Here is a 72,089-nt window from a genome sequence, read left to right as displayed (position 1 = left end):
CACATTGTCTTGGAATGCATATAGCATCACCACTGTATATATTCCTGTCCAGTGTCCACATTGTCTTGGAATGCATATAGCATCACCACTGTATATATTCCTGTCCACATTGTCTTGGAATGCATATAGCATCATCACTGTATATATTCCTGTCCACATTGTCTTGGAATGCATATAGCATCATCACTGTATACATTCCTGTCCACATTGTCTTGGAATGCATATAGCATCACCACTGTATATATTCCTGTCCACATTGTCTTGGAATGCATATAGCATCACCACTGTATATATTCCTGTCCAGTGTGTCCACATTGTCTTGGAATGCATATAGCATCATCACTGTATACATTCCTGTCCAGTGTGTCATTGTCTTGGAATGCATATAGCATCACCACTGTATATATTCCTGTCCACATTGTCTTGGAATGCATATAGCATCATCACCATATACATTCCTGTCCAGTGTGTCCACATTGTCTTGGAATGCATATAGCATCACCACTGTATATATTCCTTTCCACATTGTCTTGGAATGCATATAGCATCATCACTGTATACATTCCTGTCTAGTGTGTCCAGATTGTCTTGGAATGCATATAGCATCACCACTGTATACATTCCTGTCCAGTGTGTCCACATTGTCTTGGAATGCATATAGCATCACCACTGTATACATTCCTGTCCAGTGTGTCCACATTGTCTTGGAATGCATATAGCATCACCACTGTATACATTCCTGTCCAGTGTGTCCACATTGTCTTGGAATGCATATAGCATCACCACTGTATACATTCCTGTCCAGTGTGTCCATTGTCTTGGAATGCATATAGCATCACCACTGTATACATTCCTGTCCAGTGTGTCCACATTGTCTTGGAATGCATATAGCATCACCACTGTATACATTCCTGTCCACATTGTCTTGGAATGCATATAGCATCATCACTGTATACATTCCTGTCCACATTGTCTTGGAATGCATATAGCATCACCACTGTATATATTCCTGTCCACATTGTCTTGGAATGCATATAGCATCAACACTGTATATATTCATGTCCACATTGTCTTGGAATGCATATAGCATCAACACTGTCTTGGAATGCATATAGCATCAACACTGTATATATTCCTGTCCAGTGTGTCCACATGGTCTCGGAATTCATATAGCATCATCACTGTATATATTCCTGTCCAGTGTGTCCACATTGTCTTGGAATGCATATAGCATCACCACTGTATACATTCCTGTCCAGTGTGTCCACATTGTATTGGAATGCATATAGCATCACCACTGTATACATTCCTGTCCAGTGTGTCCACATTGTCTTGGAATGCATATAGCATCACCACTGTATACATTCCTGTCCAGTGTGTCCACATTGTCTTGGAATGCATATAGCATCACCACTGTATACATTCCTGTCCACATTGTCTTGGAATGCATATAGCATCACCACTGTATATATTCCTGTCCACATTGTCTTGGAATGCATATAGCATCATCACTGTATACATTCCTGTCCACATTGTCTTGGAATGCATATAGCATCACCACTGTATATATTCCTGTCCACATTGTCTTGGAATGCATATAGCATCACCACTGTATATATTCCTGTCCACATTGTCTTGGAATGCATATAGCATCATTACTGTATATATTCCTGTCCACATTGTCTTGGAATGCATATAGCATCATCACTGTATACATTCCTGTCCACATTGTCTTGGAATGCATATAGCATCACCACTGTATACATTCCTGTCCACATTGTCTTGGAATGCATATAGCATCACCACTGTATATATTCCTGTCCACATTGTCTTGGAATTCATATAGCATCACCACTGTATATATTCCTGTCCAGTGTGTCCACATTGTCTTGGAATGCATATAGCATCACCACTGTATATATTCCTGTCCACATTGTCTTGGAATGCATATAGCATCATCACTGTATATATTCCTGTCCACATTGTCTTGGAATGCATATAGCATCATCACTGTATACATTCCTGTCCACATTGTCTTGGAATGCATATAGCATCACCACTGTATATATTCCTGTCCACATTGTCTTGGAATGCATATAGCATCATCACTGTATACATTCCTGTCCAGTGTGTCCACATTGTCTTGGAATGCATATAGCATCACCACTGTATACATTCCTGTCCAGTGTGTCCACATTGTCTTGGAATGCATATAGCATCACCACTGTATACATTCCTGTCCAGTGTGTCCACATTGTATTGGAATGCATATAGCATCACCACTGTATACATTCCTGTCCAGTGTGTCCACATTGTCTTGGAATGCATATAGCATCACCACTGTATACATTCCTGTCCAGTGTGTCCACATTGTCTTGGAATGCATATAGCATCATCACTGTATACATTCCTGTCCAGTGTGTCCACATTGTCTTGGAATGCATATAGCATCACCACTGTATATATTCCTGTCCACATTGTCTTGGAATGCATATAGCATCATCACTGTATACATTCCTGTCCAGTGTGTCCACATTGTCTTGGAATGCATATAGCATCACCACTGTATATATTCCTGTCCAGTGTGTCCACATGTCTTGGAATGCATATAGCATCACCACTGTATATATTCCTGTCCACATTGTCTTGGAATGCATATAGCATCACCACTGTATATATTCCTGTCCACATTGTCTTGGAATGCATATAGCATCATCACTGTATACATTCCTGTCCAGTTTGTCCACATTGTCTTGGAATGCATATAGCATCACCACTGTATATATTCCTGTCCACATTGTCTTGGAATGCATATAGCATCACCACTGTATATATTCCTGTCCACATTGTCTTGGAATGCATATAGCATCACCACTGTATATATTCCTGTCCAGTGTGTCCATTGTCTTGGAATGCATATAGCATCACCACTGTATATATTCCTGTCCAGTGTGTCCACATTGTCTTGGAATGCATATAGCATCACCACTGTATACATTCCTGTCCAGTGTGTCCACATTGTCTTGGAATGCATATAGCATCACCACTGTATATATTCCTGTCCAGTGTGTCCACATTGTCTTGGAATGCATATAGCATCACCACTGTATACATTCCTGTCCAGTGTGTCCACATTGTCTTGGAATGCATATAGCATCACCACTGTATACATTCCTGTCCAGTGTGTCCACATTGTCTTGGAATGCATATAGCATCACCACTGTATATATTCCTGTCCAGTGTGTCCACATTGTCTTGGAATGCATATAGCATCACCACTGTATACATTCCTGTCCAGTGTGTCCACATTGTCTTGGAATGCATATAGCATCACCACTGTATACATTCCTGTCCAGTGTGTCCACATTGTCTTGGAATGCATATAGCATCACCACTGTATACATTCCTGTCCACATTGTCTTGGAATGCATATAGCATCATCACTGTATACATTCCTGTCCACATTGTCTTGAAATGCATATAGCATCACCACTGTATATATTCCTGTCCACATTGTCTTGGAATGCATATAGCATCACCACTGTATATATTCCTGTCCACATTGTCTTGGAATGCATATAGCATCATCACTGTATATATTCCTGTCCACATTGTCTTGGAATGCATATAGCATCATCACTGTATACATTCCTGTCCACATTGTCTTGGAATGCATATAGCATCACCACTGTATACATTCCTGTCCACATTGTCTTGGAATGCATATAGCATCACCACTGTATATATTCCTGTCCACATTGTCTTGGAATTCATATAGCATCACCACTGTATATATTCCTGTCCAGTGTGTCCACATGGTCTCGGAATTCATATAGCATCATCACTGTATACATTCCTGTCCAGTGTGTCCACATTGTCTTGGAATGCATATAGCATCACCACTGTATATATTCCTGTCCACATTGTCTTGGAATGCATATAGCATCATCACTGTATACATTCCTGTCCAGTGTGTCCACATTGTCTTGGAATGCATATAGCATCACCACTGTATATATTCCTTTCCACATTGTCTTGGAATGCATATAGCATCACCACTGTATATATTCCTGTCCAGTGTGTCCACATTGTCTTGGAATGCATATAGCATCATCACTGTATACATTCCTGTCCAGTGTGTCCACATTGTCTTGGAATGCATATAGCATCACCACTGTATACATTCCTGTCCAGTGTGTCCACATTGTCTTGGAATGCATATAGCATCACCACTGTATATATTCCTGTCCAGTGTGTCCACATTGTCTTGGAATGCATATAGCATCACCACTGTATATATTCCTGTCCACATTGTCTTGGAATGCATATAGCATCACCACTGTATACATTCCGTGTCCACATTGTCTTGGAATGCATATAGCATCACCACTGTATATCCATTCCTGTCCACATTGTCTTGGAATGCATATAGCATCACCACTGTATACATTCCTGTCCACATTGTCTTGGAATGCATATAGCATCAACACTGTATACATTCCTGTCCACATTGTCTTGGAATGCATATAGCATCACCACTGTATACATTCCTGTCCACATTGTCTTGGAATGCATATAGCATCACCACTGTATACATTCCTGTCCACATTGTCTTGGAATGCATATAGCATCACCACTGTATATATTCCTGTCCACATTGTCTTGGAATGCATATAGCATCACCACTGTATATATTCCTGTCCACATTGTCTTGGAATGCATATAGCATCACCACTGTATATATTCCTGTCCAGTGTGTCCACATTGTCTTGGAATGCATATAGCATCACCACTGTATACATTCCTGTCCAGTGTGTCCACATTGTCTTGGAATGCATATAGCATCACCACTGTATACATTCCTGTCCAGTGTGTCCACATTGTCTTGGAATGCATATAGCATCACCACTGTATATATTCCTGTCCAGTGTGTCCACATTGTCTTGGAATGCATATAGCATCACCACTGTATATATTCCTGTCCACATTGTCTTGGAATGCATATAGCATCACCACTGTATACATTCCTGTCCAGTGTGTCCACATTGTCTTGGAATGCATATAGCATCACCACTGTATACATTCCTGTCCAGTGTGTCCACATTGTCTTGGAATGCATATAGCATCACCACTGTATACATTCCTGTCCAGTGTGTCCACATTGTCTTGGAATGCATATAGCATCACCACTGTATACATTCCTGTCCAGTGTGTCCACATTGTCTTGGAATGCATATAGCATCACCACTGTATATATTCCCAGTGTGTCCACATTGTCTTGGAATGCATATAGCATCACCACTGTATACATTCCTGTCCAGTGTGTCCACATTGTCTTGGAATGCATATAGCATCACCACTGTATATATTCCTGTCCAGTGTGTCCACATTGTCTTGGAATGCATATAGCATCACCACTGTATATATTCCTGTCCAGTGTGTCCACATTGTCTTGGAATGCATATAGCATCACCACTGTATACATTCCTGTCCAGTGTGTCCACATTGTCTTGGAATGCATATAGCATCACCACTGTATATATTCCTGTCCACATTGTCTTGGAATGCATATAGCATCACCACTGTATACATTCCTGTCCACATTGTCTTGGAATGCATATAGCATCATCACTGTATACATTCCTGTCCACATTGTCTTGGAATGCATATAGCATCACCACTGTATATATTCCTGTCCACATTGTCTTGGAATGCATATAGCATCACCACTGTATATATTCCTGTCCACATTGTCTTGGAATGCATATAGCATCACCACTGTATACATTCCTGTCCACATTGTCTTGGAATGCATATAGCATCACCACTGTATACATTCCTGTCCACATTGTCTTGGAATGCATATAGCATCACCACTGTATATATTCCTGTCCAGTGTGTCCACATTGTCTTGGAATGCATATAGCATCACCACTGTATACATTCCTGTCCAGTGTGTCCACATTGTCTTGGAATGCATATAGCATCACCACTGTATACATTCCTGTCCAGTGTGTCCACATTGTCTTGGAATGCATATAGCATCACCACTGTATACATTCCTGTCCAGTGTGTCCACATTGTCTTGGAATGCATATAGCATCACCACTGTATATATTCTGTCCAGTGTGTCCACATTGTCTTGGAATGCATATAGCATCACCACTGTATACATTCCTGTCCAGTGTGTCCACATTGTCTTGGAATGCATATAGCATCACCACTGTATACATTCCTGTCCAGTGTCCACATTGTCTTGGAATGCATATAGCATCACCACTGTATATATTCCTGTCCAGTGTGTCCACATTGTCTTGGAATGCATATAGCATCACCACTGTATATATTCCTGTCCAGTGTGTCCACATTGTCTTGGAATGCATATAGCATCACCACTGTATACATTCCTGTCCAGTGTGTCCACATTGTCTTGGAATGCATATAGCATCACCACTGTATACATTCCTGTCCACATTGTCTTGGAATGCATATAGCATCATCACTGTATACATTCCTGTCCACATTGTCTTGGAATGCATATAGCATCACCACTGTATATATTCCTGTCCACATTGTCTTGGAATGCATATAGCATCACCACTGTATATATTCCTGTCCACATTGTCTTGGAATGCATATAGCATCATCACTGTATATATTCCTGTCCACATTGTCTTGGAATGCATATAGCATCATCACTGTATACATTCCTGTCCACATTGTCTTGGAATGCATATAGCATCACCACTGTATACATTCCTGTCCACATTGTCTTGGAATGCATATAGCATCACCACTGTATATATTCCTGTCCACATTGTCTTGGAATGCATATAGCATCACCACTGTATATATTCCTGTCCAGTGTGTCCACATTGTCTTGGAATGCATATAGCATCATCACTGTATACATTCCTGTCCAGTGTGTCCACATTGTCTTGGAATGCATATAGCATCACCACTGTATATATTCCTGTCCACATTGTCTTGGAATGCATATAGCATCATCACTGTATACATTCCTGTCCACATTGTCTTGGAATGCATATAGCATCATCACTGTATACATTCCTGTCCACATTGTCTTGGAATGCATATAGCATCATCACTGTATACATTCCTGTCCACATTGTCTTGGAATGCATATAGCATCATCACTGTATATATTCCTGTCCACATTGTCTTGGAATGCATATAGCATCAACACTGTATATATTCCTGTCCACATTGTCTTGGAATGCATATAGCATCACCACTGTATATATTCCTGTCCAGTGTGTCCACATTGTCTTGGAATGCATATAGCATCACCACTGTATACATTCCTGTCCAGTGTGTCCACATTGTCTTGGAATGCATATAGCATCACCACTGTATATATTCCTGTCCACATTGTCTTGGAATGCATATAGCATCACCACTGTATATATTCCTGTCCACATTGTCTTGGAATGCATATAGCATCACCACTGTATATATTCCTGTCCAGTGTGTCCACATTGTCTTGGAATGCATATAGCATCACCACTGTATATATTCCTGTCCACATTGTCTTGGAATGCATATAGCATCACCACTGTATATATTCCTGTCCAGTGTGTCCACATTGTCTTGGAATGCATATAGCATCATCACTGTATACATTCCTGTCTAGTGTGTCCAGATTGTCTTGGAATGCATATAGCATCACCACTGTATATATTCCTGTCCACATTGTCTTGGAATGCATATAGCATCACCACTGTATACATTCCTGTCCAGTGTGTCCACATTGTCTTGGAATGCATATAGCATCACCACTGTATATATTCCTGTCCACATTGTCTTGGAATGCATATAGCATCACCACTGTATATATTCCTGTCCAGTGTGTCCACATTGTCTTGGAATGCATATAGCATCATCACTGTATACATTCCTGTCTAGTGTGTCCAGATTGTCTTGGAATGCATATAGCATCACCACTGTATACATTCCTGTCCAGTGTGTCCACATTGTCTTGGAATGCATATAGCATCACCACTGTATACATTCCTGTCCAGTGTGTCCACATTGTCTTGGAATGCATATAGCATCACCACTGTATATATTCCTGTCCAGTGTGTCCACATTGTCTTGGAATGCATATAGCATCACCACTGTATACATTCCTGTCCAGTGTGTCCACATTGTCTTGGAATGCATATAGCATCACCACTGTATACATTCCTGTCCAGTGTGTCCACATTGTCTTGGAATGCATATAGCATCACCACTGTATACATTCCTGTCCACATTGTCTTGGAATGCATATAGCATCACCACTGTATATATTCCTGTCCACATTGTCTTGGAATTCATATAGCATCACCACTGTATATATTCCTGTCCAGTGTGTCCACATTGTCTTGGAATTCATATAGCATCATCACTGTATACATTCCTGTCCAGTGTGTCCCCATTGTCTTGGAATGCATATAGCATCACCACTGTATATATTCCTGTCCACATTGTCTTGGAATGCATATAGCATCATCACTGTATACATTCCTGTCCAGTGTGTCCATTGTCTTGGAATGCATATAGCATCACCACTGTATATATTCCTGTCCAGTGTGTCCACATGGTCTTGGAATGCATATAGCATCACCACTGTATATATTCCTGTCCACATTGTCTTGGAATGCATATAGCATCACCACTGTATATATTCCTGTCCACATTGTCTTGGAATGCATATAGCATCATCACTGTATACATTCCTGTCCAGTTTGTCCACATTGTCTTGGAATGCATATAGCATCACCACTGTATATATTCCTGTCCACATTGTCTTGGAATGCATATAGCATCACCACTGTATATATTCCTGTCCACATTGTCTTGGAATGCATATAGCATCACCACTGTATATATTCCTGTCCAGTGTGTCCACATTGTCTTGGAATGCATATAGCATCACCACTGTATACATTCCTGTCCAGTGTGTCCACATTGTCTTGGAATGCATATAGCATCACCACTGTATATATTCCTGTCCAGTGTGTCCACATTGTCTTGGATTGCATATAGCATCACCACTGTATACATTCCTGTCCAGTGTGTCCACATTGTCTTGGAATGCATATAGCATCACCACTGTATACATTCCTGTCCAGTGTGTCCACATAGTCTTGGAATGCATATAGCATCATCACTGTATACATTCCTGTCCATTGTGTCCACATTGTCTTGGAATGCATATAGCATCATCACTGTATATATTCCTGTCCACATTGTCTTGGAATGCATATAGCATCAACACTGTATATATTCCTGTCCACATTGTCTTGGAATGCATATAGCATCAACACTGTATATATTCCTGTCCACATTGTCTTGGAATGCATATAGCATCAACACTGTATATATTCCTGTCCACATTGTCTTGGAATGCATATAGCATCAACACTGTATATATTCCTGTCCACATTGTCTTGGAATGCATATAGCATCAACACTGTATATATTCCTGTCCACATTGTCTTGGAATGCATATAGCATCAACACTGTATATATTCCTGTCCACATTGTCTTGGAATGCATATAGCATCAACACTGTATATATTCCTGTCCACATTGTCTTGGAATGCATATAGCATCAACACTGTATATATTCCTGTCCACATTGTCTTGGAATGCATATAGCATCAACACTGTATATATTCCTGTCCACATTGTCTTGGAATGCATATAGCATCAACACTGTATATATTCCTGTCCACATTGTCTTGGAATGCATATAGCATCAACACTGTATATATTCCTGTCCACATTGTCTTGGAATGCATATAGCATCAACACTGTATATATTCCTGTCCACATTGTCTTGGAATGCATATAGCATCAACACTGTATATATACCTGTCCACATTGTCTTGGAATGCATATAGCATCAACACTGTATATATTCCTGTCCACATTGTCTTGGAATGCATATAGCATCAACACTGTATATATTCCTGTCCACATTGTCTTGGAATGCATATAGCATCAACACTGTATATATTCCTGTCCACATTGTCTTGGAATGCATATAGCATCAACACTGTATATATTCCTGTCCACATTGTCTTGGAATGCATATAGCATCAACACTGTATATATTCCTGTCCACATTGTCTTGGAATGCATATAGCATCAACACTGTATATATTCCTGTCCACATTGTCTTGGAATGCATATAGCATCAACACTGTATATATTCCTGTCCACATTGTCTTGGAATGCATATAGCATCAACACTGTATATATTCCTGTCCACATTGTCTTGGAATGCATATAGCATCAACACTGTATATATTCCAGTGTGCCACATTGTCTTGGAATGCATATAGCATCACCACTGTATATATTCCTGTCCACATTGTCTTGGAATGCATATAGCATCAACACTGTATATATTCCTGTCCACATTGTCTTGGAATGCATATAGCATCACCACTGTATACATCCCTGTCCAGTGTGTCCACACTGTCTTGGAATGCATATAGCATCATCACTGTATATATTCCTGTCCACATTGTCTTGGAATGCATATAGCATCACCACTGTATATATTCCTGTCCACATTGTCTTGGAATGCATATAGCATCATCACTGTATATATTCCTGTCCACATTGTCTTGGAATGCATATAGCATCAACACTGTATATATTCCTGTCCAGTGTGTCCACATTGTCTTGGAATGCATATAGCATCAACACTGTATATATTCCTGTCCACATTGTCTTGGAATGCATATAGCATCACCACTGTATACATCCCTGTCCAGTGTGTCCACATTGTCTTGGAATGCATATAGCATCACCACTGTATACATCCCTGTCCAGTGTGTCCACATTGTCTTGGAATGCATATAGCATCACCACTGTATACATCCCTGTCCAGTGTGTCCACATTGTCTTGGAATGCATATAGCATCATCACTGTATATATTCCTGTCCACATTGTCTTGGAATGCATATAGCATCACCACTGTATATATTCCTGTCCACATTGTCTTGGAATGCATATAGCATCATCACTGTATATATTCCTGTCCACATTGTCTTGGAATGCATATAGCATCAAAACTGTATATATTCCTGTCCAGTGTGTCCACATTGTCTTGGAATGCATATAGCATCAACACTGTATATATTCCTGTCCACATTGTCTTAGAATGCATATAGCATCATCACTGTATATATTCCTGTCCACATTGTCTTGGAATGCATATAGCATCATCACTGTATACATCCCTGTCCAGTGTGTCCACATTGTCTTGGAATGCATATAGCATCATCACTGTATATATTCCTGTCCATTTGTCTTGGAATGCATATAGCATCACCACTGTATATATTCCTTTCCACATTGTCTTGGAATGCATATAGCATCATCACTGTATACATTCCTGTCCACATTGTCTTGGAATGCATATAGCATCATCACTGTATACATTCCTGTCCACATTGTCTTGGAATGCATATAGCATCAACACTGTATATATTCCTGTCCACATTGTCTTGGAATGCATATAGCATCATCACTGTATATATTCCTGTCCACATTATCTTGGAATGCATATAGCATCATCACTGTATATATTCCTGTCCACATTGTCTTGGAATGCATATAGCATCACCACTGTATATATTCCTGTCCACATTGTCTTGGAATGCATATAGCATCACCACTGTATATATTCCTGTCCACATTGTCTTGGAATGCATATAGCATCACCACTGTATATATTCCTGTCCACATTGTCTTGGAATGCATATAGCATCATCACTGTATATATTCCTGTCCACATTGTCTTGGAATGCATATAGCATCATCACTGTATATATTCCTGTCCACATTGTCTTGGAATGCATATAGCATCACCACTGTATATATTCCTGTCCACATTGTCTTGGAATGCATATAGCATCACCACTGTATACATTCCTGTCCAGTGTGTCCACATTGTCTTGGAATGCATATAGCATCACCACTGTATATATTCCTGTCCACATTGTCTTGGAATGCATATAGCATCACCACTGTATATATTCCTGTCCAGTGTGTCCACATTGTCTTGGAATGCATATAGCATCATCACTGTATACATTCCTGTCTAGTGTGTCCAGATTGTCTTGGAATGCATATAGCATCACCACTGTATACATTCCTGTCCAGTGTGTCCACATTGTCTTGGAATGCATATAGCATCACCACTGTATACATTCCTGTCCAGTGTGTCCACATTGTATTGGAATGCATATAGCATCACCACTGTATATATTCCTGTCCAGTGTGTCCACATTGTCTTGGAATGCATATAGCATCACCACTGTATACATTCCTGTCCAGTGTGTCCACATTGTCTTGGAATGCATATAGCATCACCACTGTATACATTCCTGTCCAGTGTGTCCACATTGTCTTGGAATGCATATAGCATCACCACTGTATACATTCCTGTCCACATTGTCTTGGAATGCATATAGCATCACCACTGTATATATTCCTGTCCACATTGTCTTGGAATTCATATAGCATCACCACTGTATATATTCCTGTCCAGTGTGTCCACATGGTCTCGGAATTCATATAGCATCATCACTGTATACATTCCTGTCCAGTGTGTCCCCATTGTCTTGGAATGCATATAGCATCACCACTGTATATATTCCTGTCCACATTGTCTTGGAATGCATATAGCATCATCACTGTATACATTCCTGTCCAGTGTGTCCACATTGTCTTGGAATGCATATAGCATCACCACTGTATATATTCCTGTCCAGTGTGTCCACATGGTCTCGGAATGCATATAGCATCACCACTGTATATATTCCTGTCCACATTGTCTTGGAATGCATATAGCATCACCACTGTATATATTCCTGTCCACATTGTCTTGGAATGCATATAGCATCATCACTGTATACATTCCTGTCCAGTTTGTCCACATTGTCTTGGAATGCATATAGCATCACCACTGTATATATTCCTGTCCACATTGTCTTGGAATGCATATAGCATCACCACTGTATATATTCCTGTCCACATTGTCTTGGAATGCATATAGCATCACCACTGTATATATTCCTGTCCAGTGTGTCCACATTGTCTTGGAATGCATATAGCATCACCACTGTATACATTCCTGTCCAGTGTGTCCACATTGTATTGGAATGCATATAGCATCACCACTGTATATATTCCTGTCCAGTGTGTCCACATTGTCTTGGATTGCATATAGCATCACCACTGTATACATTCCTGTCCAGTGTGTCCACATTGTCTTGGAATGCATATAGCATCACCACTGTATACATTCCTGTCCAGTGTGTCCACATAGTCTTGGAATGCATATAGCATCATCACTGTATACATTCCTGTCCATTGTGTCCACACTGTCTTGGAATGCATATAGCATCACCACTGTATATATTCCTGCCCACATTGTCTTGGAATGCATATAGCATCAACACTGTATATATTCCTGTCCACATTGTCTTGGAATGCATATAGCATCAACACTGTATATATTCCTGTCCACATTGTCTTGGAATGCATATAGCATCAACACTGTATATATTCCTGTCCACATTGTCTTGGAATGCATATAGCATCAACACTGTATATATACCTGTCCACATTGTCTTGGAATGCATATAGCATCAACACTGTATATATTCCTGTCCACATTGTCTTGGAATGCATATAGCATCAACACTGTATATATTCCTGTCCACATTGTCTTGGAATGCATATAGCATCAACACTGTATATATTCCTGTCCACATTGTCTTGGAATGCATATAGCATCAACACTGTATATATTCCTGTCCACATTGTCTTGGAATGCATATAGCATCAACACTGTATATATTCCTGTCCACATTGTCTTGGAATGCATATAGCATCAACACTGTATATATTCCTGTCCACATTGTCTTGGAATGCATATAGCATCAACACTGTATATATTCCTGTCCACATTGTCTTGGAATGCATATAGCATCAACACTGTATATATTCCTGTCCACATTGTCTTGGAATGCATATAGCATCAACACTGTATATATACCTGTCCACATTGTCTTGGAATGCATATAGCATCAACACTGTATATATTCCTGTCCACATTGTCTTGGAATGCATATAGCATCAACACTGTATATATTCCTGTCCACATTGTCTTGGAATGCATATAGCATCAACACTGTATATATTCCTGTCCACATTGTCTTGGAATGCATATAGCATCAACACTGTATATATTCCTGTCCACATTGTCTTGGAATGCATATAGCATCAACACTGTATATATTCCTGTCCACATCGTCTTGGAATGCATATAGCATCAACACTGTATATATTCCTGTCCACATTGTCTTGGAATGCATATAGCGTCAACACTGTATATATTCCTGTCCACATTGTCTTGGAATGCATATAGCATCAACACTGTATATATTCCTGTCCACATTGTCTTGGAATGCATATAGCATCAACACTGTATATATTCCTGTCCACATTGTCTTGGAATGCATATAGCATCAACACTGTATATATACCTGTCCACATTGTCTTGGAATGCATATAGCATCAACACTGTATATATTCCTGTCCACATTGTCTTGGAATGCATATAGCGTCAACACTGTATATATTCCTGTCCACATTGTCTTGGAATGCATATAGCATCAACACTGTATATATTCCTGTCCACATTGTCTTGGAATGCATATAGCATCAACACTGTATATATTCCTGTCCACATTGTCTTGGAATGCATATAGCATCAACACTGTATATATACCTGTCCACATTGTCTTGGAATGCATATAGCATCAACACTGTATATATTCCTGTCCACATTGTCTTGGAATGCATATAGCATCAACACTGTATATATTCCTGTCCACATTGTCTTGGAATGCATATAGCATCAACACTGTATATATTCCTGTCCACATTGTCTTGGAATGCATATAGCATCAACACTGTATATATTCCTGTCCACATTGTCTTGGAATGCATATAGCATCAACACTGTATATATTCCTGTCCACATTGTCTTGGAATGCATATAGCATCAACACTGTATATATTCCTGTCCACATTGTCTTGGAATGCATATAGCATCAACACTGTATATATTCCTGTCCACATTGTCTTGGAATGCATATAGCGTCAACACTGTATATATTCCTGTCCACATTGTCTTGGAATGCATATAGCATCAACACTGTATATATTCCTGTCCACATTGTCTTGGAATGCATATAGCATCAACACTGTATATATTCCTGTCCACATTGTCTTGGAATGCATATAGCATCAACACTGTATATATTCCTGTCCACATTGTCTTGGAATGCATATAGCATCACCACTGTATACATCCCTGTCCAGTGTGTCCACATTGTCTTGGAATGCATATAGCATCAACACTGTATATATTCCTGTCCACATTGTCTTGGAATGCATATAGCGTCAACACTGTATATATTCCTGTCCACATTGTCTTGGAATGCATATAGCATCAACACTGTATATATTCCTGTCCACATTGTCTTGGAATGCATATAGCATCAACACTGTATATATTCCTGTCCACATTGTCTTGGAATGCATATAGCATCAACACTGTATATATTCCTGTCCACATTGTCTTGAAATGCATATAGCATCACCACTGTATACATCCCTGTCCAGTGTGTCCACATTGTCTTGGAATGCATATAGCATCAACACTGTATATATTCCTGTCCACATTGTCTTGGAATGCATATAGCATCAACACTGTATATATTCCTGTCCACATTGTCTTGGAATGCATATAGCATCACCACTGTATACATCCCTGTCCAGTGTGTCCACATTGTCTTGGAATGCATATAGCATCACCACTGTATACATCCCTGTCCAGTGTGTCCACATTGTCTTGGAATGCATATAGCATCACCACTGTATACATCCCTGTCCAGTGTGTCCACACTGTCTTGGAATGCATATAGCATCATCACTGTATATATTCCTGTCCACATTGTCTTGGAATGCATATAGCATCACCACTGTATATATTCCTGTCCACATTGTCTTGGAATGCATATAGCATCATCACTGTATATATTCCTGTCCACATTGTCTTGGAATGCATATAGCATCAACACTGTATATATTCCTGTCCAGTGTGTCCACATTGTCTTGGAATGCATATAGCATCAACACTGTATATATTCCTGTCCACATTGTCTTGGAATGCATATAGCATCACCACTGTATACATCCCTGTCCAGTGTGTCCACATTGTCTTGGAATGCATATAGCATCACCACTGTATACATCCCTGTCCAGTGTGTCCACATTGTCTTGGAATGCATATAGCATCACCACTGTATACATCCCTGTCCAGTGTGTCCACACTGTCTTGGAATGCATATAGCATCATCACTGTATATATTCCTGTCCACATTGTCTTGGAATGCATATAGCATCACCACTGTATATATTCCTGTCCACATTGTCTTGGAATGCATATAGCATCATCACTGTATATATTCCTGTCCACATTGTCTTGGAATGCATATAGCATCAAAACTGTATATATTCCTGTCCAGTGTGTCCACATTGTCTTGGAATGCATATAGCATCAACACTGTATATATTCCTGTCCACATTGTCTTAGAATGCATATAGCATCATCACTGTATATATTCCTGTCCACATTGTCTTGGAATGCATATAGCATCATCACTGTATACATCCCTGTCCAGTGTGTCCACACTGTCTTGGAATGCATATAGCATCATCACTGTATATATTCCTGTCCACATTGTCTTGGAATGCATATAGCATCACCACTGTATATATTCCTGTCCACATTGTCTTGGAATGCATATAGCATCATCACTGTATACATTCCTGTCCACATTGTCTTGGAATGCATATAGCATCATCACTGTATACATTCCTGTCCACATTGTCTTGGAATGCATATAGCATCAACACTGTATATATTCCTGTCCACATTGTCTTGGAATGCATATAGCATCATCACTGTATATATTCCTGTCCACATTATCTTGGAATGCATATAGCATCATCACTGTATATATTCCTGTCCACATTGTCTTGGAATGCATATAGCATCACCACTGTATATATTCCTGTCCACATTGTCTTGGAATGCATATAGCATCACCACTGTATATATTCCTGTCCACATTGTCTTGGAATGCATATAGCATCACCACTGTATATATTCCTGTCCACATTGTCTTGGAATGCATATAGCATCATCACTGTATATATTCCTGTCCACATTGTCTTGGAATGCATATAGCATCATCACTGTATATATTCCTGTCCACATTGTCTTGGAATGCATATAGCATCATCACTGTATATATTCCTGTCCACATTGTCTTGGAATGCATATAGCATCATCACTGTATATATTCCTGTCCACACTGTCTTGGAATGCATATAGCATCAACACTGTATATATTCCTGTCCACATTGTCTTGGAATGCATATAGCATCAACACTGTATATATTCCTGTCCACACTGTCTTGGAATGCATATAGTATAATCACTGTAAACATCATGTCGGTGCTGTAGGCTCACCTGCTGTATCTGTGAGTCGAAATGGCATATATAAGCTGGCTGGTGTTCCATGTGTCCATGCTGCCAGAGACTCTCTACCATTGCAATCCCATAATGAGCAGTCATGTTGTTCTATTGACTGTAGTAAGAGGAGGCAGAATGACAGAGGAGGAAAGGAGCAGTGTGTGAGGGAATGCAGCCAGGAGATGTAGAGGGTGGGAGGGGGGATTGACAAGGGGAGATGGAATCAATGTGTCTGTGAGGAGCTGCAGGTACACTCACATTCACTCTTTCTCACACACACTTTCTTTCTAACACACACACTTTCTTTCTAACACACACACACACACACACACACACACACACACACACACACACACACACACACACACACACACACACACACACACACACACACACACACACACACACACACACACACACACACACACACACACACACACACACACACACACACAAAACTCTCATTAGCTGTGTTACAGTGAGTCTGTGTGTGCCTGTCCAGAGCTGCAGAGACTGTTCAGGGACAGAGGGGACATTGTTAAAATAATTTTCCATTCCAGCAAAGCACACCATTGGATGTCATATAATGGTTTCCACATAGCGTGACAAAAAAAGTATGCTGACTTGGGAAGTTAGTAATGAGACTTTGCAGGGCCATCCAGTGTCCCAAGGCTAGGATCATAAGTGGCCTAAATTAACTCTGGTGGTGACAGTCTTGCCCCCTGACCCTTTGGAGCAGTGGGATCACTGAGGTCTGTGACTGCAGGGGCCAGCTCTGGGTCTGTGACTGCAGGGGCCTGCTCTGGGTCTGTGACTGCAGGGTCCAGCTCTGGGCCTGTGACTGCAGGGGCCAGCTCTGGGTCTGTGACTCCAGGGGCCTGCTCTGGGGCCAGCACTGGGTCTGTGACTGCAGGGTCCAGCTCTGGGTCTGTGACTGCAGGGGCCTGCTCTGGGTCTGTGACTGCAGGGGCCAGCTCTGGGTCTGTGACTGCAGGGGCCTGCTCTGTGCCAGCTCTGGGTCTGTGACTACAGGGGCCAGCTCTGGGTCTGTGACTGCAGGGGCCTGCTTTGGGCCAGCTCTGGGTCTGTGACTCCAGGGGCCAGCTCTGGGTCTGTGACTGCAGGGTCCAGCTCTGGGCCTGTGACTGCAGGGTCCAGCTCTGGACCTGTGACTGCAGGGTCCAGCTCTGGGCCTGTGACTGCAGGGGCCAGCTTTGGGCCTGTGACTGCAGGGGCCATTTTTGGGCCTGTGACTACAGGGGCCTACTCTGGGTCTGTGACTGCAGGGGCCAGCTTTGGGCCTGTGACTGCAGGGGCCATTTTTGGGCCTGTGACTACAGGGGCCTACTCTGGGTCTGTGACTGCAGGGGCCTGCTCTGGGTCTGTGACTGCAGGGGCCTGCTCTGGGTCTGTGACTGCAGGGTCCAGCTCTGGGCCTGTGACTGAAGGGTCCAGCTCTGGGCCTGTGACTGCAGGGTCCAGCTCTGGGCCTGTGACTGCAGGGGCCAGCTTTGGGCCTGTGACTGCAGGGGCCAGCTTTGGGCCTGTGACTACAGGGGCCTACTCTGGGTCTGTGACTGCAGGGGCCTGCTCTGGGTCTGTGACTGCAGGGTCCAGCTCTGGGCCTGTGACTGCAGGGTCCAGCTCCTGGGCCTGTGACTGCAGGGTCCAGCTCTGGGCCTGTGACTGCAGGGTCCAGCTCTGGGCCTGTGACTGCAGGGGCCAGCTCTGGGCCTGTGACTGCAGGGGCCAGCTTTGGGCCTGTGACTGCAGGGGCCATTTTTGGGCCTGTGACTACAGGGGCCTACTCTGGGTCTGTGACTGCAGGGGCCAGCTTTGGGCCTGTGACTGCAGGGGCCATTTTTGGGCCTGTGACTACAGGGGCCTACTCTGGGTCTGTGACTGCAGGGACCTGCTCTGGGTCTGTGACTGCAGGGACCTGCTCTGGGTCTGTGACTGCAGGGGCCTGCTCTGTGCCAGCTCTGGGTCTGTGACTACAGGGGCCTGCTCTGGGTCTGTGACTGCAGGGGCCTGCTTTGGGTCTGTGGGAGTCAGTGTTGATCACTGTGTTCTGCTAATTCCCATCAGAAGACAGAGATGTCACCAGGCCAGGAGCCAAGTGCTAAGCAGGGCCACCGTCTGTCTCATAAGGCCAGGTGTCCTTGACCCTGATTTGGCCTGTGGCGTGCTGCTGGGTCACACTGTGTGCATAGGGTTAGGGGAAAAGGGAAACACAATTATTCAGTCACTTCTACTCTTATCTTCCTATTGACGTAGATCACTTCAGGGCTGCCGTAAACTCTAAAACTGTTATAACTTTTTTATTTTTATGTTTAGTTCATGTAAATTTGACTGTTTTCAAGTCCACTTCAGTGGCATGGGGTGGGGGGTGTATGATTCTCTGAGGACATGGATTATTCATAGAGGAGAGACGGTGATGGCGCAGTCTGTGTGTGTCTCAGACTGCCAATGATGATGCCGGTTTCGTCAAGTCACCCGAAAAGGCAGTTGTGCGCACAGAGTTCAGAGAAGTGAAGTATCACTTGGGTGGATGTTTGTGGTGCATATGAATATTTTGGAAACATCAGTCAGCTTCTTGGAACTTTAATCTCTCAATGATTGCATTACTCTCACCGTTCAAAAATAAGCACCAGGCTTTCAGCAGAAGATGAGGAAACTCATCTAAAAATAATTACATGATGAAACTCATCGAAAATATATCCCTGTGTTATTAAGATTTACAATTATATCCTTTAGACAGTCATGGTTACCCAACAGTACATATGCCGCAATCTCCTGTGGTTTGTGATTCAGAATGGTTATACATTACTCTTTCACTTTACAGATAAGAATGTCTCAAGGTAGGTTGTCTATTCTGGTCGATCATTGACTGGCACTCTCGATAGTCTTACATTCTATAAAACACACCACTACTACAATACAGAAATTGTTACAAGTCTCCTGAATGATTTTGTCCTATCCCTTTCTATCCATCTCACAAGTCTTACCCCCAATGAATGTCTATTTAGCATACCCTCATAATACCTGCATTCTACATGAATGTCTATTTAGCATAGCATACCCTCATAATACCTGCATTCTACATGAATGTCTATTTAGCATACCCTCATAATACCTGCATTCTACATGAATGTCTATTTAGCATACCCTCATAATACCTGCATTCTACATGAATGTCTATTTAGCATACCCTCATAATGCCTTCATTCTACATGAATGTCTATTTAGCATACCCTCATAATACCTGCATTCTACATGAATGTCTATTTAGCATACCCTCATAATGCCTTCATTCTACATGAATGTCGTTTGAGAGTTAACCTTAACTCTAATTTCTGTCTGCCTGAAAAATACTAAAGTCTGACCCAGGAGGACCAGCCAGAACTGGGCATTAGTAGAGAGCTATAGCTGCCAGTTGATAAGGTTCAGCCACTGGTCTGTCCGGCAAGAACAAGTCAGATGCCTTCAGAACAGGTTTATTGCAGATATTGGGTTCAACACACCACACTCCTTTGTAATGATGGCTCACAAAAGTGAGTGTATAAGAGTGGTTCTATGAAGAAATTAAGATAGATTCCAGTAATGACTATACAGAGCATTGGCAGTAGCGCAGTTGGACAATATCATACACAGATACATATGGCCTCTAATAAACTACCTTAGCATATACTATGGCCTGTCCTGTCCTATCATAGTAGTATGGCCTACAACCAATAGACTGGTGTCAGGTGATGCTACAGTTACTAGAGGAGAGAGACCAAGTTGAGACGCTGGACCAGGTGGATGAGGTATGATTCAAGGCAGGTTTATTAAAGGTAAAGATATCTGATACAAAGCGTGCACGGATCCTCTCATTTGGCTCAGAAGGAGTCAGCTGAAAAAGGATGCCTAAACAGAGTGTGCAAAGGTATTTAAACATAGAATGACGTAGGTTGATTCTTGTAGTTCTGTCTTCTGACTGGTTGGTGAAGGTTGGAGGCAGGTCCTGTCCGACCCTTTGCCAGTGCCCCATTGGTGCTTCTTGCAGTTGCCTGATCCTGGCCCCTGCTCAGTTGACTTGAGTGTGGGGTGTGTGTGCGTTGAGATGTCTGTGTGTCTGTGTGTGTCAAGGAATTGAGAAAAGGGGAACTGGAACTGACTGTGGTCAAAGCAGGGGTTTGTGTGTCCAGGGATGTCAGTGGAAATCAGTGTGGGGGGTGTGTGTGTTCGTGCGCTATACTGTACGTGCGTGTCAATGTGTGTGTCAAGATATGTGTCAAGAGGCCATGAGTGAGGGGGCGATGGGGGGGAACTGGGACTAAACGTTGGTGCTTTAGGCCAGGGAGTTTCCCTGCCTTGGTGGGGATTTATGTGAAAACTTCAGTCCGACCGTTGAGTTTGGAGCTTTACAGTTGGTTTGTGGTTAGAATGTGCTTTTGACCTGGACAGAATGTGTCTGGGTTAATGCAGAAGTATGTTTGAGTAATAGCCCCCTACGTCTCAGTCATGGGATGTGTTTTAGTTATATGGTTCCAGGCCACTCTGCTAGGCTATGAGTAAATAATATATGTTATGATATACTACACTGGCTTAGCGTAGTATGCACATCAATACACACATCTATGCACTACAATGTTCAATTACTGATTACTAATACAAAAACAATAATGGAATGCAGTTACAGCATAAAGATTCAAATACTGGTAAGCATATAACTGAAACCATGACCGTAATGCAACCAGATTCTGCATGAGCACGAGACCACGACCACTGTGGAATAGTAACTGCACCACGAGGGAGGCTAAGGCTAAATGAGGCTATTTGTTAGACCAGTGCACAGGAGCACTACATAAAGGCTCTACACAGACAATATGAACGTAATAATATGAATAGGCTATCCTAAACAAGGCGTGAGGAGCGTAGATGAGCTAGCATGACTAGGCTAGCTGGCTAGGAATAGCATGACACACATGGAAAAGGAATAACTGGTAAATGTCTCGACTGCCTTAGCCACACCCAACTAAAATACCAATGACATGCCAACAGTACTTACACTTGGTGAGGAACAGTCCTAGACACCCATCCTCGTCTGACCACGATCTCACTCGGATGACAGCAACTATGATTGGCTGATACAGGTGGGGTGACTTGTAGGTACCACTAATAAGAAAATAAGGGGTAAAAGGGAGAGTACAGCTCACTAATAGTTCAGGGGTGTTGAAACTACAGGCTGGTCTTTTTAACACTGCCTGCCCTGTACGTCCATCTATGTGTCTGTCCTCCATTGTGTAGAAGTGGTACTGTATGTGGTTCTGGCCAACATCTTCTCCTGGCCACTATTTAATCCAAGTTATCAACACTGTCTGGGCTGGGTTGATTGTGTCTCAGCCCTATGAAATCTTTAAATTCTTTAGATTCTTTCAAAGAGTTCCATCCAGTACAGAAGAGACTGTGGTACATACATCCCTTTGTGTTCTAGAGACTAGAGTACTTCTTTCTCTCTCTTTTGGCTTTGCAGCTAGCTTTCGTCATACTTTAGAAAACATTTCCCGACAGAATCTGTTTTCATTTGAAGTTGTAATCCTTTGGAGTGAGATCCCAATTTTTCAATCCTAGAAAAAATGATTAAGGTTGCAGCTTTTGTTCTTATCTTCATATTGTATTTTTGTTGGGGTTCTTATGAAAAGGACCAATGTGCCCAACGTAGCAGATGTTGAACTTTGTTCACATTCTGCCTGCTGCCACTAATTTATAGGTTCTGTTTTATTTGTATGCATGAGAGTTGCTGTTGATTTCCTGTTTTTTAGACACATAGAATTGTCAGTATAGCTCACCTGTTTCTGTTTCTGTCTGGTTAGGTGTGAAGCTCCCCCTCCTTCCCCCTCTTCCCCCTTCTGGCACCAGCCCTGTCACACCTTCTCTGTATGTTCACACACATAGCAGGGCACCAGTAGGCTGTGCTCTGTGCCCAAACCCAGGAATGGTGAGGAGGTGCAGGGTGGTGTGCTGGGTGGGGGTGAGAGATGGTGGGAAGGTGTTCTGTCTCTGATTGACCTGATTATGAAACACAGCCCCTGGCATCGTTCCCAGAGGGTGCAGAGATTGTGGCAACGTCTTGAAAAATATTCCTGTGGTGTCAGCTTCTGTCATACACCTCCCGTGGCTAAAGGCCTCTCAGTGGCAGGCAGGCAGCCTGAAGGTCGGGGTGGGGGGGGCTTCTGCAAAGCTGATCTAGGATCAAGGCAAGTGTATGGTATTACAATACACTTGGTCTCTAAACACCCATCCCGGTAGACCCTTTTACACCTACTGGGGGGGATGGTGGGGGACACACAACATAACATGTGTTCCTCTCCCTGGTGGCAACAGCACTCTGCTACCCCCTCTAGGGAGCTGTGGCCTCCCAGCAGGCACTGAGCTGCAGTGTGGCACAGTGCCAGGGGAGGAAGAGCCAACAGGAAGTGGGCTGGATTGGCCAATTAATCTGCACTGTCATCCTTTAGACAAGACAAACTGTATGGGTCCCCAGAGACGCCACGACCCAAAACCCACTGAACTGCTCAAATGGTGGCTTCTGAGGGTGCTGCAGTTTGATACTTACCATCTATATACTCCCCACATTTTATTTGTGCTGATGATTTCATACAACCTGCAGTGATATTCATCCATGGTGCTAAGAGCAGGTAATTTGTATGTAAAGTACGCTGAACTAGCTTCTTCTCTTAAAGGCACTAGTCCAAAATGACTTTACCCGAGCTATATCAGATACTTGCCTATCTGGGATAGCTCAGGGAAGGTTCTTCAAAGGAATCTGCCCAGCCTAATGTTTGTGTTTGTATTTCCCCAGAGAGGCAAAGCGTCGACTGCGGCGGTGGAAGAAGTAGTGAATCTGAGTGGCTGGATGGTGCACTGGCAGAAGATAAATCTGAAGGAGAATTTCCTTTGCTTCCCGGGATGAAATAAATTATTCATTCAGTGACATGGAGTGTTGAGCATGAGTCTGACAGCCATAGAGAAGGCTGTGAGATTATGGGCGAATATGGATGTGTCTCATGTATATTCTGTTTCAGTTTGCCTTACAAACGCCTCTTGTCTTGTCTCTCCGCCAGTCTACCACAGAGCTCTGTTGGCCTCTGTTATGGACAGTCAGTGGGGATCCACTGTAGCTCTGCCTGCTGTAATCCAACATGAAATAATTACCAGAGAGATGAATGGGAATGGTTTGCTAATGCTGTGCAATTATGAATAGGGTACATATTTAATAAGGCTGACCAGAAATGCTTATCATAATAAGATTTGATTGAAACAGTGATCTACTGCTTGTGCTTGCTCAAATGAGCTGGGAAGGAGTTTTAAACTAACTACAAAGGAGTTTCACAAGGCCTTTAATGGTAGGGTGTACATCAATGGTAATTGGTGATATTGGACTTCTCAGGGTCACCCTTCATTCAGCCTCTCTAGGAAACGCTCCCATTGGTCTAAGGCCACTCCCACCCACATGGGGTATTGATACTTTGACTAATGACAGAGAGTCATACTGGATGTAGTGCTTCTATGACCTCTTTCTGATGATGTCATGTTTACCAAGCTCTGCAGCTGACCTATCAGAAGCTCTGTTACTCTAACCACTTGTACTGTCACGGATCAACATTATTATCAACAATCCAATACGCACCTCCTAAAGGTTTTTCTAAATATCACAAGAAGTGAGGATCATATTCAACATCAATATGACCTTTGCATAATTTCTTCCTTTCTTCTCTGCTGACCCACATTGAGGAGCTGTTTACCCACCCTGGTCATGCATTTTTCATCAGGCTCTGATCACTGGTGGGACAGTGCCTGGCCTTTTCTCAATATGTATTCAAAGCAGGTGGAAGATGGCAGGAGAGAGAGATCTTGTTAGCTGCCACCTTCATACAGTCATAGCTAGCTGGATGCAGACGGCAAGGTCACAAAGGCAAACCGGCCAAGCTGGTCAACCGGACCAGGCATCTGTGAGAATAACATAGTGGTCAGAGCTATGGACACACATACAAACACAAATACAATTCATCATTTAGGGCAGATCATTCTGATTGGGCCAACTGTATGCAGTACTCGCCCTCACACATCAACTGTCAAATGCTTTATTAGCTGTGAATGGGATGACTTGCCAGTGTGGAGTGTGAGTCAAAGGGTCAGGGACAGGGTATATTTAAGCAATAAGGCACGGGGGGGGTGTGGTATATGGCCAATATACCACAGCTAAGGGCTGTTCTTAGGCACGACGCAACGCCTGGCCCCTTAGCAATGGTATATTGGCCATATATCACAAACCCTTGAGGTGCCTTATTGCTATTATAAAATGGTTACCATATTATAAACTGGTTACGAACGTAACTAGAGCAGTAAAAATAAATGTTTTGTCATACCCATCATATAAAATTCCGGAGTTCTAAATTGAGCAGCTGCTGAAAAATGAGCTCCTGTATTTATTGAGATTTAAATGTTTTTTTAGAGTGAAGTACATCGAAAAAATCAAGAGAAAACTGCAAGACTCAATAGAAGACAAAACAAGGAACAAACTAAACAAGACAGGCTTTTGAAAAATTAACTATTTTTTTCATAAAATTGTACAGTTATCTTAGCTAGGTGAATTGCTAGCAGAATTGTTTACTTGTTGCTAAGCAGTTGCTAGGGACTCTCCTGGAAGAAGCTAGCTAGCTTACAAAGAATAACAACAAAAAATATCTAGTTAACAGAAGAAAGGAAGACAAAATAAGGACAAAAGAAGGACAGAAGAAAAGGAAAAGAAAGAGGACAACAAAGTGAAACAGTCAGCACTTCTATTGCAACTTCGTATTTCGTCGTCCTAACGTAGTCTACACTGCTATCTGCCCAGCAGCTAGCCAGCTAGCAAACGTCCACCGTCTACCGAATAGCAGCACTGTAGAAACTATTACACTCAACTGAACGACTTGATTAGTGTAGTGTTAGCTAGCTACATAGTTGTCTTTGCTGTCTTCGTATCCAAGATAATTGTGTAGTTTAGAGCGTGTAGTCTTAGAGTGATTATCTTAATTTACCGAGGTTAGCTAGCCAGCTATTTGTCGTCCTTAACGTAGGAGACACTGCTAGCTAGCCAACAGCTAGCCAACGTCTACTGAATAGAACTTCCGCACTCAACAACCGGTCGATTCCGCTCGCTCCACAGGTAGTATCACATTTTTCATTTCATTTCATTACAGCACAACGGTTTGATTTGTTTGATCGTAGCTAGCTACATAGCTAGCTACATAGCCGTCTGTGTATCAAAGATAATTGTGTAGTCTAAAGCGATTTTCTAGGTTAGCTAGCCAGCTATTGTCGTTCTTTTAACGCAACGTAACGTAATCAACACTGCTAGCTAGCCAGCTAGCCCCCGAATAGCAGCACTGTAGAAACTACTACACTCAACGGAACGACTTGATTAGTGTAGTGTCAACAACGCAGCCACTGTCAGCTAGCCTACAAAGTCAACAACGCAGCCACTGCCAGCTAGCCTACTTCAGCAGTACTGTATCATTTTTAATAATTTTAGTCAATAAGATTCTTGCTACGTAAGCTTAACTTTCTGAACATTTGAGACGTGTAGTCCACTTGTCATTCCAATCTCCTTGCATTAGCGTAGCCTCTTCTGTAGCCTGTCAACTATGTGTCTGTCTATCCCTGTTCTCTCCTCTGCACAGACCATACAAACGCTCCACACCGCGTGGCCGCTGCCACCCTAATCTGGTGGTCCCAGCGCGCACGACCCACGTGGAGTTCCAGGTCTCCGGTAGCCTCTGGAACTGCCGATCTGCAGCCAACAAGGCAGAGTTCATCTCAGCCTATGCCTCCCTCCAGTCCCTCGACTTCTTGGCACTGACAGAAACATGGATCACCACAGATAACACTGCTACTCCTACTGCTCTCTCTTCGTCCGCCCACGTGTTCTCGCACACCCCGAGAGCTTCTGGTCAGCGGGGTGGTGGCATAGGGATCCTTATCTCTCCCATGTGGTCATTCTCTCTTTCTCCCCTTACCCATCTGTCTATCGCCTCCTTTGAATTTCATGCTGTCACAGTTACCAGCCCTTTCAAGCTTAACATCCTTATCATTTATCGCCCTCCAGGTCCCTCGGAGAGTTCATCAATGAGCTTGATGCCTTGATAAGCTCCTTTCCTGAGGACGGCTCACCTCTCACAGTTCTGGGCGACTTTAACCTCCCCACGTCTACCTTTGACTCATTCCTCTCTGCCTCCTTCTTTCCACTCCTCTCCTCTTTTGACCTCACCCTCTCACCTTCCCCCTACTCACAAGGCAGGCAATACGCTCGACCTCATCTTTACTAGATGCTGTTCTTCCACTAACCTCATTGCAACTCCCCTCCAAGTCTCCGACCACTACCTTGTATCCTTTTCCCTCTCGCTCTCATCCAACACTTCCCACACTGCCCCTACTCGGATGGTATCGCGCCGTCCCAACCTTCGCTCTCTCTCCCCCGCTACTCTCTCCTCTTCCATCCTATCATCTCTTCCCTCTGCTCAAACCTTCTTCAACCTATCTCCTGATTCTGCCTCCTCAACCCTCCTCTCCTCCCTTTCTGCATCCTTTGACTCTCTATGTCCCCTATCTTCCAGGCCGGCTCGGTCCTCCCCTCCCGCTCCGTGGCTTGACGACTCAATGCGAGCTCACAGAACAGGGCTCCGGAAGGCCGAGCGGAAATGGAGGAAAACTCGCCTCCCTCCTCTCTACATTTTCCTCCTCTGTCTCTGCTGCTAAAGCCACTTTCTACCACTCTAAATTCCAAGCATCTGCCTCTAACCCTAGGAAGCTCTTTGCCACATTCTCCTCCTTCCTGAATCCTCCTCCCCCTCCCCCCTCCTCCCTCTCTGCAGATGACTTCGTCAACCATTTTGAAAAGAAGATTGACGACATCCGATCCTCGTTTGCTAAGTCAAACAACACCGCTGGTTCTGCTCACACTGCCCTACCCTGTGCTCTGACCTCTTTCTCCCCTCTCTCTCCAGATGAAATCTCGGTGACGGCCGGCCGCCCAACAACCTGCCCGCTCGACCCTATCCCCTCCTCTCTTCTCCAGACCATTTCCGGAGACCTTCTCCCTTACCTCACCTCGCCATCAACTTATCCCTGACCGCTGGCTACGTCCCTTCCGTCTTCAAGAGAACGAGAGTTGCACCCCTTCTGAAAAAACCTACACTCGATCCCTCCGATGTCAACAACTACAGACCAGTATCCCTTCTTTCTTTTCTCTCCAAAACTCTTGAACGTGCCGTCCTTGGTCAGCTCTCCCGCTATCTCTCTCAGAATGACCTTCTTGATCCAAATCAGTCAGGTTTCAAGACTAGTCATTCAACTGAGACTGCTCTTCTCTGTATCACGGAGGCGCTCCGCACCGCTAAAGCTAACTCTCTCTCCTCTGCTCTCATCCTTCTAGACCTATCGGCTGCCTTCGATACTGTGAACCATCAGATCCTCCTCTCCACCCTCTCCGAGTTGGGCATCTCCGGCGCGGCCCACGCTTGGATTGCGTCCTACCTGACAGGTCGCTCCTACCAGGTGGCGTGGCGAGAATCTGTCTCCTCACCACGCGCTCTCACCACTGGTGTCCCCAGGGCTCTGTTCTAGGCCCTCTCCTATTCTCGCTATACACCAAGTCACTTGGCTCTGTCATAACCTCACATGGTCTCTCCTATCATTGCTATGCAGACGACACACATGACCAGGTGGCAATCGCATCTCTGCATGTCTGGCAGACATATCAGTGTGGATGACGGATCACCACCTCAAGCTGAACTAAGACGGAGCTGCTCTTCCTCCCGGGGAAGGACTGCCCGTCCATGATTCGCCATCACGGTTGACAACTCCATTGTGTCCTCCTCCCAGAGCGCTAAGAACCTTGGCGTGATCCTGGACAACAAACTGTCGTTCTCAACTAACATCAAGGCGGTGGCCCGTTCCTGTAGGTTCATGCTCTACAACATCCGCAGAGTACGACCCTGCCTCACACAGGAAGCGGCGCAGGTCCTAATCCAGGCACTTGTCATCTCCCGTCTGGATTACTGCAACTCGCTGTTGGCTGGGCTCCCTGCCTGTGCCATTAAACCCCTACAACTCATCCAGAACGCCGCAGCCCATCTAGTGTTCAACCTTCCCAAGTTCTCTCACGTCACCCCGCTCCTCCGCTCTCTCCACTGGCTTCCAGTTGAAGCTCGCATCCGCTACAAGACCATGGTGCTTGCCTATGTGAGGGGAACGGCACCTCAGTACCTCCAGGCTCTGATCAGGCCCTACACCCAAATAAGGGCACTGCCATCCACCTGGCCTGCTCGCCTCCCTACCACTGAGGAAGTACAGTTCCCGCTCAGCTCAGTCAAAACTGTTCGCTGCTCTGGCTCCCCAATGGTGGAACAAACTCCCTCACGACGCCAGGACAGCGGAGTCAATCACCACCTTCCGGAGACACCTGAAACCCCACCTCTTTAAGGAATACCTGGATAGGATAAAGTAATCCTTCTCACCCCCCTTAAAATACTTAGATGCACTATTGTAAAGTGGTTGTTCCACTGGATGTCATAAGGTGAATGCACCAATTTGTAAGTCGCTCTGGATAAGAGCGTCTGCTAAATGACTTAAATGTAAATGTAATACCCGTGGTATACGGTCTGATATACCACAACTGTCAGCCAATCAGCATTCAGGGCACGAACCACCCAGTTTATAATGTACAATATAGTTGAATATGTAGTACTGTTGTGTGGAGCATGGTAGATATGACTTGTTTGTTGACTGTCTGTTGAGAGCCAGTTACCTTCGAGTTGTGGATGGAAGTTCAAGCAATGAGATGCTAAAGTACACTTGTAGTAAGATATTGGGTTCCCAGTGCAGCACTGTGAGCTTGTTATCCAGGAGCCTCCAGCTACCAGCCTTTACCTGTTCATTACCACCCCAGTGTTATTTGTACTGCTCCTACTGCATCACGCCAAGGGAGAGAGAATAGGTGTCTCTGAATATGGTGAAAGACTGGAGTTGGTTGTTAGATTTCAGACCATGATATAATAAGGACAAACAGACGTGGAGGAGATGACCCTGATAGGAACCTTACATCAGGATAGTAGTGCTATTGGCCACGTAGTACTGACCAGAGTCCCTCCTGTCCAGCTAGGATAAAAATACACCTCAAAACATCTGGGCCAGGATTTGGGTCAGACCAAAAAAAGCCTGATCCGGACCAGACACACATGGTCCAGAGGTGAAGACAAGGTTGACCTATAATATCTCTGGTCTATTTCTAGCCAGTGGTCCATGGGCCACGCAGAGGCTGAGGTCACTCAGGGGATAGATAGCCTGTCTGCTGTTCTCCACCACAGTAGGAATTATCTCTGTAACCCAACTCCATCTGTGTCCAAAACAGCAGGTGGTAATGACTATGGGATATGTATAGGCTACAGCAGGATGGCACCTGGGGAAAAGACTTCAGATGTGTTCCATGTCCCAGAGGTGGATCATGGGAAACCCACCACTCAACTGAGGTGGTTAAACATGAATTATCGACCTGGCCTCATTACTGAGTTTGTGAACACTACTAGCTATAGGTCAAGCCCTGCCAATGGAACCATATACTACTGGTTTTACATGGTATTTCTGTGATTGTATATGGGATACAGGATGCATTGCAATGGGGCAGCAGGTAGCCTAGTGGTTAGAGCATTGGGCCAGTAACCGAAAGGTTGCGGTAAAGAAAATGTTGTTCTGCCCCTGAACAGGCAGTTAACCCACTGTTCCTAGACCAGTTAACCCACTGTTCCTAGACCAGTTAACCCACTGTTCCTAGACCAGTTAACCCACTGTTCCTAGACCAGTTAACCCACTGTTCCTAGACCAGTTAACCCACTGTTCCTAGACCAGTTAACCCACTGTTCCTAGACCAGTTAACCCACTGTTCCTAGACCAGTTAACCCACTGTTCCTAGACCAGTTAACCCACTGTTCCTAGACCAGTTAACCCACTGTTCCTAGACCAGTTAACCCACTGTTCCTAGGCTGTCATTGTAAATAACAATTTGTTAACTGACTTGCCAAATTTTAAAAAAAAGATAGTGACATGGGCCCTTGTTTTTAGATATATCCGTTTTTAAATGCTTTGCCTGTAGTATTTCACTACCTCTGCGTATCTCAGTCACACTCCTCTACCTGTCGTCGACTCAAAACTATTGCTAATAGACATCAAGCTTCGGGAATACTGGTGGGTGTGTGTTCTTACGTGTGTGTCTGTATTTTTATGTCAGGAGAACAGAATACTTCCCAGGTAGCCCTTTACTTGGTGGCAATGGAATGCACCTTGAGATGTTGTCTGGGTCGCGGTGGCCGGGAGATTTATCCGGTGGTAATGAGGACTAGATTTTCTTTTAAGGAGGAGGCAGATAGTGTTGACCTTCTCTATCCTCTCCGGGTCCTGGCCACGTTAAGGGTTAAACTTTTAGGCGTCTGTTAGGGTGCTGTTACACCACCGACCCGGTTCATCCACTGATGCCACATACTGAAACCCAGGTCTCTCAATGCCTCTCAGTCTGTGCATATCTAGTATGAGGAAATGAAAGGGAGTGGTGTACAGAGGTCTCTGAATCTGCCATTGATTCTTGACAATAGGTTTCACAATGTTAATTGAGACTATAGAGAAATGTAAGAGGACTCTCATATGCTTTCAAATACATGTGTAGGCCTGTGACATGCATGGGTTACTCTTTGACAGTAATGTCACACTCACACAGGGGTAGATTCAGGTATCACAATTTTATTTAAAAAATTAGAACTTTTTCATATTTCAGTGTTGCCATGCTTTGAGCATATAACAATACAGTATAAAATCTCAAACCAAAAGGAGGATAGTAAAAGCAGATTTTGTTGATGCTGCTGCAGCAATTAGTTAAGTCATGCTGTTACTGTACAGATAACATTCCCATTAAAGTACAAACACCTCAATGAATTGCTTTTAAGTACAATAATCATGTTATTATCCAACGCAATGTGTTATGATAATAAACATCTCTTTTGGAAATAAATCTCGTTGTAGGCCTACAGGAAAATAAATAGGACACAAAATACTTTGCAAATCATAATGAATGTGCTGAGTTATTTCAACATCCCAAGGCACCCAGGCTTGTATGTTGGCAAAAAAGTTGTCATTCTTTACACAAAATTGCGTCAAGCAGGTGGTGATCGAGAAACGATAGCGATAGAGCAGAAAGCTGTGCCTGTTTCATAACCGTTTAAGTATACATTCCTTTTCAAGTCTTTTCCCCGTCGTTCACAGTGAAAATCCCAGGCAGTGGGAATATGAACAAACTCACGTGATTGGTTGAAATGCGTGTCCCCAGTCCAATAAAAACAGGGCAACAGTAAGCATGTTTGTTGTCCCCCACAAATTATCCAGCACCCCCCTTGGGCCAATCAGTATCATTTTGCAAATGACTGATTTCTATGGCAAGACGCATCATTCACCCAAGTTTTGTTAAAATCGGGCCAGTGGTGTCTGAGATATCGTGTGTGACTAACGTACATAGTTGATTACTATAGCATCCCCCCTTGGACCAATCAGTGTAATTTTGTGAATGTTGGATCTCTATGGCAAGAGGCAACATTTACCCAAAATCGGGCCAGTTATGTCTGAGATATCTTGTGTGTTAGCTAGACTCATATGTCTTGACAGCATTTGTTACAATACAAATATTCTTGACTAATGTTTGCCAGACCATGCCCAAGTGAATATTTATTGGTCAATAGTGGCCATGTTGTTTTAGGTATTAGTCTGGAAAATACTGTCATCATGCAGATCATTCATTTGGTGCCAGAAGAGTAGCTTTTCAGTGTTTTTCACAAAATTCAAAATAATGGAAATCCAGAATGGTGAAGCTTATTGGTCCCTGCGGCAAATTTGTTTATTTTTTAGCAGAGGGACATATGCACCGAATGTCAATAGTGACTAATGTACTAACGCACTAATGTACTAACGGACGGAGACAGATCCCCAGATCCCCAGTCCCCTCCCTGATTTCCTCGTTGGGGACAACTACATGGTCACCAATTCTACTTATGGTGGACGTTCTAAGTGGTCCTTTGTCGGGGAGTGCTGTCTGCATCTGCACTGCGTTGTGGTGATATGCTGGCCTGTATGTGTCAATTGCTCTGAAGACCATGAGATAACAAACCGGCCAGTTGAACGAAGCGCTTTGAAGCATCCAACCAGATGCCAAAACTATCCAACTGAAATATCCAAGATGAACAAGATCAGATTCTTATTTTAGTCAGGTAGAAATCTAGTAAGTGTCCACACACAAAGAATTCAATATCTATAACAAATCCAGATGTCATTTACTGAAATAAATGCTTCTTTATCTATCAAATCAGATGTATTATCAACAGAGGCTTTACCACACGCATTTCTCATTGGCTTTTCACTTTTCCCTGCAGTTCAGTTCAGTTGACGACAAGCCTCAAATGTCCACTTGGAGGCTCCTCCGTAAATATCAATGCTGCTCTCCAACCACGAAAACACGTTGCCTATCTGCGCTTTGCTGCTGCAAGTTGCCAGGTTGTATATCTCTCCAATAGACAACTTCCGGTCCCAGATATGAAAATTCGCCAGGTCTCCAACAAAAGCTTGTGTAGCATCAAAGCCCCCTCCAAGCGTATCCTGTGGAAAATAATATTGAATGAATGAAGATGGATATTGTGCTAACACAAAGGAAAACAATATTTCAAGTTAACCTTTGGAGTTAATTTGTGCATTAAATCATTTATCCATGCTTCCATCCATGTAGCTTGTTAGAGGAAACCAAGGATAACCCATATATCAAATTTGTAGACTTTTTCATTTATCCAGATGACTGTTTTGACTAATGAATCACGTTACCATGCAAACGGCTTTTCATTTTTCCATTGCAGTGTGAGTTGATAAATCAGAATTGGGGTTGCCCTGTTTCGTCAGCCTGCAGTGTGAGCTGATAAATCAGAATTGGGGTTGCCCTGTTTCGTCAGCCTGCAGTGTGAGCTGATAAATCAGAATTGGGGTTGCCCTGTTTCGTCAGCCTGCAGTGTGAGTTGATAAATCAGAACTGGGGTTGCCCTGTTTCGTCAGCCTGCAGTGTGAGTTGATAAATCAGAACTGGGGTTGCCCTGTTTCGTCAGCCTGCAGTGTGAGTTGATAAATCAGCCTGCAGTGTGAGTTGATAAATCAGAACTGGGGTTGCCCTGTTTCGTCAGCCTGCAGTGTGAGTTGATAAATCAGAACTGGGGTTGCCCTGTTTCGTCAGCCTGCAGTGCAGAACTGGGGTTGCCCTGTTTCGTCAGCCTGCAGTGTGAGTTGATAAATCAGAATTGGGGTTGCCCTGTTTCGTCAGCCTGCAGTGTGAGCTGATAAATCAGAATTGGGGTTGCCCTGTTTCGTCAGCCTGCAGTGTGAGTTGATAAATCAGAATTGGGGTTGCCCTGTTTCGTCAGCCTGCAGTGTGAGCTGATAAATCAGAATTGGGGTTGCCCTGTTTCGTCAGCCTGCAGTGTGAGTTGATAAATCAGAATTGGGGTTGCCCTGTTTCGTCAGCCTGCAGTGTGAGTTGATAAATCAGAATTGGGGTTGCCCTGTTTCAGCCTGCAGTGTGAGTTGATAAATCAGAATTGGGGTTGCTGTTTCGTCAGCCTGCAGTGTGAGTTGATAAATCAGAACTGGGGTTGCCCTGTTTCGTCAGCCTGCAGTGTGAGTTGATAAATCAGAACTGGGGTTGCCCTGTTTCGTCAGCCTGCAGTGTGAGTTGATAAATCAGAATTGGGGTTTCGTCAGCCTGCAGTGTGAGTTGATAAATCAGTTGATAAATCAGCCTGTTTCGTCAGCCTGCAGAGTTGATAAATCAGAATGGGGTTGCCCTGTTTCGTCAGCCTGCAGTGTGAGTTGATAAATCAGAACTGGGGTTGCCCTGTTTGATAAATCAGCCTGCAGCCTGCAGTGTGAGTTGATAAATCAGAATTGGGGTTGCCCTGTTTCGTCAGCCTGCAGTGTGAGTTGATAAATCAGAACTGGGGTTGCCCTGTTTCGTCAGCCTGCAGTGTGAGTTGATAAATCAGAATTGGGGTTGCCCTGTTTCGTCAGCCTGCAGTGTGAGTTGATAAATCAGAACTGGGGTTGCCCTGTTTCGTCAGCCTGCAGTGTGAGTTGATAAATCAGAACTGGGGTTGCCCTGTTTCGTCAGCCTGCAGTGTGAGTTGATAAATCAGAATTGGGGTTGCCCTGTTTCGTCAGCCTGCAGTGTGAGTTGATAAATCAGAACTGGGGTTGCCCTGTTTCGTCAGCCTGCAGTGTGAGTTGATAAATCAGAACTGGGGTTGCCCTGTTTCGTCAGCCTGCAGTGTGAGTTGATAAATCAGAACTGGGGTTGCCCTGTTTCGTCAGCCTGCAGTGTGAGTTGATAAATCAGAACTGGGGTGAGCCTGCAGTGAGTTGAAAATCAGAACTGGGGTTGCCCTGTTTCGTCAGCCTGCAGTGTGAGTTGATAAATCAGAACTGGGGTTGCCCTGTTTCGTCAGCCTGCAGTGTGAGTTGATAAATCAGAACTGGGGTTGCCCTGTTTCGTCAGCCTGCAGTGTGAGTTGATAAATCAGAACTGGGGTTGCCCTGTTTCGTCAGCCTGCAGTGTGAGTTGATAAATCAGAACCTGTTTCAGCCTGCAGTGAGTTGATAAATCAGAAGTGTGAGTGGGGTTGCCCTGTTTCGTCAGCCTGCAGTGTGAGTTGATAAATCAGAACTGGGGTTGCCCTGTTTCGTCAGCCTGCAGTGTGAGTTGATAAATCAGAACTGGGGTTGCCCTGTTTCGTCAGCCTGCAGTGTGAGTTGATAAATCAGAATTGGGGTTGCCCTGTTTCGTCAGCCTGCAGTGTGAGTTGCAGTGTGAGCTGATAAATCAGAATTGGGGTTGCCCTGTTTCGTCAGCCTGCAAGTTGATAAATCAGAATTGGGGTTGCCCTGTTTCGTCAGCCTGCAGTGTGAGTTGATAAATCAGGGGTTGCCCTGTTTCGTCAGCCTGCAGTGTGAGTTGATAAATCAGAATTGGGGTTGCCCTGTTTCGTCAGCCTGCAGTGTGAGTTGATAAATCAGAATTGGGGTTGCCCTGTTTCGTCAGCCTGCAGTGTGAGTTGATAAATCAGAATTGGGGTTGCCCTGTTTCGTCAGCCTGCAGTGTGAGTAAATGATAAAGCCTGCAGTGTGAGTTGATAAATCAGAACTGGGGTTGCCCTGTTTCGTCAGCCTTTCGATAAATCAGCCTGCCTGCAGTGAGTTGATAAATCAGAATGGGGTTGCCCTGTTTCGTCAGCCTGCAGTGTGAGTTGATAAATCAGAACTGGGGTTGCCCTGTTTCAGCCTGCAGTCAGCCTTTCGCAGTGTGAGTTGATAAATCAGAATTGGGGTTGCCCTGTTTCGTCAGCCTGCAGTGTGAGTTGATAAATCAGAATTGGGGTTGCCCTGTTTCGTCAGCCTGCAGTGTGAGTTGATAAATCAGAATTGGGGTTGCCCTGTTTCGTCAGCCTGCAGTGTGAGTTGATAAATCAGAACTGGGGTTGATAAATAAATCAGAACTGGGGTTGCAGAATTGGGGTTGCCCTGTTTTCGTCAGCCTGCAGTGTGAGTTGATAAATCAGAACTGGGGTTGCCCTGTTTCGTCAGCCTGCAGTGTGAGTTGATAAATCAGAATTGGGGTTGCCCTGTTTCGTCAGCCTGCAGTGTGAGTTGATAAATCAGAACTGGGGTTGCCTGTTTCGTCAGCCTGCAGTGTGAGTTGATAAATCAGAATTGGGGTTGCCCTGTTTCGTCAGCCTGCAGTGTGAGTTGATAAATCAGAACTGGGGTTGCCCTGTTTCGTCAGCCTGCAGTGTGAGTTGATAAATCAGAACTGGGGTTGCCCTGTTTCGTCAGCCTGCAGTGTGAGTTGATAAATCAGAACTGGGGTTGCCCTGTTTCGTCAGCCTGCAGTGTGAGTTGATAAATCAGAACTGGGGTTGCCCTGTTTCGTCAGCCTGCAGTGTGAGCTGATAAATCAGAACTGGGGTTGCCCTGTTTCGTCAGCCTGCAGTGTGAGCTGATAAATCAGAACTGGGGTTGCCCTGTTTCGTCAGCCTGCAGTGTGAGCTGATAAATCAGAACTGGGGTTGCCCTGTTTCGTCAGCCTGCAGTGTGAGTTGATAAATCAGAACTGGGGTTGCCCTGTTTCGTCAGCCTGCAGTGTGAGCTGATAAATCAGAACTGGGGTTGCCCTGTTTCGTCAGCCTGCAGTGTGAGTTGATAAATCAGAACCCCTGTTTCGTCAGCCTGCAGTGTGAGCTGATAAATCAGAACTGGGGTTGCCCTGTTTCGTCAGCCTGCAGTGTGAGCTGATAAATCAGAATTGGGGTTGCCCTGTTTCGTCAGCCTGCAGTGTGAGTTGATAAATCAGAACTGGGGTTGCCCTGTTTCGTCAGCCTGCAGTGTGAGCTGATAAATCAGAATTGGGGTTGCCCTGTTTCGTCAGCCTGCAGTGTGAGCTGATAAATCAGAACAGCCTGCAGTGTGAGCTGATAAATCAGGGTGGGGTTGCCCTGTTTCGTCAGCCTGCAGTGTGAGCTGATAAATCAGAATTGGGGTTGCCCTGTTTCGTCAGCCTGCAGTGTGAGTTGATAAATCAGAATTGGGGTGCCCTGTTTCGTCAGCCTGCATAGTTGATAAATCAGAACTGGGGTTGCCCTGTTTCGTCAGGCAGTGTGAGTGATAAATCAGAACTGTTTGTTTCGTCAGCCTGCAGTGTGAGTTGATAAATCAGAACTGGGGTGCCCTGTTTCGTCAGCCTGCAGTGTGAGTTGATAAATCAGAACTGGGGTTGCCCTGTTTCGTCAGCCTGCAAGTTGATAAATCAGAATTGGGGTTGCCCTGTTTCGTCAGCCTGCAGTGTGAGTTGATAAATCAGAATTGGGGTTGCCCTGTTTCGTCAGCCTGCAGTGTGAGTTGATAAATCAGAACTGGGGTTGCCCTGTTTCGTCAGCCTGCAGTGTGAGTTGATAAATCAGAATTGGGGTTGCCCTGTTTCGTCAGCCTGCAGTGTGAGTTGATAAATCAGAACTGGGGTTGCCCTGTTTCAGCAGCCTGCAGTGTGAGTGATAAATCAGAACTGGGGTTGCCCTGTTTCGTCAGCCTGCAGTGTGAGCTGATAAATCAGAACTGGGGTTGCCCTGTTTCGTCAGCCTGCAGTGTGAGCTGATAAATCAGAACTGGGGTTGCCCTGTTTCGTCAGCCTGCAGTGTGAGCTGATAAATCAGAATTGGGGTTGCCCTGTTTCGTCAGCCTGCAGTGTGAGTTGATAAATCAGAACTGGGGTTGCCCTGTTTCGTCAGCCTGCAGTGTGAGCTGATAAATCAGAACTGGGGTTGCCCTGTTTCGCCTGCAGCTGAGTTGATAAATCAGAACTGGGGTTGCCCTGTTTCGTCAGCCTAAATCAGAATTGGGGTTGCCCTGTTTCGTCAGCCTGCAGTGTGAGTTGATAAATCAGAATTGGGGTTGCCCTGTTTCGTCAGCCTGCAGTGTGAGCTGATAAATCAGAATTGGGGTTGCCCCTGTGCAGTGAGTTGATAAATCAGAACTGGGGTTGCCCTGTTTCGTCAGCCTGCAGTGTGAGTTGATAAATCAGAACTGGGGTTGCCCTGTTTCGTCAGCCTGCAGTGTGAGTTGATAAATCAGAATTGGGGTTGCCCTGTTTCGTCAGCCTGCAGTGTGAGTTGATAAATCAGAATTGGGGTTGCCCTGTTTCGTCAGCCTGCAGTGTGAGTTGATAAATCAGAATTGGGGTTGCCCTGTTTCGTCAGCCTGCAGTGTGAGTTGATAAATCAGAATTGGGGTTGCCCTGTTTCGTCAGCCTGCAGTGTGAGTTGATAAATCAGAATGTTTCGTCAGCCTGCAGTGTGAGCTGATAAATCAGAACTGGGGTTGCCCTGTTTCGTCAGCCTGCAGTGTGAGCTGATAAATCAGAATTGGGGTTGCCCTGTTTCGTCAGCCTGCAGTGTGAGTTGATAAATCAGAATTGGGGTTGCCCTGTTTCGTCAGCCTGCAGTGTGAGTTGATAAATCAGAATTGGGGTTGCCCTGTTTCGTCAGCCTGCAGTGTGAGCTGATAAATCAGAATTGGGGTTGCCCTGTTTCGTCAGCCTGCAGTGAGCTGATAAATCAGAATTGGGGTTGCCCTGTTTCGTCAGCCTGCAGTGTGAGCTGATAAATCAGAACCTGTTTCGTCAGCCTGCAGTGAGCTGATAAATCAGAACTGGGGTTGCCCTGTTTCGTCAGCCTGCAGTGTGAGCTGATAAATCAGAACTGGGGTTGCCCTGTTTAAATCGTGGGGTTGCAGCCTGCAGTGTGAGTGTGAGCTGATAAATCAGAACTGGGGTTGCCCTGTTTCGTCAGCCTGCAGTGTGAGCTGATAAATCAGAACTGGGGTTGCCCTGTTTCGTCAGCCTGCAGTGTGAGCTGATAAATCAGAACTGGGGTTGCCCTGTTTCGTCAGCCTGCAGTGTGAGTTGATAAATCAGAACTGGGGTTGCCCTGTTTCGTCAGCCTGCAGTGTGAGCTGATAAATCAGAACTGGGGTTGCCCTGTTTCGTCAGCCTGCAGTGTGAGCTGATAAATCAGAACTGCCTGCAGTGTGAGCTGATAAATCAGAACTGGGGTTGCCCTGTTTCGTCAGCCTGCAGTGTGAGTTGATAAATCAGAACTGGGGTTGCCCTGTTTCGTCAGCCTGCAGTGTGAGCTGATAAATCAGAACTGGGGTTGCCCTGTTTCGTCAGCCTGCAGTGTGAGCTGATAAATCAGAACTGGGGTTGCCCTGTTTCGTCAGCCTGCAGTGTGAGCTGATAAATCAGAATTGGGGTTGCCCTGTTTCGTCAGCCTGCAGTGTGAGCTGATAAATCAGAACTGGGGTTGCCCTGTTTCGTCAGCCTGCAGTGTGAGCTGATAAATCAGAACTGGGGTTGCCCTGTTTCGTCAGCCTGCAGTGTGAGTTGATAAATCAGAACTGGGGTTGCCCTGTTTCGTCAGCCTGCAGTGTGAGCTGATAAATCAGAACTGGGGTTGCCCTGTTTCGTCAGCCTGCAGTGTGAGCTGATAAATCAGAACTGGGGTTGCCCTGTTTCGTCAGCCTGCAGTGTGAGTTGATAAATCAGAACTGGGGTTGCCCTGTTTCGTCAGCCTGCAGTGTGAGTTGATAAATCAGAACTGGGGTTGCCCTGTTTCGTCAGCCTGCAGTGTGAGTTGATAAATCAGAACTGGGGTTGCCCTGTTTCGTCAGCCTGCAGTGTGAGTTGATAAATCAGAACTGGGGTTGCCCTGTTTCGTCAGCCTGCAGTGTGAGTTGATAAATCAGAACTGGGGTTGCCCTGTTTCGTCAGCCTTGCCTCATTCTTTACGCATTTCTGAGCACCTCCAAGACATATGATACCTAGTAGTGGTGTAGTTACTTTAGCTAGAAAGGGAGATTGGTTGGTGAGGATGGATGGGAGTAATTTGCAACTGTCTAGCAATCCAAAGGTTGTGTGATCAAGTCGCGTTGGGGACAACTGTAGCATTTTAACTTACTCTTCCCCTAACTCTTTTTTGAAACTTAACCAATTTCACCTAACCTGCTATGTAAATTCCACTAACCAGTGTAATTTTAGTTCTCCTAACCTTTTACAAAAGTTATCCTAACCTTTGTTGTTAGTTCCCCTAACTACCAACATAATTTCTCCCCATAATTCTCCTTTGTTGTTATGGCGCAATAAGCAACCTGGTCCAAGAGAAAGACGTAAAATACTATACGTCCCCCAAAGTGTGTATAAAATACTTCATTCAGTTCATATGCTATTGTACGGCAGGGTAAGACGTACAATATACATCCTATAATTCGTATGATATTGTACGATCGCTATTCCATTCATAATGTAACGTACATAATGTAATATATCATACTAAATGGAGTGTCACAGATTTACCGACAGAATAATACGAATTGCCCCCAGACTATGTTGGTTTCATGAGTAAAAAGGGTCATTTCTCACACTCCAAGTGGCTAGAGCTGCCACTTTTTGGGAACAGAACACTATTCCCGGACACATAAGAAATCCCGCTACGCCCTCAGACGAACCATCAAACAGGCAAAGCACCGGCTCTGACGCTCGTCGGATGTGGCAGGGCTTGCAAACTATCACGGATTACAAAGGGAAACCCAGCCGCGAGCTGTCCAGTAATGCGAACCTGCAAGACGAGCTAAATACCTTCTATGCTTGCTTCAAGTCTTGTAACACTGAACCATGCATGAGAGCACATGCTGTTCCAGACGATTGTGTGTTCAAGCTCTCCGTAGCCGATGTGGGTTAGAACTTTAAACAGGTTAACATTCAAAAGGCAGCAGGGCCAGACTAATTACCAGGGCGTGTACTCAGAGCATTCGCGGACCAGCTGGCAAGTGTCTTCACTCACATGTTCAACCCCTCCCTGACCCAGTCTGTCATACCTACATGTTTCAAGCAGACCACAATGCCCAAGAATGCGAAAGTAGCCTGTCTAAATGACTATCACCACGTAGCACTCACATCTGTAGCCATGAAATGCATTGAAAGGCTGGTCATGGCTCACATCAACACCATCATCCCAGACACCCTGGACCCACTCCAATTGGCATACCGCCCCAACAGATCCACAGATTATGCAATCTTATTGCACTCCACACTGCCCTTTCCCGTCTGGACAAAAATAACACCTATGTGAGAATGCTGTTCATTGACTACAGCTCAGCGTTCAACACCAAAGTGCCTTCCAAGCTCATCACTAAGCTAAGGACCCTGGGACTAAACACCTCTCTATGCAACTGGATCCTGGACTTCCTGACGGGCCGCCCCCAGGTGGTGAGGGTAGGGAACAACAGATCCACCACTCTGACCATCACCTTAGGGGCAATGTGGTGCCAGGACAACAACCTCTCTCTCAACATCAGCAAGACAAAGGAGCTGATTGTGGGTACAGGAAACGGAGGGCTGAGCATGCCTCCATCCACATAAACAGGGCTGTAGTGGATCAGCTTGAAAGCTTCAAGTTCCTCGGTGTCCACATCACTAAGGAATTATCATGGTCCACACACACCAACACCGTTGTGAAGAAGGCACGACAATTCCTCTTCCCCTCAGGAGGTTGGAAAGATTTACATGGGCCCTCAGATCCTCAAATAATTCTATAGCTGCACCACTGAGAGCATCTTGACTGGCTGCATCACCGGTATGGCAACTGCTTGGCATCTGACCACAAGGCGCTACAAAGAGTAGTGCGTACGGCCCAGTACATCACTGGGCCTGAGCTCCCTGCCATCCAGGACCTCTATACCAGGCTGTGTCAGAGAAAGGCCCTAAAAATTGTCAAAGACTCCAGCCACCCAAGTCATAGACTGTTCTCTCTGGTACCGCATGGAAGGCGCTACCAATGCACCAAGTCTGTAACCAACATGACCCTGAACAGCTTACTACAAGCCATTAGACTGCTAAATAGTTAGCCTGGGGACCTATTGGTTCACTAAATAGTTAGTCCGGGGAGCTATTGGTTCACTAAATAGTTAATCCGGGGAGCTATTGGTTCACCATTTAACTACCTGCATTGACCCTTTTTGCAGTAACTCTTTTGACTCATCACATATGCTGCTGCTACTGTTTATTATCCATCTTGTTGCCTGGTCACTTTATCCCTACCTACTGTATATGTACATACAATGAATTCGAAAAGCATTCAGACCCCTTGACTTTATCCATATTTTGTTATAGCCTTGTTCTAAAATTGCTTAAATTATAGATTTTTCTGTCAATCTACACACAATGACCTATAATGACAAAGCGAAAACAAGTTTTTAGAAATGTTTGCCAATGTATTAAAATATAAAACAGAAAGTTTGAAGGAATTGTCTGTAGAGTTCCGAGACAGGTTTGTGTCAAAGCACAGATCCGGGGAAGGGTACCAAAACATTTCCGCAGCATTGAAGGTCCCCAAGAACACAGTGGCCTCCATCATTCTTAAATGGAATAAGTTTGGAATCACCAAGACTCTTCCTAGAGCTGGCCACCTGGCCAAACTGAGAAATCGTGGGACAAGGGCCTTGGTCAGGGAGGTGACCAAGAACCCAATGGTCACTCATACATAGCTCCAGAGTTCCTCTGTGGAGATTGGAGAACCTTCCAGAAGGACAGCCATCTCTGTAGCACTCCACCAATCAGGCCTTTATGGTAGAGTAGCCAGACGGAAGCCACTCCTCAGTAAAAGGCACATGACAGCCCGCTTGGAGTTTGCCAAAAAGCACCTAGAGGAATCTCAGACCATAAGAAACAAGATTCTCTGGTCTGATGAAACCAAGGTTTAACTTTTTGGCCTGAATGCCAAGCATCATGTCTGGAGGAAACCTGGCACCATCCCTATGGTGAAGCATGGTGGTGGCAGAACCATGCTTCATGGCTGTGGGGATGTTTTTCAGTGGCATGGACTGGGAGACTAGGCAGGATCGAAGGAAAGAAGAATGTGAGAAACTCCCAAAATGTAGGTGTGCCAAGATTGTAGCATCACACCCAAGAATACTAAAGCATGTAATTGCTGCCAGAGGTGCTGAAGTACTGCATAAAGGGTCTGAATACTTATGTAAATGTATATTTCTGGGGTTTTTTCATACATTTTCAAAAATTTCTAAAAATCTGTTTTTACTTTGTCATTATGGGGTACTGTGTGTAGATGAGGTTTTTTTCTTAATCCATTTTATAATAAGGCTATAATTTTAATAAAATATGGAAAAAGCAGAAGGGGTCTGAATACTTTCCGAACGCACGGTATCTCCCTCAATGACCTCGTACCCCTGCACATGGACTCAGTACTGGTACCCCGGGTATATAGCCAAGTTATCCTTACTCATTGTGTATTTATTCCTCGTGTTATTATTTGTCTATTTTTCTATTATTTCTCTTTTTTTCTCACTGCATTGTTTGGAAGGGCCTGGAGGTAAGCATTTCACTGTTAGTCTACACCTGTTGTTTACGAAGCATGTGACAAATATGATTTAATTTGATTGATTTCATTTGATAATTGATCCAAATTCATGCCTAAATGGGATAATTCCTCCATCTTATTATGGAACCAGAGAGTCAGCGGCTCGGTTTTTTAATTGATACATAAGCCTGTTCCTCTCTCAAGGTCTGACTGATGCTATGTTTATGCTATAGGCCATGTCCCTTTTGATATTATAATATAAAAAAATATATGGCCATCCAAAGTCCATGTGTGCATACATTTACGTATGATATACCCTATGCTCTACCAACTGAGCTACAGAAGGACCACTATGACCTAAGGTACCAAAGTTTATTGATTAAAAACGGACCATTAAAATTGTAATGGACATACCTGTTCTTGTCCCAATATCAGAACACCTTGTGGTTTGATTGGATGGTATGGAGCAAGGTTTTCTCCACTGCCCCTCATGACTCCATCTTGGAAAGCCTCCCATACTCCATCTCGAGTTGTCCATGTGACACAGATGTGATGCCACTTGCCGTCGTTGATAATGAATGGTAATTTAGCTACCTGGAATGGATTTCAGTATTTGTTTTAGTATATGCATATGGGTGGAGTGTTTTACATGTTTTATCACTGCAGCAAACTAAAATAAATAACCTTGCATACTTATTAAAAAGCTTGAGGCTTTATAGGCAGTGTGGTCTAATTCAAAAATGATATTTCTTTGTATTTTGCAGTGCAGGCATTCATGCTACAATCAGCATGTTCATATATTAAGAATAATTTTGATGCAATACTCTGCTTTCAAATAATATTTTGTATACTGTTGGTGATATATGCATCGTGTAAAATAATATGTGAGTATACCTTGTCATTGATGAGTATCTCCATAGGATTATTCCCCCACTCAATCAGCACCAGCTCGTTGGCCTGCCCTGGCACTGCGTAGGAGAATGGCGTGCCCACCCCTGGGGATGCATTGGATTTGAGCCACATGCAGACAGTGAATGCGTACATCTCAGGGAGACTCTTCTTCACTTTGGCATACATGTAGTTGGTCCTCAACGGGAATGTCAACTGGAATTTATCCAGCGGCCTGTTTTCTTTCTGACCTGTAAACAAAACAGAGGACAAGGTTAAAGATGTCACCTGTCACAATAATTATTGTGGGCTAGCCTAGGCCTATAGATGCAGTCCTTGACTTGGGCAGGAGCTCACCGGTACTGAGTACTGGCACCTCAAATGTTCTACTGCTTGAGCTCCTGTTCCTCTTATAGAATATTAGCTAAGACATATTGTGGATCTCCTAAACCTAAATATAAACAGTACCAGTACCCAAAATTAGTACAGAAACATATTTCACACCAAGTCAAACACTGTATAGAAGTTAGAGCCTTTTATATCGGCTATGTGAGTGACACCAATTTGTTGGACATCAATTGTGGAACATTTGTCCTGTCTTTAACAACCAATTGTGATTGTCAGGTCAAGATGAACGTGAGGATTTTGAGTTGGACCTTTTTGGAAGGTTGTCAAATATGTCGCTGAGCATCACGTAATGTGCAGGGGAGAGTTGCAACGGATTGCTGCTGAAGGTTGACTGATTAATGTGGTTATACAAAAAAAATAATGTTTCTTGTGGTTCCACGTTTTTTTCTGCGGCATGATAGGCATCACATGAGCAAAGAGGTTGGAATAGTGGTCCTGGTCTCTCCTCACCCCTCCCTCGGCGGAACTTTACAACAGTGGTTGTTGCCCGCTATAAGGAGCTGGAGCGTTACGCCATAGGGTCCTGGCGAACTTTGCTCTGCTCAAACGGCTAGTGGTGCAAGTGGAGACGGCTGTTACAATAGAATTTAACCATTGTGATCTGCATGAATTAAGGGAAAAGTGCTGAATACAGAAGGTTGCACCATCCTTTTTTTTTTTTTTTTACAGATGCCTTAAACAGTAAATCACCTTAAGCCACACATCTTTGTGGAATTGGATATGCAAAGCAATGCAGATATTCGCCGGATCCCATCCCCCCCTGCCATGCAATGGACACCAGCCACATTACCAATTGATTTCGTATATTGACATGGATCTATTCATTAGTAATAAACACCACTTCAGTTGGATTTGAAAGGTCTTTCAGAATAGCTCGTTTTTGTTTATTAAACGGCGATACTAATTAGTTAAACTATGCTGGCCAAGTATTTGGCGCGTTTTTGAGCTCGCACCTTTCTCGAGGTCGGTGATTCTCTGGTGCAGGGATGTGAGAGTCGACTCCACTCTACCGCGCTGCTCCGTCTCGTTCCGCAGCCCAGGCTTGTCATCTTCTATACTGTTCACGCGGGATAACACCTGCTTCTCCAAATCGTCGATTTTACTCTGTAGCAGGTCTTTCAGACTGTTCGCCTGGACCGAGTTGTTGTTCCTACTGAATTGCTGTGGAATGAAATAATGATTAGTTAAAAATAAAAAAAGTTTTAAAAATACTGAGAAACAGTACAACCCATATGCTGAGGGACATCGTAAAGCTAATGCCAGATTAACTTCTTTAAGGTTTATTGCCCTGTGGAGTTAGCAACATGGTAGCCTACATCAAGCAACTAAATTCGTCCCCGGCAAGGTGTCTGTTCTCAGCATGACTTGTTACATTTCACGATTAGTGCAGAGTATTAACCTACATGGTGGAGGGCTTCATCCCTGGAAGTAAATGTGATAAACAAATTACGAGGGCGGCAGTGCGAGTTGGATAAGACAGTGCAACGTGATTTAGGCCATATTGTAAACATGTCGTTTTTCACCCCAAATGATTGGTGAAATGTATAAAGGCTATTATTTCGTTAAGATTAGGGTTCTCCATATTACCTCGAGATTTTCTAATCTCTGCTTTAGAGACTGTAAAGTCTGCGATAGTTGCGCCAAAGTGTCCGAGGGACCCCTTGATACATCCCCCATAGTATTTTTGATCCCCGTCTCTTTTCTCCTTCCCCCAGGTCCGGGCTCGGGCGCACTCTGGCCCTCACAGCGAGTTAACTTGGAAGTCAGTTCTCTGATAGTCTCTTTTTGGTTCATAATGGTCTCCTTCTGCTGTAGGACGGTCTCCCGGAGCTGCATAACAGTGGTCTTCAAATCCTCTCCAGGCATACTGTTTTGTAAGGTAGCGGCGCATATGTCCATATCCTTGGGCACCGACGTGCAAATAAATTGAGTCTGACCACCACCAAAGTCTTGGCCCGAACCCTCCACGAATAAGTAAGAAAGTATCAAAAGTTTCCAAGAGATTACCTTCTTAATGGTCTGCATTTCGTCGTGTGTGTTGTGTTGCATTTGGTTTAGGAGCAGCGGTGATGTGTTGCGAGTGATTTCAGGGCCACGGAGCTGTCGCTTTTTGTTGTAATCCGTCCGTGGCGCGCGCCCGGTTTATATAGCGCGCGTGGTCTGCGCTGATCAGATTCACCCCATCACGGAGAGGAGGGGAGGAATCGCACTCTCACAGCTTAATCGCCTCTCAAAGTGAAGGTGGAAGGAAGGAGCCTCACGCTCAAAGATGAAACTCGAGGCTCCCGGATGCTAAATCATTCATCACAACGCCAATTTGTCATTTCATACATGTGTATTATTCATCAAACATTTGTGGATTGGTAAACAGCAATGACATTACTGGGTATCAGGAGAGTCAGCTGTGTTCGTTTTGTGCAAATAGGCAAAACCGACAGAACTGAATTCACACCGAAAGGAAGTTCATGGACCCTCCACAGCATGGCTGATTCCCCTGTGACCTGTGACACTGATAGCCCCATATACATTTTCTCATGTTACAATATTTATAATAGATAACATGGTTTGCATGTTTACAGCTGCCAGCACAGTCATTAACATCAATATAATTACACTAGCAGCAGCTGTATTACCATCAATAGCTGCACTTCTTTCACTGTCATACCCAGGTTTATTAGTATGTTGTTACGTGGTTTTCTTTATTTGGTACATTGCATGTATTTCTCTTGTACAGTATAATTGTGGTGAAACTTGAAAATAATTGAATGCTCTAAATTAATATGTTCCTAATCTTCTTCATCTGTTATCAAGCTGGTCCACCTTAAGTCAGGCCCCTCACACAGGCATGGTAGTTTGTAAGTGACTCAGTGGTAATACCCAGAATGATGTCCCATGGGGTGTCAGCCTGTGAGGCCCTTCGGGCATCTAGTCTTGTGCACTGATTCCCCGAGTGTGCTACATCCATGACACTTTATTTGGGGGTGGGGTGGGGGGCGGGGGTGAAAGCAAAACAATACTGCAAAGTGTCAACACAGTCTGCAGTATTTGAATGCAGTATTTGTAATCATCTCAATAACTCAGTCCATAAAAATGACTTAATCTATCCTTTAGCCTTTTGCTATTTCAATTCATCAGGGAGAGCACTATTACTTTTTGGGTTGCCTACTCAGCCTTTATTAATTATATCAGTGTTGAAAATAAAATGAAAACAACTTGAATAAGTGATGAAAACATATTGGAGCTTAAGATTAAAATGGATTTACTTTAGGCAACTGCAGAATGTGTACAGTGCAATGGGCAATGTGAGTCTATGTGATGGAAGGACATGGAGGACGGACAGGCATTAAACCTACAACACCTTCACTGACTTCACAAATGACACCTTCTATCCCCAGGGAAACTCATTCCACTAACACATTTTATTGGGGAAGTGATCCTAGATTTGTGCCTACAGGCAACTTGTTCCCTGAGCAATGATCCCAGTCCAAGTTATTGAGATGAATATTCTATACGTGTTTAGTGCTTACTTTGAATGCTGTAAGTGATGCACCTGAATGCCAAAGCGTTTCACCTCCTATCAGCTGACAGTTCTAGATGGTCTTACCATGAGGTACACTATATATACAGTGCCTTGCGAAACTATTCGGCCCCCTTGAACTTTGCGACCTTTTGCCACATTTCAGGCTTCAAACATAAAGATATAAAACTGTATTTTTTTGTGAAGAATCAACAACAAGTGGGACACAATCATGAAGTGGAACGACATTTATTGGATATTTCAAACTTTTTTAACAAATCAAAAACTGAAAAATTGGGCGTGCAAAGTTAATACTTTGTAGCGCCACCTTTTGCTGCGATTACAGCTGTAAGTCGCTTGGGGTATGTCTCTATCAGTTTTGCACATCGAGAGACTGAAATTTTTTCCCATTCCTCGTTGCAAAACAGCTCGAGCTCAGTGAAGTTGGATGGAGAGCATTTGTGAACAGCAGTTTTCAGTTCTTTCCACAGATTCTCGATTGGATTCAGGTCTGGACTTTGACTTGGCCATTCTAACACCTGGATATGTTTATTTTTTAACCATTCCATTGTAGATTTTGCTTTATGTTTTGGATCATTGTCTTGTTGGAAGACAAATCTCCGTCCCAGTCTCAGGTCTTTTGCAGACTCCATCAGGTTTTCTTCCAGAATGGTCCTGTATTTGGCTCCATCCATCTTCCCATCAATTTTAACCATCTTCCCTGTCCCTGCTGAAGAAAAGCTGGCCCAAACCATGATGCTGCCACCACCATGTTTGACAGTGGGGTGTTCTGGGTGATGAGCTGTGTTGCTTTTACACCAAACATAACATTTTGCATTGTTGCCAAAAAGTTCAATTTTGGTTTCATCTGACCAGAGCACCTTCTTCTACATGTTTGGTGTCTCGCAGGTGGCTTGTGGCAAACTTTAAACAACACTTTTATTGGATATCTTTAAGAAATGGCTTTCTTCTTGCCACTCTTCCATAAAGGCCAGATTTGTGCAATATAAGACTGATTGTTGTCCTATGGACAGAGTCTCCCACCTCATCCAGAGTGATCATGGGCCTCTTGGCTGCATCTCTGATCAGTCTTCTCCGATTTTGGAATGAGACGTTCGACAAGCAGGTGTTCGTTCACCTACTTTTGTCTTGTATATGTATAATGACTGAACTGAGGGCGAGTGGTTCTTGGTTTTGCGCATTGAAATAAAATGTGACATTCCTGCCTCTATTCCATCCTCATTGACCATTGCGGTTGTCCTCTGATCAGATTGTTCTGTTCTTAGATGAAAATAAGTCAGATGTGTACAAGGAATTAAATGGGTAGGATGAGATTTATTGACTGTGTAAACACAAGGTTGCTAGGGGGCCATAGTAAAAATAGCGTCTATGTCCACTGATTCCTGCCACCAAAAAAAAGCCAAGGGGACATTCTTTGTTCTCAGCTCTTCTGGTGCGTTCAAGGAATGGATGACTCCATTTATGGTTATGTAATTGTCTGAGTGCTTCATAACAGGCTGTAAGGGGTAAACCTGGAAAGGGTGAAGAAATGCTGTCATAAGATTTACAGTCGTGGATGATGTAAAATGTTTCACCAAACTTTTATAGATTGGAAAATGGAGGAGCATATCTTCTGCTCGGCCTCGTGTGAGCTCAAGCAAAAGTCCTAACTATCTAACCCTCTTCCGTTAACTAGCCCTAGGCCACTGTAAATATTTTACAGTTGCATTAATGCCTCTTACAAAAACCAAATGTTTTTCAAACTATGAGTGCAGTATTGTCTTTTTCAGCAAGGCACTTAACCCTAATTGGTCCAGGGGTGCCGTACTACTATGGCTGACCCTGTAAAACAACACATTTCACTACACCTAGCTGGTGTATGTGATAATAAAACATACATATTTTTAAAAATGATAGTGAACACTGCATTGCACTGTCATTCTACTTTTGTTGGTTGTAAATGCTCTGTCTCTAATAGTCTTTGTAGTGACTTATCCCTGTTCTCTGCTCTGACACTATAAAATAACAAATACACACAATTGTTTTTCTTATTGGAGGTTTAACTCTTACATACTATAACACAGTTGAAGTCGGAAGTTTACATACACTTAGGTTGGAGTCATTAAAACTAGTTTTACAACCACTCCACAAATTTCTTGTTAACAAACTATAGTTTTGGCAAGTTGGTTAGGACATCTACTTTGTGCATGAGACAAGTCATTTTTCCAACAATTGTTTACAGACAGATTACATCTCTTATAATTCACTGTATCACAATTCCAGTGGGTCAGAAGTGTACATACACTAAGTTGACTGTGCCTTTAAACAGCTTGGAAAATTCCAGAAAATTATGTCATGGCTTTAGCAGCTTCTTGACATAATTTGAGCCAATTGGAGGTGTACCTGTGGATTTATTTAAAGGCCTACCCTCAAACTTAGTGCCTCTTTGCTTGACATCATGGGAAAATCCAAAGAAATCAGCCAAGACCTCAGAAAAAACATTGTAGACCTCCACGAGTCTGGTTCATCCTTGGGAGCAATTTCCAAATGCCTGAAGGTACCACGTTCATCTGTACAAACAATAGTACGCAAGTATAAACACCATGAGACCACGCAGCTGTCATACCACTCAGGAAGGAGACATGTTCTGTCTCCTAGAGATGAACGTACTTTGGTGTGAAAAGTGCAAATCAATCCCAGAACAACAGCAAAGACCTTGTAAATGCTGTAGCAAACAGGTACAAAATGATTTATATCCACAGTAAAAGGAGTCCTATATCGACATAATCTGAAAGGCCGCTCAGCAAGGAAGAAGCCACTGCTGCAAAACCGACATAAAAAAGCCAGACTACGGTTTGCAACTGCACATGGGGACAAAGATTGTACCTTTTGAAGAACAAACAAAAATAGAACTGTTTGGCCATAATGACCATCGTTATATTTGGAGGAAAAAGGGGGATGCTTGCAAGATGAAGAACACCATCCCAACGGTGAAGCACAGGTGTGGCAGCATCATGTTGTGGGGGTGCTTTGCTGCAGGAGGGACTGGTACACTTCACAAAATAGATGGCATCATGAGGCAGGAAACTTATGTGGATTTATTGAAGCAACATCTCATCTCAAGACGTCAGTCAGGAAGTTAAAGCTTGGTCGCAAATGGGTCTTCCAAATGGACAATGACCCCAAGCATACTTCCAAAGTTGTGGCAAAATGGCTGAAGGACAACAAAGTCAAGGTATTGGAGTGGACATTACAAAGCCCTGACCTCAATCCCATAGAAAATGTGTGGGCAGAACTGAAAAAGTGTGTGCGAGCAAGGAGGCCTACAAACCTGACTCAGTTACACCAGCTCTGTCAGAAGGAATGGGCCAAAATTCACCTAACTTATTGTGGGAAGCTTGTGGAAGGCTACTTCTGACCCACTGGGAATGTGATAAAATAAATAAAAGCTGAAATAAATCATTCTCTCTACTATTATTCTGACATTTCACATTCTTAAAATAAAGTGGTGATCCTAACTGTCCTAAACCAGGGAATACAGACTCAATCATTGGCCACTTTAATAAATTGGTCACTATTCACTTTAAATAATGCCACTTTAATAATGTTTACATATCTTTCATTAATCATCTCATATGTATGTACTGTATTATACAGTATATACATACGGGGAGGCAGGTATAAATCCACGAGCCGACAAGGTAAAAATCTGTCGTTTTCCTTGAGTCATTTATGCTCGTAATAATTTATCATAATCATGAGAAGAATAATAAAAACAGTGATCAGTTATTCAATCTATAATCCCCATTAGTTTGATATCAGAATCGATCAGTTCAGTAAACGATGACATTTCATATTTCACCCTTTCAAGTGTCTTTATATGTACATGTAATTTCATTACATATTAACCATATATCGATTGCATAATTGGCTTGTGATGATCGGTAGGGCCATTCACATTACACAATAGGTTTGAAACGTGAGCTCCAAGCCTCGCTCCGCGGTAATAACTATAAACAATAACAATAGCGAGGTCAGGCAATGGCGATTTCCTCCTTTTCATGGGTTGAGATCTGTCGGACATTTCCACCTGTCCTAATTAAAGCGCCCCTGGCCCAGCTGAGTAAGTGGCCATGAATTAAAGGATTCTTCCACCAACTCCATGTGCCGTTTCTACAATCCCTTTACATTGTGTGTATAAGGTAGTTGTTGTTGAATTGTTAGATTACTTGTTAGATATTACTGCACTGTCGGGAACTAGAAGCACAAGCATTTCGCTACACTCGCATTAACATCTGCTAACCATGTGACCAATAAAATTGTATTTGATTTTTGATTTGATTTGGGTGATTATATTTAATCGAATAGGTTGAAAAATGAATAAAAGCTGATTGCTGTATTTAAGTCTGATTACTGTTTACCCAATTTACATTAGGCTACTTGCAGAAATGTCAAATTCTTTAGCTAATAGGGAAAACACTATTTCTATTTCTATTTCTATTTCAAATGTATAACATTATTGTTATCCACACCTACATGTAATGTACCCATTGGGAACCCTTGACTAAATTTTCCAGCATAGCTAAATGTCCAGGAGCCTAACACTCATTATATATTAATCTCTCTGCTGCCCACACAAACAAATCACTGGCCCATATGTTTCACACACCGGAACAGTATCCACATCCTCCTCCATTCCTCTGTGCCCCAGGTATCCCCAAAACACGCATCCATCCATCCCTCCCTCCATCACTTGACCTCCTTCCGTGTCTCACCATCCCTTCCTTCCTGCAGGCGTACAATACCTTCACTTAAGTGCTGTGTTGCTCCAAAATAATTCATCTGTTCTATACAACGCATCCTGTGGATCAAGTTAAACCTGCCAACATCCTGACTCCTCTTAACAGAGGAAAAGCGCTTACAACAGTTGTTGAATTCATAATGCTGTTAGTTATGGCCCACTAGTGCATGCAATAATAATGGGCTCATTTGAATTGACTGTGTTGTTGGAAGGCAGTTTATTGAGCCAGACATAACATGCATAGAATTTGAGATGCTAATATCATACAGATATACAGACAGATGCTCACTGCTTTCATACCACAACCTTCAGCACCTCCCTTCACCCTGTAGAGAACCACTATATAGAGCCTTATTCTGCCAGAGCAGAGCACCGCCATCCACCTGTTAGGCTGCACCTCCTCAATAATGCATTCACACACCGTGGAAACATTCTGGAATGCAGGAGATCAATGGCTGTAATTTCAAATGTTGGCACCCAGCCTCAAATTGCTCTTACTTTCCCACCTTCTGCTGTGGTGGAGGCCATTAGATTTAAAAAGAGCACACCCAGTGCTATCAGAGGTTTTTATTTCCACCACCTACAACGTTTCTGCTTTTTTCCAGTTTTTAAATGGAGGTTGATGTGCATAAGATGGCAGTCTATGGTGATGATGAATGGTAAGCACTGTGGTAAGTTGCTTCTTGGCAAGGGAATTGTGTAGCCCCAGCTTTCTGCCTCCTCTTTGCCTCTCTCCCCTCATGAACCACATTCAAGACTGACTGCCCCTTGGGCCCTTCCTATCTTTCCTCCTCATCTTCCTCCTCCTCAGTGCTCTGTTTAGTTGTGAGTCCTCAGGGCCCATCGGAGGCGCTCTGTTCCCCTATGACTGGAGGAAACAATGCGTTGTACATCTCCTTGGGTAACTGAGTGTAACAGATCGTGAATCTGAGCCTTGGAGGGTTGACATAGCCTGGGTACCAGTCTGTCTAGCTAACATTCCACTGCTTGTATTCTGTGGCATATGACACAGACTGGTACCCAGGTTAGGGTTGACATTGACTGACCCCACAGTTTCCTCCAGGCAGCTTGCTAGGTGACATTATTTATTTCACATCAAGTCTTTCATGTTCTATACATTAATAAGGGTACCACACCCTTCTCTACTGAATACCTTCACATACAACATGTACTGTAGCAGATGATGATGGGGGAAACGGAGGTGTTAGCTGTGAACCAGGCTTCCAGGCAGCTGGGGAGGGTGGAGAACTGAAAAGAAAACCCTCAGCAATTTGAGACTGAGCGAAATTGTCTCAGACAGTTATTGGACTGTATTTCATGACTATGTTATTATAATACAATCTACAATTAAAGCTGCCTCGACAGTTACCGGGCTACAGCCAACTAGGTAAAACAGAAGTCATTTTGGGGTCACCAGGGCTCCAGTTTCGAGCCTCTTTAAGGGAGGAGTGGAAATGACAGTCTGTAGTAACACTCTGAAGAATAGCCTTGGAGAAGCTAATTAAGCCATTTCCGTTATTACTTATTTCTCATTCTTGTTTGGTCTTTCCCCCATGGTCTGCACTCAGATGAAAACGTTTTTCATACATCCGTCCCCTTATGTTTTATTAAAGGTTATCATTTAATTATTTTTTCTTTGGGCAAGGTGGCCACCCGAAAATGATCCAAGGCATCATCTGCCATTGGAGTCGTTTCCATGCTGATGCGACGTTATTCTTTCTGTGTTGAGGTGCAGAGGGGGGTTGTTGGAAACATTAAGCCATGCACTCAATCTTGGATGAGGAAGACAGAATGTTTTGATTGCTGTGGTGGAATTTGATGATGAAATGCAGAATGTTATCTAAATGTCTAGGTATACCGGTGTGATGCATTCCTTTTACTATGCCATGATCAATCATTACTTGACTCCCTCTCTTGTAATGCTGACATGTACAGTACATGATCTACAAAGTTATTCATTTCCATTTTTCTGATGTGGTATTTTGACATGAATAAGCGAACAGGCTTCCAGTAATGTTCTCAGCTTGCCTCTGTAGATTACACGCTTGGCTATTGTGTATGATTTGAATTTATGAATCATTAGCTTTCATGACTTCAATCCTTTTCCTGTTGTAGTGAACATTGGGCATATGCTTGTACCCCTATAATGGTATTTATCATATGACCCTGGCCTGCCCATATTCCTATCAGGGAATGTAAACGAGTTGATTTGTCTGTAGATAGTGTACACCCCTGAAGCAGTCAGTGTAGTCAGCAACTGAGACAACTGCTGTGTAATGTTTGTTTTTTTATGATTACACCGTGTCAGATAATCCTTCTAAACCTGCAGGTATGATTTGAATTAGGCATCAGGCATTCTCTCATTCTCATAGCTGGGGGTGTTATATTTCAATCTCATACTGCTCTCAAACAAAGATGAAACCTGGCTCTCGAAAATCGCGTAAGCAGCTTCTGTAAGATAATGGTTTAAATCAAACATGATTTTTAATATTTACTATGTAGTATTACAAGATTGTAGGCCACGGAATGGTGTAAGTACTATCCTACAGCTACTAATGAGACAAACTAAGCATAACTGCATGTTTTATTAGACAAATCCAGATATATATATATATGCCATTTAGCAGACGCTTTTATCCAAAGCGACTTACAGTCATGTGTGCATACATTCTACGTATGGGTGGTCCCGGGGATCGAACCCACTACCCTGGCGTTACAAGCGCCATGCTCTACCAACTGAGCTACAGAAGGACCACAGATGAATCCAGCCGTGCCAACGTTTCACGCTCAGCTCACATAGTTTTAGCTCAAACCCTGGTAATCCTCAATTGGTTTTGGATTTTGCATACGAAGCGCCCGAACTAAGGTGAGAGTTCAGCGTAATGTACAGTATATGCAAAAGTGGATCACAGTGCAAACACATCACATGAATATGAAGCACACAGCTCTAGGCACTATCAGCCTCTCTTACACTTTTGGATATGAGAAAAGACATAATAGCAAAAATACATCCAATACTGTGGGCTGCTGTGGGTATTGGATCCATGTTCACATCAACACAGTATGCACAATGAAAAGTTGTATATTATGCATTCAAAACTCATATACAGTCATGACTCATGTAAACTCTTGGCAGCAGGTTATGTGTAGGTGGGAATCTCATGTCTGGGCATGTAGCAGTCTCCTGTCAGAGAAACAGGAAGCATGCAGAGCTGTCAAGTGGTCCAGTTTAATGAATGGATGTAGACAGACAAAATGAAACTAGCTGGCTTCCTCCAGCACTCTGTCTGGTACTTGTGATGGAATTGCTGAAGTCAAGTCCATCAAACTGTGTTCCAAAGTCTGGGTAAAAAAGATGAACAAAGTTAGTTTCACTGTAAAGTAATTGATATTCAAAAACACCCACACTGTATTGATGAGATAAAGATTCCTAATGCACAGAGCCCATATGGGTGATTTCCTCAGTATGGCTGATTAGAAATGTATTCAGAGTAGCTTTTAAGATTCTGTGAAATGCTTCTGAATGTGTTTTCCACTAACCTGTGTCTCTGGTTCTCTAGAGTTCTCTTTGCTCTGACCTGGATGACTTCTGCTACATCTCAATTATTCAAAATTATATTCTGGCGGCAATGGATGGGAACTCAGGAAGTGCACATTGTTACCTTGGAAAGCATTGTTGTCACGCCTTGGTCATAGTATTTTTGTGTTTTTGTTATATATTTGGTCAGGCCAGGGTGTGACATGGGTTTATATGTTGTGTTTCGTATTGGGGTTTTGTAGGCATTGGGGTTGCGGCTTAGTATGGGTGTAGCATAGGTTTGGCTGCCTGAGGCGGTTCTCAATCAGAGTCAGGTGATTCTCGTTGTCTCTGATTGGGAACCATATTTAGGTAGCCTGTGTTTCACTGTGTATTTTGTGGGTGATTGTTCGGGTCTCCGTGTTAGTGTTCACCAGACAGGCTGTATAGGTTTTCACGTTCCGTTTGTTGTTTTGTATATTTATTAAGTTATTCATGTATCGCTCTTCTACATTAAAGACATGAGTAACCACCACGCTGCATTTCGGTCCGACTCTCTTTCGACAGACGAACGCCGTTACAGAATCACCCACCACACACGGACCGAGTGGCGTAGTAAAAGGCAGCGACAGCATGAGCAGCAAAGGGAGGACGTTATGGACAGCAGAATTATGGACTATACGACGTGGGAAGAAATAGACAGGTGGGCGGTCGACCCAGAGAGAGTGCCGGAGCCCGCCTGGGATTCGCTGAAGCAGTGCGAAGAGGGTTATAGGAGAATGGAGTTGGAGAGGGAATCACGACGGCGCAGAGGAAAGCCCGTGAGTCAGCCCCAAAAATGTATTGTGGGGGGGGGGGGGGGGGGGGGGGCTCAGAGGGAGAGTGGCAGAGTCTGGAGATAGACCTGAGCCAACTCTCCTTGTTAATCGTGAGGAGCCAAGGAGGAGACCAGAACCAGAGCTGGTGTTAGAGGTGAGCGAAGCAGAGACTGTGAAGGAGATAATGGGGAAGGTGGAGTGGAGAGTAATGAGGGAGTTGCTAGCTTGGTGCTTTAGGTACAAGATTCGTCCGACGGAGCGTGTCTGGGATTTGATGGCACCTGGGTCAGCGCTCCATACTCGTCCTGAGGTGCGTGTTAATCGGCTGGTGAAAAATGTGCCAGCCTCACACACTAGGCCTCCTGTGTACCTACCTAGCCTTGCACATCCTGTACCAGTCCTGCTCTCAGGCTCTCCAGTACACCTTCACAGTCCAGTCCATCCTGTGCCACCTTCACATACCAGTCCTCCGGTGGCAGCTCCCCGCACTAGGCTTCCTGTGCGTGTCCTCGATCCATTACATTTACATTTACATTTAAGTCATTTAGCAGACGCTCTTATCCAGAGCGACTTACAAATTGGTGCATTCACCTTATGACATCCAGTGGGACAGTCACTTAACAATAGTGCATCTAAAACTTAGGGGGGGTGGGGTGAGAGGGATTACTTAACCTATCCTAGGTATTCCTTGAAGAGGTGGGGTTTCAGGTGTCTCCGGAAGGTGGTGATTGACTCCGCTGTCCTGGCGTCGTGAGGGAGTTTGTTCCACCATTGGGGGGCCAATTCCAGTTCCAGCACCACGCACCAGGCCTTCAGTGCGCCTCGCCTGTTCAGCGCAGCCAGCACTTTCCCCCTCTCCTGCGCTGCCGGAGTCTCCCGCCTGTTCAGCGCAGTTAGCGTTTTCCTCCTCTCCTGCGCTGTCGGAGTCTCCCGCCTGTTCAGCGCTTCTAGAGCCTTCCTCATCTACAGCGCTGCCGGAGCCTCCTGCCTGTTCGGAACAGCCTGAGCTGCCAGTCTGCATGAAGCAGCCAGAGCTGTCAGTCTGCATGAAGCAGTCAGAGCTATCAGTCTGCAAGGAGCTGCCATTTACATTTACATTTAAGTCATTTAGCAGACGCTCTTATCCAGAGCGACTTACAAATTTGCAAGGAGCTGTCAGTCTACAAGGAGCTGTCAGCCTGCATGGAGCAGCCAGAGCTGTCAGTCTGCAAGGAGCTGCCAGGCTGCAAGGAGTTGCCAGTCTGCAAGGTGCTGCCAGCCTGCATGGAGCAGCCAGAGCTGTCAATCTGCATGATGCAGCCAGAGCTGCCAGTCTGCATGGAGCAGCCAGAGCTGTCAGACTGCATGGAGCAGCCTGAGCTGTCAGTCTGCATGGAGCAGCCTGAGCTGTCAGTCTGCATGGAGCAGCCTGAGCTGTCAATCTGCATGGAACAGCCAGAGCTGCCAGTCTGCATGGAGCAGCCAGAGCTGCCAGTCTGCATAGAGCAGCTAGATCCGCCAGTCAGCCATGATCTTCTAGATCTGCCAGTCAACCAGATTCTTCCAGATCTGCCAGTCAACCAGTCTCTTCCAGATCTGCCAGTCAACCAGAATCTTCCAGATCCGCCAGCCAGCCAGGATCTACCGGAGCCTACTACCTGCCTGAGCTTCATCTCAGTACTGGGCTTCCTCTCAGTACTGGGCTTCCCCTCAGTACTGGGCTTCCCCTCAGTACTGGGCTTCCCCTCAGTTCCAGGCTTCCCCTCAGTCCCGGGCTTCCCCTCAGTCCTGAGCTTCCCCTCAGTCCCGAGCTGCCCCTCAGTCCCGAGCTGCCCCTCAGTCCAGTGGGGTTCTGGGTGAGGACTATTAGGCCATAGTCGGCGGCGAGGGTGGATTATCCCAGGACGCGAAGGGGAGGAACTATGACATTAATGGAGTGGGGTCCACGTCCCGAACCGGAACCGCCACCCACCCGGACCCTCCCTATGGTTTTGAGGTGCGTCCAGGAGTCCGGGGGGGGGGGGTTCTGTCATGCCTTGGTCATAGTACTTTTGTGTTTTCGTTATATATTTGGTCAGGCCAGGGTGTGACATGGGTTCATATGTTGTGTTTCGTATTGGGGTTTTGTAGGCATTGGATTTGCGGCTGAGTAGGGGTGTAGCATAGATTTGGCTGCCTGAGGCGGTTCTCAATCAGAGTCAGGTGATTCCCGTTGTCTCTGATTGGGAACCATATTTAGGTAGCCTGGGTTTCACTGTGTATTTCGTGGGTGATTGTTCCTGTCTCCGTGTTAGTGTTCACCAGACAGGCTGTATAGGTTTTCACGTTCCGTTTGTTGTTTTGTATATTTATTAAGTTATTTCATGTATCTCTCTTCTACATGAATGACATGAGTAACCACCACGCTGCATTTCGGTCTGACTCTCTTTCGACAGACGAACGCCGTTACAATTGTCTCAAGTTCCTGGAGGACTCGAGAGAAGTGGATGGTCATAGGAAGGTTACAATGTTTTTTCAGATGGTATACAGTGCATTCGGAAAGTATTTAGACCCCTTGACTTTTTCAACATTTTGTTTCGTTACAGGCTTATTCTAAAATTGATTAAATTGTTTTTCCCCCCTGATCAATCTACACACAATACCCCATAAGGACAAAAAAACATTTTTTTAAAATCGTTTTGCAAATGTTTTTTTTATTATGCGGAAATAACACATTCACGTAACTATTCAGACCCTTTTAGTCAGAACTTTCCCAGCATATTTAGGTAATTTTGCTTATATTCATCAAAAATGTTAGCTTATAACAAGGAAACTTCTTTGTGGGATACACATAAGGCAATTCTAGGTCTTGTGGCATATTTTGGTTAAACTATCCCCAATTCAATGGAACTGCAACCTTCTGCATGCACAATGCATTCGTCCATCACAGGTGTAGTGCACTCTTCCATCACATGTACAGCTGATTCTCAAGATCTTGCACACTAATGAGATGCTATTGAGCTCACGCTATTACACTGTCTAAGCCAAGGACTACATGCTTTCTGGTAAATTTTGATTACAATACTGGGTGAGGTGAGTATATTTTAAATGACATACATGATTTTTTGCTAACTGGTAAATAATTGCCTACAGCAAAGTGTGTTTAAATAATTTAACTTGTTATCAATTTCTGCTAGTTAGCTTTTTGCTACCATGTGGGTTTTAGCTTGCTTGAGCCTGCAAACTGAGGAGTGTTAATTCACCTGTTTCTATGAATGTTTCATTTTAAAAATTTCTTACAAAGGAGTTGTTTAATCTAACTGCTTAACTATTTATCTGTACATGGAATTGTATTTGCTTTTTTAAAACTAATTTCTTTCAAATCTTTGCAGGAAAATGCCATGGGCACTGATGTGTGGAGACATTTCACTGCAGCTAATGTAAATGGAAAAGCTGTGTACATTTGCAAAGAATGCAACAAAGATGCAGAATCATCTGGCCAAGTGCATAAAGTTCCCTCAGCGCTCACAACAAGCAACCTCTGACAAAAGTCCCTCTACTTCTATTCAAGGTGAAAATTATAAATCAGAAGCCTTATCGATAGCAACAGCTCATGGTCCTCCTGGAACCAGACGTTTTTTTTACTCAGTGGAAGAACGTAGTCAGAGAAATGTTGATGAACGTCTTGCTCGAGCTGTGTATGCAACTGGTTCAGCTCTGATGCTCACAGGAAATATGTATTGGAAGAGATTTCTGAATATTCTTCACCCAGAATACACCCCGCCAACCAGACATGCTTTATCTACTCATTTGCTGGATGCAGAGTTCAAGTGAAGGTCAAGCAAATCATAGAGAAAGCAGATTGTAATGCAATCATCTCTGGTTGGTGGATGAATGTTCGTGGGCAAGGAATACTATACAAAATTCTTGCAACTAATAGAACGTTATATATATATGGGGAATACATTCTTCTTTTAATGAAGGAAAACACTAAAACTAACATAGAAAAAAAACGAACGTGAAGCTATATAACACAAGTGCTGACAGACAACTACACAGACAATAACCCACAAAACCAAAATGGCAACCTAAATAGGATCCCCAATCAGAGACAACGATAAACAGCTGTCTCTGATTGGGAACCAATTCAGGCCACCATAGACCTACATTTACCTAGAAAATACCAAAACCCCATAGATACACAAAAGAAACACATTATACCCTCGTCACACCCTGACCTAAACTAAATGATAAAGAAAACAAAGATAACTAAGGTCAGGGCGTGACAGTACCCCCCCCTAATGGTGCGGACTCCCGGCCGCAAACCTAAACGGGAGGGTCTGGGTGGGCATCTAACCTTGGTGGCGGCTCTGGTTCTGGACGCAGACCCCCCTTCTTTACAGCGAGTCCGCTCTTGTAGCACAGACCCATTGGATCATCGTCGGAGGCACTGGACTGCGGATCCCCGCCATAGGGACCCTCGCTGTGTGGATCATCGCCAGATGTTCTGGACTGTGGCCCGTCGCTGGAGACCCCGGACTGTGGCCCGTCGCCGGAGGCTCTGGACTGGGTACTGTCGCTGGACGCTCTGGACTGCCGAGGTGCACTGTAGGCCTGGTGCGTGGTGCCGGCACTGGTGGTACTGGGCTGGTGACACGCACCTCAGGGCGAGTGTGGGGAGGAGGCACAGGATACACTGGACCGTGGAGACGCATTGGAGATCCAGAACATAAAGCTGGCTCAATACGTCCTGGCTGGATGCCCATTCTAGCCTGGCATTTACATTACATTTAAGTCATTTAGCAGACGCTCTTATCCAGAGCGACTTACAAATTGGTGCATTCACCTTATGACATCCAGTGGGACAGTCACTTAACAATAGTGCATCTAAAACTTAGGGGGGGGTGGGGTGAGAGGGATTACTTAACCTATCCTAGGTATTCCTTAAAGAGGTGGGGTTTCAGGTGTCTCCGGAAGGTGGTGATTGACTCCGCTGTCCTGGCGTCGTGAGGGAGTTTGTTCCACCATTGGGGGGGCCAGGGCAGCGAACAGTTTTGACTGGGCTGAGCGGGAGCTGTACTTCCTCAGTGGTAGGGAGGCGAGCAGGCCAGAGGTGGATGAACGCAGTGCCCTTGTTTGGGTGTAGGGCCTGATCAGAGCCTGGAGGTACTGAGGTGCCGTTCCCCTCACAGCTCCGTAGGCAAGCACCATGGTCTTGTAGCGGATGCGAGCTTCAACTGGAAGCCAGTGGAGAGAACGGAGGAGCGGGGTGACGTGAGAGAACTTGGGAAGGTTGAACACCAGACGGGCTGCGGCGTTCTGGATGAGTTGAAGGGGTTTAATGGCACAGGCAGGGAGCCCAGCCAACAGCGAGTTGCAGTAATCCAGACGGGAGATGACAAGTGCCTGGATTAGGACCTGCGCCGCTTCCTGTGTGAGGCAGGGTCGTACTCTGCGGATGTTGTAGAGCATGAACCTACAGGAACGGGCCACCGCCTTGATGTTAGTTGAGAACGACAGGGTGTTGTCCAGGATCACGCCAAGGTTCTTGGCGCTCTGGGAGGAGGACACAATGGAGTTGTCGACCGTGATGGCGAGATCATGGAACGGGCAGTCCTTCCCCGGGAGGAAGAGCAGCTCGGTCTTGCCGAGGTTCAGCTTGAGGTGGTGATCCGTCATCCACACTGATATGTCTGCCAGACATGCAGAGATGCGATTCGCCACCTGGTCATCAGAAGGGGGAAAGGAGAAGATTAATTGTGTGTCGTCTGCATAGCAATGATAAGAGAGACCATGTGAGGTTATGACAGAGCCAAGTGACTTGGTGTATAGCGAGAATAGGAGAGGGCCAAGAACAGAGCCCTGGGGGACACCAGTGGTGAGAGCGCGTGGTGAGGAGACAGATTCTCGCCACGCCACCTGGTAGGAGCGACCTGTCAGGTAGGACGCAATCCAAGCGTGGGCCGCGCCGGAGATGCCCAACTCGGAGAGGGTGGAGAGGAGGATCTGATGGTTCACATTATCGAAGGCAGCCGATAGATCTAGAAGGATGAGAGCAGAGGAGAGAGAGTTAGCTTTAGCAGTGCGGAGCGCCTCCGTGATACAGAGGAGAGCAGTCTCAGTTGAATGACTAGTCTTGAAACCTGACTGATTTGGATCAAGAAGGTCATTCAGAGAGAGATAGCGGGAGAGCTGGCCAAGGACGGCACGTTCAAGAGTTTTGGAGAGAAAAGAAAGAAGGGATACTGGTCTGTAATTATTGACATCGGAGGGATCGAGTGTAGGTTTTTTCAGAAGGGGTGCAACTCTCGCTCTCTTGAAGACGGAAGGGACGTAGCCAACGGTCAGGGATGAGTTGATGAGCGAGGTGAGGTAAGGGAGAAGGTCTCCGGAAATGGTCTGGAGAAGAGAGGAGGGGATAGGGTCAAGCGGGCAGGTTGTTGGGCGGCCGGCCGTCACAAGACGCGAGATTTCATCTGGAGAGAGAGGGGAGAAAGAGGTCAGAGCACAGGGTAGGGCAGTGTGAGCAGAACCAGCGGTGTCGTTTGACTTAGCAAACGAGGATCGGATGTCGTCGACCTTCTTTTCAAAATGGTTGACGAAGTCATCTGCAGAGAGGGAGGAGGCGGGGGGAGGGGGCGGAGGATTCAGGAGGGAGGAGAAGGTGGCAAAGAGCTTCCTAGGGTTAGAGGCAGATGCTTGGAATTTAGCGTGGTAGAAAGTGGCTTTAGCAGCAGAGACAGAGGAGGAAAATGTAGAGAGGAGGGAGTGAAAGGATGCCAGATCCGCAGGGAGGCGAGTTTTCCTCCATTTCCGCTCGGCTGCCCGGAGCCCTGTTCTGTGAGCTCGCAATGAGTCATCGAGCCACGGAGCGGGAGGGGAGGACCGAGCCGGCCTGGAGGATAGGGGACATAGAGAGTCAAGGGATGCAGAGAGGGAGGAGAGGAGGGTTGAGGAGGCAGAATCAGGAGATAGGTGGGAGAAGGTTTGAGCGGAGGGAAGAGATGATAGGATGGAAGAGGAGAGAGTAGCGGGGGAGAGAGAGCGAAGGTTGGGACAGCGCGATACCATCTGAGTAGGGGCAGTGTGGGAGGTGTTGGATGAGAGCGAGAGGGAAAAGGATACAAGGCAGTGGTCGGAGACTTGGAGGGGAGTTGCAGTGAGGTTAGTGGAAGAACAGCATCTAGTAAAGATGAGGTCGAGCGTATTGCCTGCCTTGTGAGTAGGGGGGGAAGGTGAGAGGGTGAGGTCAAAAGAGGAGAGGAGTGGAAAGAAGGAGGCAGAGAGGAAAGAGTCAAAGGTAGACGTGGGGAGGTTAAAGTCGCCCAGAACTGTGAGAGGTGAGCCGTCCTCAGGAAAGGAGCTTATCAAGGCATCAAGCTCATTGATGAACTCTCCGAGGGAACCTGGAGGGCGATAAATGATAAGGATGTTAAGCTTGAAAGGGCTAGTAACTGTGACAGCATGGAATTCAAAGGAGGCGATAGACAGATGGGTAAGGGGAGAAAGAGAGAATGACCACTTGGGAGAGATGAGGATCCCGGTGCCACCACCCCGCTGACCAGACGCTCTCGGGGTGTGCGAGAACACGTGGGCGGACGAAGAGAGAGCAGTAGGAGTAGCAGTGTTGTCTGTGGTGATCCATGTTTCCGTCAGTGCCAAGAAGTCGAGGGACTGGAGGGAGGCATAGGCTGAGATGAACTCTGCCTTGTTGACCGCAGATTGGCAGTTCCAGAGGCTACCGGAGACCTGGAACTCCACGTGGGTCGTGCGCGCTGGGACCACCAGAGTAGGGTGGCCGCGGCCACGCGGTGAGGAGCGTTTGTATGGTCTGTGCAGAGAGGAGAGAACAGGGATAAACAGACACATAGTTGACAGGCTACAGAAGAGGCTACGCTAATGCAAAGGAGATTGGAGTGACAAGTGGACTACACGTCTCGAATGTTCAGAAAGTTAAGCTACGTAGCAAGAATCTTATTGACTAAAATGATTAAAATGATACAGTACTGCTGAAGTAGGCCAGCTGGCAGTGGGTGCGTTGTTGACACTACACTAATCAAGTCGTTCCGTTGAGTGTAATAGTTTCTGCAGTGTTGCTATTCGGGGCTAGCAGGCTAGCTAGCAGTGTTGTTTACGTTACGTTGCGTTAAAAGAACGACAATAGATGGCTAGCGAACCTAGAAAATCGCTCTAGACTACACAATTATCTTTGATACAAAGACGGCTATGTAGCTAGCTAAGTAGCTAGCTACGATCAAACAAATCAAACCGTTGTACTGTAATGAAATGAAGTGAAAATGTGATACAACCTGTGAATGCGACCGGGTAGTTGAGTTCTATACAGAAGACGTTGGCTAGCGTTGGCTAGCTGTTGGCTAGCTAGCAGAGTTGGCTGGCTAGCAGAGTCACCTACGTTAAGGACGACAAATAGCTGGCTAGCTAACCTCGGTAAATTAAGATAATCACTCTAAGACTACACACTCTAAACCTAAACAACACAATTATCTTGGATACGATGATACGATGATACGAAGACAGCAAAGACAGCTATGTAGGTAGCTAACACTAAACTAATCAAGTCGTTCAGTTGAGTGTAATAGTTTCTCAGTGCAGCTAATCAGTGGACGTTAGCTAGCTGGCTAGTGAAGACTACGTTAGGACGGCGAAATACGATAATTACGCAATTATCTTTGATACAAAGACGGCTATGTAGCTAGCTGAGAAGAAATTGCTAAGATAAGACAAATCAAACCGTTGTTATCACCGTTGTGATATAATGATATAATGAAAAAGTTATACTACCCGTTGGAGCGTTGGAGCGACGTGCAGATGCGACCACTCGCTCCAACCGGAACCGGAAATACATGCAAGGACCTGGAATAGAGCGCACCGGGCTAGAATAGCGCACTGGAGACACCATACCAGTTACACACTCCCCACGGTAAGCACGAGGATTTGGCTCAGGTCTCCTACCTGACTCAGCCAATCTCCTCGTGTGCCTCCCCCCAAAAGAATGATTGGGGCTGCCACTCGGGTTTCCGTGCTAACCGTGTACCCTCATATCGTCGCCGTTCCTCTATTACCCGGGAATTTTCCTCCTTAGAACGGCAATACTCCCCAGGCTGCGTCCTCCAAGAAATGGCCATATCACAGTCTGCCGATATGGACAGCCCCATAAAGAGGATCCTCGTGGATGATGTATTTTGGGAGAGAGTGGTAAGCAGCCTGAAACTCCTGAAAGCTATAGCAGTAGCCATTGCAGGGAGACAATGCCATCTTGTCTGATGTTCAGACTCTGCTTGCAGATGTCAGAGAAGAAATCCTTACAGCCCTGCCCACTTCACTGGTGCTCCGAGCAGAGGAAACTGCAGTTCTGAAATACATCAAAAAGCATGAAGACTTCTGCCTGAGGCCCATACACTCTGCAGCGTACATGTTGGACCCCAAGTATGCTGGCAAGAGCATCCTGTCTGGTGCAGAGATCAACAAGGCCCATGGTGTCATCACTACTATGGCCTGGATGAGGGCAAGGTTCTTGGCAGTCTGGCAAAGTACACTTCCAAGCAAGGGCTTTGGGATGGAGATGCAATATGGCAGTTGTGCCAACATATCTCATCAGCCACCTGGTGGAAGGGACTTTGTGGATCTGAGGCTCTTTCCCTTGTTGCCTCCATCATCCTCCAAATCCTACCAACATCAGCCGTCTCCGTGCGCAACTGGTCCTTGTTTGGGAACACACACACCAAAGCACCCAACAGGCTGACCAATGCAAGGATTGAAAAATTGGTGGCCATCTGGGCAAATTTGAGGCTTTTTGAGCCTGACAATGAGCCATCTTCAACATGGTTGGAAAGTGACAGTGAAGATGAGCCCTCAGAGTCTGATGTTCAAGAGGTGGACATTGAGGAGGTCCAAGGAGAAGACATGGAAGCATGAGAGGAAGACATCCAAAGATTCTCTCAACCAGCTTCATGAGGTAGTCACCTGGAATGCATTTCAATTAACAGGCGTGTCTTTTTAAAAGTTAATTTGTGGAATTTCTTTCCTTCTTAATGTGTTTGAGCAAATCAGTTGTGTTGTGACAAGGTAGGGGTGGTATACAGAAGATAACCATATTTGGTCAAATACCAAGTCCATATTATGGCAAGAACAGCTCAAATAAGCAAAAATAGTCCAAATAAAGAAAAACCCTTGAATGAGTAGGTGTGTCCAAACTTTTGACTGGTACTATATGTGTAAAGTGCATCTTACTGAATGCACTGTTGAACATGCGTGAGTTGGATCAGAGCTGTATGTACGTTGCATCTGTTCATTGTGCCTGGGTGACTGTGAGTCGATGGTGTAAACTCACTGATATGAATGTGATGTAAACGTAGGAGAAGATCATTTGGGAAGAAGTGACTGAGAGTGAATTGATTCACTGGGGTAGCTCCGCTTACCACCAGGGGCCATCTGTCTCTGGCAACTATCTACTAACTCTCTGATTGGAAATACATTACGTGTACTGTACACCCCAGAGTTAATGGAAACACAGATACATTCACTTCCTTGAGCTTGGAAAGCATGAAAATAACTGTGGAAAGGATAATGGTTTTAACCTAAATAGATGTAGGCACAATACAAAAGTCTTTATGGAAGTAGGGTTAGAATTGATCGTGGACAGTCTGTCCATCAACATCTTGGCCTTAACAGCCATTGGTCCTCAGACTGTGCTCAGAGCAGTGCTATTAAGCCAGACCTGTCTAATTGTCTTGTAGAAGCCCAATAAACTCCCCCTCCAGCTCCGATGGCTGGTCTGAAAACAGATCAGGATCAATGTCTCCACATGAAACACCCGTCTCCCCAAACCACCAGCGGAACCCAGGTGAAGGCAGTATAGGCCCCTTCTCTCTCTCTCTCTCTCTCTCTCTCTCTCTCTCTCTCTCTCTCTCCGTCTCTCTCCGTCTCTCCGTCTCTCCGATGCTCACTGTCTCTCTCTATCTGACCATTTTTTTCTTTCTCTTACTCTCAGCCTGTCTTAATTTTTCCTTATTATTATTTTCTCCTTGGATTTTGTTGCTCTTATTTTATATTATTTATCTCTTCCACCCTCCCCACATCTTAAAGAAATACAATAATTCTCACTCTATCCTTCTCAATTCCAAGGAGTGCCTCCTTACCAAACCCATGCTGTGCTCGCGTTCTCTGTCAATGAGTACACACAAGCGCATGCTCACACATACACACACACATGCACAAACACACACACATGCACACGCACACACATGCACACACGCATGCACACACACACACACACACATGCACACACATGCACAAACACACACGCACACATGCAAACACACATGCACACATCCACGCACACACATGCACACACACATGCACATGTCCACTCTGACAGGCCTGCCTGTTCTTCTTCTTCTGTCAGACAGAGAGCCCGAGAGGCCCCACTCACACTCCAACATCAATAATACAACTCAAGCTATCCCCCTGCTTCTAAAAATAGATATCCTTTTTTGTTGAATATTTCATTCCCCCTTCTTCTTCTCTCCTCTATCTACTTTACGGAGGAGAAAGAGGGGCTTTTAGGGAGGCCAGGTTGAACAACAAACTCACAAATGGATGCAACCTCCCACCCGACCTCCCTCCTCGAATGTACCCTCCCTCTATGTTCCCCAAATAATCCATGCTCTGCACATCCACTGTCTAGCTGGCTTCTCCCATGTCCTTCAGTCCGTCCATCTCATCTCCACTTTCCCAGTATCTCTCCCTATGCCCAGTCACTGTGTGTTGGATGCTGTCAAATCAAATCAAATCAAATTTGATTGGTCACATACACATGGTTAGCAGTGTATGTGAGTGTGAGTGTAGCGAAATACTTGTGCTTCTAGTTCCGACAGTGCAGTAATATCTAACATGTAATCTAACAATTCCAGAATAGCTACCTGATACACACAAATCTGAGTAAAGGAATGGAGTAAGAATATATACATGTAAATATATGGATGAGCAATGACAGAGCGGCATAGGCAAGATGTTATAGACTGTATGAAATACAGTACAGTTGAAGTGGGAAGTTTTCATACACCTTAGCCAAATACATTAAAACTACGTTTATCACAATTCCTGACATTTAATCTTTAACAAAATTCTCTGACTGAAGTCAGTTAGGATCACCACTTTATTTTAAGAATGTGAAATGTCAGAATAATAGTAGAGAGAATGATTTATTTCAGCTTTTATTTCTTTCATCACATTCCCAGTGGGTCAGAAGTTTACATACACTCAATTAGTATTTGGTAGCATTGCCTTTAAATTGTTAACTTGGGTCAAACATTTCAGGTAGCCTTCCACGAGCTTCCCACAATAAGTTGGGTGAATTTTGGCCCATTCCTCCTGACAGAGCTGGTGTAACCGAGTCAGGTTTGTAGGCCTCCTTGCTCGCACACACTTTTTCAGTTCTGCCCACACATTTTCTATGGGATTGAGGTCAGGGCTTTGTGATGTCCACTCCAATACCTTGACCTTGTTGTCCTTAAGCCATTTTGCCACAACTTTGGAAGTATGCTTGGGGTCATTGTCCATTTGGAAGACCCATTTGCGACCAAGGTTTAACTTCCTGACTAATGTCTTGAGATGTTGCTTCAATAAATCCACATAATTTTCCTCCTCATGATGCCATCTATTTTGTGAAGTGCAGGAGTCCCTCCTGCAGCAAAGCACCCCCAAACATGATGCTGCCACCCCTGTGCTTCATGGTTGGGATGGTGTTCTTCGTCTTGCAAGCATCCCCCTTTTTCCTCCAAATATAACGATGGTCATTATGGCCAAACAGTTCTATTTTTGTTTCATCAGACCAGAGGACATTTCTTCAAAAGGTACCATCTTTGCCCCCATGTGCAGTCGCACTTTTCGTACTGAAGTACATTCATCTCTAGGAGACAGAACGCGTCTCCTTCCTGAGCGGAATAACAGCTGCGTGGTCCCATGGTGTTTATACTTGCGTAGTATTGTTTGTACAGATGAACGGGGTACCTTCAGGCATTTGGAAATGGCTCCAAAGGATGAACCAGACTTTTTTTAAGAGGTCTTGGCTGATTTCTTTAGATTTTCCCATGATGTCAAGCAAAGAGGCACTGAGTTTGAAGGCAGGCCTTGAAATACATCCACAGGTACACCTACAATTGACTTAAAACATGTCAATTAGCCTATCAGAAGCTTCTAAAGCCATGATTTCATTTTCTGGAATTTTCCAAGCTGTTTAAAGGCACAGTCAACTTAGTGTATGTCAATTTCTGACCCACTGGAATTGTGATACAGTGAATTATAAGTAAAATAATCTGTCCGTAAATAATTGTTGGAAAAATTACTTGTGTCATGCACAAAATAGATGTCCTAACTGACTTGCCAAAACTATAGTTTGTTAACAAGAAATTTGTGGAGTGGTTGTAAAACTAGTTTTAATGACTCCAACC

The 72,089-nt window shown here is 44.4% G+C and overlaps 1 protein-coding gene across 1 annotated transcript; it reads right to left on the bottom strand.

The window, feature by feature from the left end:
• Positions 1 to 32,436: 32,436 nt before the first annotated feature.
• LOC124000762 (neuronal pentraxin-1-like) lies at positions 32,437 to 48,131 on the bottom strand. Its single transcript, XM_046307352.1, has 5 exons — positions 47,594 to 48,131; positions 46,960 to 47,167; positions 45,605 to 45,849; positions 45,125 to 45,304; positions 32,437 to 34,355 (listed from the first exon to the last, which is right to left on the bottom strand). The coding sequence occupies exons 1-5, from the start codon at positions 48,053 to 48,055 to the stop codon at positions 34,134 to 34,136; spliced, it is 1,317 nt and encodes a 438-aa protein (XP_046163308.1). The 5' UTR covers positions 48,056 to 48,131; the 3' UTR covers positions 32,437 to 34,133.
• Between the last annotated feature and the right edge of the window lie 23,958 nt (positions 48,132 to 72,089).

Source organism: Oncorhynchus gorbuscha, linkage group LG16 (genome assembly GCF_021184085.1).
Source record: "Oncorhynchus gorbuscha isolate QuinsamMale2020 ecotype Even-year linkage group LG16, OgorEven_v1.0, whole genome shotgun sequence".
NCBI classification, from domain to species: domain Eukaryota; kingdom Metazoa; phylum Chordata; class Actinopteri; order Salmoniformes; family Salmonidae; genus Oncorhynchus; species Oncorhynchus gorbuscha.
This window is presented reverse-complemented; position numbering and strand designations above follow the sequence as displayed.

What these genes read in the sequence shown, in the direction of transcription:
- LOC124000762 (XM_046307352.1), bottom strand. Translation starts at nt 48,055, where the DNA reads ATGCAACACAACACACACGACGAAATGCAGACCATTAAGAAGGTAATC. An exon ending in AGAGATTAGAAAATCTCGAG is followed by an intron (nt 47,168 to 47,593) that starts GTAATATGGAGA and finishes TTCATTCCACAG; the next exon opens with CAATTCAGTAGGAACAACAA. An exon ending in AGATACTCATCAATGACAAG is followed by an intron (nt 45,305 to 45,604) that starts GTATACTCACAT and finishes AATCCATTCCAG; the next exon opens with GTAGCTAAATTACCATTCAT.